At 45.3% G+C, this 60,499-nt stretch overlaps 6 protein-coding genes across 14 annotated transcripts; 4 read left to right on the top strand and 2 right to left on the bottom strand.

The window, feature by feature from the left end:
• Positions 1-4,598: 4,598 nt before the first annotated feature.
• On the top strand, positions 4,599-19,700 carry P2RX5 (purinergic receptor P2X 5). 4 transcript variants are annotated; one of them, XM_075719443.1, is made up of 13 exons: positions 4,599-5,300; positions 6,311-6,392; positions 8,749-8,899; positions 11,988-12,059; positions 13,094-13,169; positions 13,512-13,608; positions 13,995-14,075; positions 14,875-15,010; positions 15,829-15,965; positions 16,250-16,343; positions 16,856-16,921; positions 17,249-17,331; positions 17,640-19,700. In XM_075719443.1, the coding sequence occupies exons 1-13, from the start codon at positions 5,246-5,248 to the stop codon at positions 17,713-17,715; spliced, it is 1,206 nt and encodes a 401-aa protein (XP_075575558.1). In that variant the 5' UTR covers positions 4,599-5,245; the 3' UTR covers positions 17,716-19,700. The 4 variants fall into 4 exon arrangements, with proteins under 4 accessions (XP_075575558.1, XP_075575557.1, XP_075575559.1 ...); XM_075719442.1 differs by having other exon boundaries at positions 5,262-6,392; XM_075719444.1 differs by lacking the exon at positions 11,988-12,059 and having other exon boundaries at positions 5,262-6,392.
• A 1,671-nt stretch (positions 19,701-21,371) lies between these two features.
• Positions 21,372-21,902, bottom strand: EMC6 (ER membrane protein complex subunit 6). Its single transcript, XM_009477714.2, has one exon. The coding sequence runs from the start codon at positions 21,900-21,902 to the stop codon at positions 21,570-21,572; it is 333 nt and encodes a 110-aa protein (XP_009475989.2). The 3' UTR covers positions 21,372-21,569.
• Positions 21,903-22,596: 694 nt separating this feature from the next.
• TAX1BP3 (Tax1 binding protein 3) lies at positions 22,597-26,777 on the top strand. 2 transcript variants are annotated; one of them, XM_075719452.1, is made up of 4 exons: positions 22,597-22,639; positions 24,436-24,555; positions 24,869-24,946; positions 25,171-26,777. In XM_075719452.1, the coding sequence occupies exons 1-4, from the start codon at positions 22,601-22,603 to the stop codon at positions 25,306-25,308; spliced, it is 375 nt and encodes a 124-aa protein (XP_075575567.1). In that variant the 5' UTR covers positions 22,597-22,600; the 3' UTR covers positions 25,309-26,777. The 2 variants fall into 2 exon arrangements, with proteins under 2 accessions (XP_075575567.1, XP_075575568.1); XM_075719453.1 differs by lacking the exon at positions 24,869-24,946.
• Positions 26,778-26,968: 191 nt separating this feature from the next.
• Positions 26,969-35,619, bottom strand: CTNS (cystinosin, lysosomal cystine transporter). Of its 4 annotated transcripts, XM_075719448.1 has the most exons (12): positions 35,591-35,619; positions 35,050-35,123; positions 34,030-34,065; positions 33,860-33,938; positions 32,444-32,528; positions 32,246-32,349; positions 31,114-31,245; positions 30,247-30,346; positions 30,033-30,152; positions 28,816-28,986; positions 28,487-28,604; positions 26,970-28,109 (listed from the first exon to the last, which is right to left on the bottom strand). In XM_075719448.1, exons 2-12 carry the CDS (start codon positions 35,111-35,113, stop codon positions 27,979-27,981), a joined length of 1,140 nt encoding a protein of 379 aa, XP_075575563.1. In that variant the 5' UTR covers positions 35,114-35,123; positions 35,591-35,619; the 3' UTR covers positions 26,970-27,978. The 4 variants fall into 4 exon arrangements, with proteins under 4 accessions (XP_075575564.1, XP_075575563.1, XP_075575561.1 ...); XM_075719446.1 differs by lacking the exon at positions 34,030-34,065 and having other exon boundaries at positions 26,971-28,109; positions 35,591-35,618; XM_075719447.1 differs by lacking the exon at positions 34,030-34,065 and having other exon boundaries at positions 26,971-28,109; positions 35,053-35,123; positions 35,591-35,618.
• Positions 35,620-35,889: 270 nt separating this feature from the next.
• Positions 35,890-48,903, top strand: SHPK (sedoheptulokinase). Of its 2 annotated transcripts, XM_075719441.1 has the most exons (9): positions 35,890-36,358; positions 37,368-37,509; positions 40,315-40,498; positions 41,687-41,839; positions 42,930-43,105; positions 43,222-43,422; positions 44,299-44,672; positions 47,982-48,177; positions 48,861-48,903. In XM_075719441.1, exons 1-8 carry the CDS (start codon positions 36,179-36,181, stop codon positions 47,982-47,984), a joined length of 1,413 nt encoding a protein of 470 aa, XP_075575556.1. In that variant the 5' UTR covers positions 35,890-36,178; the 3' UTR covers positions 47,985-48,177; positions 48,861-48,903. The 2 variants fall into 2 exon arrangements, with proteins under 2 accessions (XP_075575556.1, XP_009477901.1); XM_009479626.2 differs by lacking the exons at positions 47,982-48,177; positions 48,861-48,903 and having other exon boundaries at positions 44,299-46,263.
• Positions 46,795-59,690, top strand: TRPV1 (transient receptor potential cation channel subfamily V member 1). The gene is made up of 16 exons (XM_009479627.2): positions 46,795-47,052; positions 50,235-50,550; positions 51,113-51,279; positions 51,588-51,740; positions 52,136-52,276; positions 52,761-53,059; positions 53,689-53,865; positions 54,085-54,249; positions 54,513-54,608; positions 55,227-55,297; positions 55,990-56,155; positions 56,893-56,959; positions 57,381-57,697; positions 58,278-58,405; positions 58,658-58,773; positions 59,345-59,690. Exons 1-16 carry the CDS (start codon positions 46,968-46,970, stop codon positions 59,509-59,511), a joined length of 2,631 nt encoding a protein of 876 aa, XP_009477902.2. The 5' UTR covers positions 46,795-46,967; the 3' UTR covers positions 59,512-59,690.
• Positions 59,691-60,499: the final 809 nt, after the last annotated feature.

Genomic DNA, 60,499 nt, shown 5'->3' with positions numbered 1-60,499 from the left:
CAACATCGTGGGATCCAAGGGTGGTGATCTCTCTCCCTTCCCTCTCCCTTTTCTTCTTTTTCCTTTCCTCTTACAAGTATTTCCATTAGAACCCACGTTGCTTATCGTTGCACTTTCCTGGTTCAAGTTGCCTACTCTTACGCTTTCCAAGTTCAGGTTGTTTTTTGCCATTAATAGTGTTTAATCGATCGTTTGGTGGTGTTTCACCTTAAGTTAGCGCAAGGGGATCACAGAACTGCCACGATCTTCCCTGGGCAGCCCAGTTTGGATCGTGACAGGGAGGACAGGGTGCATTTTGCGATGCTATTTTAATCAGGGGTGATACCAGCTGCTTATGTCTTTCTTATATGCCAGGGAGATTCGCAAGCCTTGGGTTATAATTCCCTCAGCGTGTTCAGAAGCTGACCCATTCATGTATTGAAGTGGGGGAGTGTGGTGGCCTGGTGGTTAGCAGGAATAAGTGAAATGGAAGTCTGCTGCTCAGGAAAGCTTATCAGGAAAAGAGCATAAGTAGTTCTTCATTATTAAGTGCTGGTTGCTGACGTAAGAGCATCAGATAGGAGCCATAAAGTGCTTTGCTGGGCTTGAGAGCCTGTTGGGGCAGCTTTATTTGGAGACTAATTGGATTGCAGCTCAAAAGAGAAATTTCCTGTCTCTGATTATAACAGGATGAATGAGCCGGAATGGAGCAATGGTGCTGCAAGGAGGTTGCTCCGACTCTCTGCCAGCTTGGCTAAACCAGCTGCAGTACGTCTGTGCAGCACAGCTGGGACACATCAGCCTCTTGCTGGTGGTAAGACGTGCCTGGCCTAGAGCACCGCCGGCCTGCAGAGCTGGGGCCAGGTCAGGTGCCAGGCTGAGGGTGTTGCTCATGAAACCTTTTCCTCTGGGGGTCCAGCCTGAGTAACCGGTGTGTTTTCCTATGGCTGGAAAGAGTTACCAGTTGGTAATTCCAGTGAGGAGAGGGTGGAGGCCTCAGTCTAGACTTTCTAGCTGTTTACGCGATGAAGGTGAAGGAAGGGGATGAAGGTGTCTCCTCGGCACTTGCAGCAAGGCAAGCTCTGAGAGAGCTATCAAGCCAGGACCAGTTTCATCTTTCCAGGTCGGGAATGATAGACATTGGCAAAGAAGTAAAAAGAGTGATCTGTCAGGCATATTCAAGAGCAGGGTTTCGCCTTTAAGTCAGCGGTTAATGTGAATGCACATTTTATTAAACCCATTCAGCTTTCAGGCCTTTGATTTAACATTCTCCTCTTATTCCCCAATGATGCTTTTATTGGCTGCCTGTAGAAGGTGAAAACATTGCAATACAGCACTGCGTAATGCTGCTGCTCCAGCTACCATCGCACTCACTCTCCTAGTGATGTTTTAGGTGCATTTTTATTTAATTTCTGTTACCTGACTAAGTGCCAGCTCTCTCACAGAACAGGGCATGAAGGATTAGTTTCATTAGATGTGCAGTATTTTTCTTCCCTCTCTTTGGTCCTCTTCCTCAAGCACTTTAACTTCTTGAGTCAGGAGAGAGGAGTGCATAAACACTCCAGCTAATGATAACAAGACCTCCTACACACTATATAGGAGATTCAGGACTTGGGGAAGCAACCTGGAATGCATTCAAAGGCTAAAAATTGCTCTCCTGGAAATGATGAGCTGAATCAAAGAGAGATTATATTTCAGAACTTCAGCATGCTGAAAGATTTCCTTTCTCATTGTGGTTGAGTGTGCAGTGGTGCTAGTAAGGAGGACGAATATTAAGGCTGATTTTTGTCAATTTTTCATAGGCAAGTAGCAACCTACTTATTTACACAGCAAAGTCACAGCGAAGATTAAAAGAGAAGGCGAATGGAGCATTTTTCACTGCAGGCTGCACACACATTTCTTTGTTCTTGCATCCAAACCCATCATGTTCAGAAAGCAGCTTATGCTTGCTGTTGCTGATAATCAACGTGTTTCCGTGTGCATGAGATGTGGTTTAAAAGCAACTTCCTCTTTCAACCTGTTCAACTCTTCCCCTTGTTTTTCTTTTTTACATGTGGGCCTACAAGTGTGATACTATGAGGAAAAAAACACTAATGGAGAGAGCTGACCTCTGCCTTTTCCACCGTTCATTTCCTTGCCAAAATAGTTTATCTCCTATTTACATCCGCTGCTGTTTGCGTCCTTTCTATTTCAGTAGCTGGTCCAGTGCCTGTTTCTGAAGGATGAGGTGTCTGCATCACCCGGGCATTTGCTGCAGGAGCATTTCCAGTGCTTCAGAAATGTCTCAGCATCTTATGAGTCAGGCATCATGTGTTTGGGAGCCAATGTTTTCTGTTGCATTTGATAGCTCAGTAAAGGGCGGAGTGGGGATCATGGAGAGAATTAGTGCCTGGGGGTGATTGTTTGGAACTGGAAGGGAACAGGACAAGTGCCTAAAATGGGCACCTCCAGCAGTCACTCGTGAATCATGCCTGCACCGGCCAGGGCTGTCTGCCATTGCCTGGAAAACATGCCGTCTCTTTCGGGTGCGATTTAAAGATGCTAACTGGGCCGAACTTGAAATGTTTCTATGCTACAATGCCATAGAGAGACAGATGTGACCTCGCTGTGTTCAAATGCTGCTGTGTCAGAGCAGGGCTCTGAAGTTCAATTTCCACAGTCCCTTTACGTGGCATTTACGGGCTCGTAAGTGGGCTGAGTTCAGCTCTGGGGCAGCTTAACACCAATGAGCTACTGGCAGGTGGAGAGAAATGTAGACGAGGAGCAGTCTGGGCAGACAGGGACATGTACTCTATGACTACGTGTGAATAATGAGAAAGCAATTACCGAGAGCAGTATGAGGAGTTACGTATAGGTGTAACATGTCAGGAATAAAAAAAGAGAGAGAGAAAGGGGGAGTTTCCATCCCAGAGAAGTCCCCCCCTGTGAGACTTTCCAGACGGAGCAAATAGCCCTCATGGGAAAGGAGCAGAACTGGGTTTTTGCCATGGGAAATTCAAAAAGTTGGACTCAAGAAGGGAGATACCTTGCAGAAGAGATCCAGCCTCAGTCCCTTGAGAAGGACTAAGAGAAACTACTGGGGTTTTGTCTCTTAGCTGATGGTGATTAGATTTTGTTAAATAATTTACTCCTCCCTGGGAATGAAACTGCTTATATCTGAACAACCCACAGATACTCTGAAAAGAATACCAGTAATCTTGACTTCCAGGCAAGAAAAAAAAAAAGTTGTGAAAACTAGAGGTGGTAAGAACAGTATCTGCAAGAGCGTGCCAACGACACTGTTGTCAGCACAAATCTAGCCTGTGCTGAGCAGTATTCAGAATATTTTGAGGAACATTTGATACAAATTGAAGCTTTTTGTTCAAAAACAACTGTTACAGCTGTGTTTCTAATTGATGGCTCTGAAAACCCAGAAAAGTACCAGTTTTACATCCTCTTTTTTAGTGATCGAACCTGGTTCACATCTTCAGGTCACACCTATAACAGAAACACTTCTCTCTCTTAAAGAACCTTTTTTTCTAACCTGTGTAAATCCTTTTTGCCATTAATTGACCTGGAAAATAATTGCAAAAACTCATAGCAGGCCTATGTCTGTGCCACTAAGTAAAACCAGGCCAGGAGGCAACACGCTATTTAACTGCTAGCAAGTTTCCTGCTCTGATTTTAGCCTGTGCAGTCACCCAGAGAGAGAAGGAAGATGGGGATGGAGCAGGGCGGGTCTCTAGACACCACCAAGGGCTGACTTGTCTCCACTGGTACTCTGTTTGTCCGTGAATTTGGGTGTTCTTAGTGCAGCAGGAGCACTGATGCAGGCGGTCCTGAGACATGAGATAAACTCGCTGTTCAGTCCTATCCCTGGAGCAGGTCCAGCAGGGCCAGGGCAAGCAGATGGTGTTCTTGTGGGACCAGACCCATGATAAGAAACGACGCTTGGCTGTCACCCAGCAGCTTGCGCTTGCAAAGCGTCCCATCTAGGAGCAGACTGGGCAGAAAATGGGGTGGTGGATCCTGTAGGATGCTCCTGTCTCCATACAGTTCGGGTTCCTGGAGCTGGGTCAGTCTCCCTGTGCCCAGCCCCAGCTTGGCTCTGGGGTCCAGGCAGTGGCGAGGGGAGATAGGCTGAGCCTATCTTACTCATGTCTGGCCTCATGGACCACTGTGGTCTCTTTGAGGGTTTTGTTTCTTTTGGTTATGATACGTTTTAAGAGTTTTTATTTGTGTTTCAGGCTTTCCCACAGAGCATCTTTAAGACTGGAACTAGTGACAATCTGGTCTGCAGGCAGCTGTAAGCAGAGGTGTGGACACAATGGCCAAATATCGTTTGAGGAAGAGGAAAACCATGAGTAGGATCAGAGTGAGAAAGAGGGCTCCAGGAGGAGCTTGGGGAGCGGCAACATGTTTTGTGAGATAAAGTGGGGTTGCCTCTGTGGGGTGCGCAGATAGGGAAAGGAGTGGACATGGAGAGTGGGAGAGGTGAGCAAGACCCGCTCTTTGCTTGTGCTGAGGCTGAAGGGCGGCTGCAAAGTTTGGGAGCAGGACTGGGGCTAACCCCGAGCCAGAGGAGCAACCGGGGGGTGGATGGGAGCGGGGGGCTCGCTCCGTCAGCAGCCTGCCTGCCATCCCAGGAGCCCCTCATGGAAGAGCCGCGTGCTGGAGCAATCGCCTGCCGTGGGGCTGGAGCTGGGGAGCGCAGCAGCCGCCGGGTTAAAAGGAGGCCACGGGCACATTTCTGTTCTAGTTTTGCAGCTGCTGGAGAGAGGTTTCCTTCGCTTTGCAGAAGGAAACTCTAGGGATGGCTGTGGGATGAGGGACAAAATGAGGTATTTTGAGGATAGTGTTTTGTTCATTATTACACTGTTTGTGATTCTCTTGCGATTTGGAGCAACCTTGTCACATGTTCATTAAAAATCTGATCTGTCTGTTTAAATTTGATATGGAATTTAAGGAGGAGGAAGGATAAAATTTTCATAAAGCCTGAGGTCTGGAAAATTCTTCTCCCTGGGAAGAGAGTTGCGTAGGGCAGCGGTGTGTGGGCTGGAGCAGATCACCTCTCTCACTGCCTGCTGCCTCCATAGTGTGACCCACTCTCCTGACCTGTGTTCGAGCGTGTATCACAGTCGCGTACTGTGTACTCTCAAGAGCCTTCCCAGTCTTGACAAAGCCCCGTGAGCTAATTGGGTGCTCGTGCATGAACACAGTAAACCCTGCAGTTTATGCTTGATGCACCACCTCGTGTCTCTGATAGACTCTCTAATAGATTCAGCCTATGAGGAGTCCCATCCCAGAAGACCCCCTGGGAGACATCTCCTGTCAGTGCACAGGTACGGGATCCCCCCGGAAAGGCCACACTCCAGTTCAGATCCTAGCTTGCTGCTGGATCTCCTCTTGGTGAGGTACATTACCTCTTTTAGCCAGGCTGCTGGAAGGTCCTGGCTTACTTAATTTTCCACCTCGAAGCTCGTTCTGTTCCCTCCTTAGCCAGGAGACAGCATCCACCCTTCTTGATTTAAGTAATGATAATTTCGTGTCCTTGCACATGCAAGTGACTGTTAAGACTGGGAGTCATCTTGTGCACTACTGGCTATTAAACAGCTCTTGTCTCAGTGAGAGTTAAACTATTCCTCTCCCTTTGGTATTTCATCAGATGGTACGCTCTGGATGTGCCTAGCCCAGCACTCACTGTGCGTTTTAGTGAGATGTGAAGGTGTTTGATCCCTTAACAACACGCAGAATTGATTTATTAGTTTCTTAAGTTCTTGGGGTTTTTTGATGGGGGAAGATGTAGTAACCGGGCAGGTATATGGGATAACTGGTAAGGACCCAAGCTCTCGTTGCTCATGCAAATGCTCACGAAATTAAAAATTGAACCAGGTGCTTTGCCGTCATGTAAAGGCTGAAGAAAGGCTTTGGTACGTAACAGTGAGAGACGATAGCTCTGTCACCTTGGATGCTGTAACCTCTTTGCGCTATAACACGTTTCATTATAAACATTCCGTGACTGTGGGGGAGAGAATGAAGCTTGGGGGCAAAACTGAGGCGGGGGCTTCCCCAGAGGATGAAGTAGCTGGGAAGCAGCTAAGGAAGGACCTCGCGTTAGTGCAGCTGCTGGTTTCTGACCCAAGAGCTGCTGCTGGCAAGCAGCTGACGGAAGGGAGGAGATCAGCCTCTCCTCTGAAGGGGTTGGTGTGTCAGGTTTCTATGCAGAGCACGTGTGGATAACGCGAGCTGCAAACGCTGCTGCCTGCTCCAGCCACCAGCACGGAGCGAGCCGGGAGCATGGGGCAGGTGGCTTGGAAGGGTTTATTTCTATCACTTTTTGATTATAAAACAGAGAAATACGTCATTGCGAAGAACAAGAAGGTGGGGATTCTCTATCGAGTGGTGCAGCTCTCCATCCTGGCTTACCTGGTGGGGTAAGAATCACCCTGCATTTCACATACTGCTGCAATTGTGTTTGCTTGCCGTGTGGTGATAAAGATTAATGTAGGATACTCTGCATACAGTGACAGCTTGCTATGCCTTATGATTTTAATGCAGATAGTTACGCTTGTTTATACAGCTGGATTTTGTAATGTCTTATAGATTATATCTGATTTTTCTCCTGCTACGGATTGGTAGATTCAGCTCTACCTTCCACATTAACATTGGGTTAAAAATAGATCAAATGGCACTGTGGCTTTGTACTGCGTTATTTATGCCTTTATTTCTGTATTCGGCGGGAATGGTGCCAAACCTTAACACCTGACTCAGAAACAATAGCATTTATGGCCGCGGTTGCTGAGCCTTGGGACAAACCCGGCTTGTCTGCATGGCTGCATGACATGCCCAAGTCTAAATGGGAGGGAACCAAGCACAAAGTGGTGGATTTCTTTGCTGGAGTGGGCTGCAGCGGCCAGGATTGCGGAGGTTGAGGCAGTGTGAATGTCAGCTGCCTTGCATTTATTTCAGAGCAGGGTGAGTGGGCATGCAGACAGCTAGAGCACCTCTCAGAAAAGGCCCAGTTCTGCAAGAGGCTGGTCATACTGACACGTAACGAACACAGCAATGCCCCTTGCAGTTTGCAGGCTCAGACCTGGAATTATCCAGCCTATGTGATGCCTGTGCCGTTGCTTCCTGAGTTTCTGAGGCTTTGCAGAGTGTGATTCGTAAGTCTTTACCCTCAGTGTCTGTGCTTTGAGTCCCTTCACCTTTCTCATGCCTTGTGTTTTCACTGATTAAATATGGCAGAGTCATTTTTGCATGCTGGTTTATTTATAGAAAGGTACACAGCTCCTGTGCCTGCTTTAGTTAGCAGGGCTAACTAAGTCTCAGCAGTCTGGCATGTATTAGCTGCTAAAGGAGGAATCCTGTAGATAACGTTGCCGAGGACGCATCCTCCGTCCAAGAGGGATATAGCATGACCAGTGACCACAAGTGTTCAGAGACTGGGCCATACTGGCTATTTTCTTCCTTAGGCACCTATTGCCTTCTGCAAACCTTTGGCACCGTCGCTGGCAGTGCCTGCAGTGACTCTTTTGCGGCTGGGGGCTTACAGCTTAGCGCAGAGGAGCTTAGCGTTGGTCTGGTGTCTGACTGCTTGATCATGTACCCATACCTGTCCAGAGGCTGCCTCGGGGGTTCTGGTCATCAAACCCCTCTGGATCGTTTCTGGCATGTAGCTGCTATTTCCTCCCCGATTCACTGTGGAAAATGTAAGGGTCTGCTTTCGAGCCCTCCTGGGAGAGAAAACTGGTGTTCTAGGAGAAAGAGGAAAGTAGGAAACTTCACAGGGGTGGGGAATGTTATTATTCAGGTTTATCACAAGTAGTAGCTGAAGGGCAGCGTATGTCAGTGCCGCTCAGCCCCAGAGATGGCTGCTTTTGCTTTCTGTGTGCAGCAGTGCGCTCCAGGTCAGTGCACTGCAAAGGGGAGCTGTGCCAGCAAATGCAGCCCGTGTCCCTCCCCCAAAACCTGCCCCAGCACCCTTAGCTTCTTCATGGGTCTGGGCGATATGTTATCTTGGCAGCTGACTTTGGCAGTATTGTGGGGAAGCTGGAAGCATTTCATTTAAGCCAGAGAGGTTTTCACCCAGTGATACGGAGCTCCTGCTGCTTCCAGTGGGGAGAAGCAAGCAAAACCCTTCCCTGGGCTGCTTGGCAAGACAGCAGCTCTTCCAGGCGTGCTAGCGAGAAGCCCAGCACAGAGGCCAGGGTGCAGTCAGGTTGTTACCATCGCGCTGGCTTACAAAAGATCCTGCATCCAGCTGAGAATATTCCCTACAGGTTTCTGTTAGTAATATTCAGCTCACCTGCCGGACTTGCATCTCTCCAGCCATGGTCTGTTGCTGGACTGGTGGCCTAATGGCAGGCTGCTAAAATGGGAGTCATGTATTTGTGAAACCAGCCACACTCTTCACTGCAACTTGCAAAAGCTTGTATTACTTTTCATCTTGAGGAAGTTAGAGCCCTGCCCTCCCCTCTTTCCATTGAGGTTGCTGAGCATAGCAGAGAACAGGGAGGTGGGAGGCTTGGGTTTTTTTACCCCATGACCAGTTATTACACCTTTCCCTGCATGTGGGGTCTTAGTCCTGACTCTTCCTCCAGTGTTGTAGATAAGCACAGCTTGTGTCAAAGAGTTTATTCCAAATTTGTAGTAGTAGTTGCAGAGGCTTTGGTGTCTTTGGCATGTTTTGGTTTGCCCTTGAACAGTGTTTGGCCTTGGTGTCAATCTCTGGCTAACTTGTTCCCTGGCCCCACTTGCTAATGCCGCTGCCTGCTGTGTTCTTCACAGGTGGGTGTTTGTTGTCAAGAAAGGCTATCAGGACACAGACACATCCCTCCAGAGCTCTGTCATCACCAAGCTGAAAGGGGTAGCCTTCACCAACACCTCGGAGCTGGGGGAGAGGCTGTGGGATGTTGCAGACTACGTCATCCCTCCACAGGTTGGCATCACCCGACTGCTATCGTCTCTGCCGTTCAGCTAGAAAGACATCTACCAGCGTGATTGCTGGTGGAAAGGCTGAAGTGATGTATCCAGGTCTTTTCTATGAATAAGCAGGAGGTGGGCTGCAAGAAGGCAATGCCGTGCCTTCTCTTAGGTCTTTCCAGCAAATATCAAAGCAGCCTTGTCTCTCTCGCAAAGGTCCATGATACCTGGCAAGCAGAACTTTGCAAGCAGAAGTCCCGTGGACTTCAGTGGGACTGCTCAGCTGAGCAAAGTGTCTGCTTGCCTCTTTTCCTGGGCTAGAGCAGGCATGCATGGGGCAGCCCAGAGAGGGGCGGGAGATGGAAAGAAAATGTGGTGCAATTTGAGTGATGAGGGTTGCTTGAAATGTGTCTGGCTAAACCTGCCTTGCTGCTTCCTTGACTTGAACGAAGTGAGGTGCGTAGCTGATGCTCAAGGGGAAAAGGTGGCAGCAGATGTGGCCTGGCACCACGTTGGAAATTGCCCGGCTGTGCTTGCCAGTGGCTGTTTGTGCTTTCCCTGCTAATGTCTACCGTGTGTGCATGGAAAGGTGTGAGGGGAAAATCAGGGTCCTGTGCTGACAGGGGGCAGAAAGCTGTAAATTGAACAATTTACTTGTCTGTACATAAGAATAAACCTTTACCTTCCTCCTGCTGCAGCCCGTGTTTACTCAGACCCGTGGATCTGTGCTCTGCCTCTCCACCAGTTTCAGTGCAAAGCCTCACTGCAAGCTGTCGGTCTCAGACCAACGAGTGCTGTGGAGCAGGAAGGCCAGGCAGCGTGCTGGCGGTGCCTCTTGTTCAAGCTGTGTGGAAGCCCTGGGACACTTAGCAGGTGGCTGGTGTGCACACCTAGAAATGAAATGGTGATGCTGATAAGTATTTTAACTTGTCAGACGTTTCTCCTGTGACTCAATGCCCTTGTTACTGCTTGTTGGCTTATTGTAGCATGGTGTGCTGAGTAAAGATAGATAGCTGTGTTTTCCTCTGGGCTGGCGTGCTCCGCAAGGCAGATATCTGGGTTGTGGCATCATGAAGCCAAACATAACTGAGCAATCAGTCGGCAATATTGAATCCAGCACTACTGCAGTGTGCCCCAGCGTACATCAGCCTCCAGCAGCCACAGCGATGTTAGACCCCGGGCTCACAGTGAAACTCGGCAACTTCTGTGGACTGTGATTGCAAACGTAGGCATCTCACGAGCTTTCTTGCTCCATGTGCTGATTACTGTTCATCCACTGAATATCTCAGGTCAGCCGTGAGATGCGTCTCACGTGGGTTTTTAGGAGGATCTGAATGCCTGCTACCAGTGCATTAAGTGACTTGCTGTGCTAACTACTGCGTAATCTCTCATTTGGCTTTGGAGGGAGAGCCCTGCGTGGTCCTGGTGGGTCTGGGTGGGCTGGTTTGTGCTGGAGAGACCCGGGTAGCGGAACAGGAGGCAGTGAGGGCTGGGGGAAACCCTATGTCCTCCACAGAGCTATGGGCAGCTCTCCTGAGCCCACCGGTGCGGCTGCTGACGACAGACGTACCTGTGTCCCAAAGCGCTGGTGGGTCGTGGGGTACACACCTCACACAGAGCACAGCAAGGGCAGGAGAGCGAGCCAGGCGAGTGCAAGAGCACTGAGCTCTGCTCTCGTGGACGGAAACCCGAGATCTCTGATTTTGATGTGCAGCAGGCAGGGCTGTGTGTTGGCAGGGGTTTTCTGAGAGACTCCGGAATAAACAGCAGGCACTCAGTGTACTGAAATTCACTCTGAGGGCTGAGAGTGCCCTCGGCCAGGGTGAACCAGTGGCACTCTGGGGTTAAGCTTAATGTAGAGCAAGGATTCACCTGGTGAACCCTTCACTCATTGCTTTCTGGGGCTTGTCCTCTGACAAGTTTGCAGAAACATCTTGTTCCCTGTTTTGGTTCAGAGCAGCCTTGTGGGGTCGGGGGTCCAGAGTTTGCTCCTGATCAGGTATTTTATCACCAGGTGCTCGCTCACACAAGCAGCCAGTGTTAGAGGTAGCAGGGCTCGACACACTGCCGGCTCCTGTTGTGGGTGAGGATTTTTTTGTCTGAGATGCTCAGGTCTGCCCTGCCCCACGCCAGGACCGTGGGCTGGCTCTAATGGTTACGTGTGCTCCCTCGGCGCGACGAGGGTCGGGCTCCCCGCTGCCAGGGGCTGTCGGGACAACCCGTGTTTCTGTAGCTGCAGCCTGGTGCTGACCCTCCTTCCTTTCCCAAGTGCGCACGGTACGGAGCAGAAACGGTGGAAGCGCGCGGTTTATTTTAGCATTCATTTCACTTCTGAGTGGCAAACCGTCCTCCATCCGTAGTGCTGTGGTAAGCTGCTTTCTTTCCCGTTTTGCTGACTGTACAACTGTCTTCAGGCTTGTTTTTTCCCTTTCGTTTCTTTTGATGGTTGGTTGTTAAGGGGAAACCATTCAGGGGAGAAGTTAACTATTTGAACTTTTTTCTGAACGTGGGGAAGGGACCGAACACAAGCTGTAAATATGCAAAGAAGGGAAGGCTCCAGAATGGGAGTTAGCCATGCATATTGTGGCTTTGCCTAAATACAGAGGAAACACTACACTGCCAGAAATAAGGATTTTAGGGATGAAATTGCAGTCAAGTCTCTCCTTGCACGTCTCAGTCAGTCATCCCAATGGCTTGATAAAGGGATCTGTATTCTCTCTATTACAGCCATGCTAGAAGTGCTCTGTTTTGTTTTATCGCATGTTCACGGTGTTGCACTAAATCTGCTCCTACGCCGTGCCCTGCTGCCTTGCTCTGTGAGCTCGGGCTTGTAACGGCGCAGCTGGGGCGGCCCGCCTGACCCTGGCTGAGAACAAACACCCACAGCTCTGCAGTGGAATGGGTCCTTTGATCCCTGGTCTGGGACCCACCAACCTCATCCAAACAAATATCCAGACAAAGGGCACTGTTGTATCTCAGCCTGAAAAGCATCAGGAGAGAGGAGGGTGTTACTGTTCTGCAGAGAACCACATCCTTCTTGTAACGGGTACTTTAAGAGTAAAGCACATTTTCTAGCTCTTCCTGCCTTACTTTGTTTATTCTAGGGTGAAAATGTCTTCTTTGTCATGACGAATCTGATTGTGACACCAAACCAGAAGCAAGCCATGTGTCCTGAGGTAGGAAGAACTGAGCCCCTTGGCCCCCAGACCCTTACAAACCTGGGGGTAAGAACTGACAGAGGACACCTGGGGAGCAATGAACACAGGAAGGATGAAAGGCGAATGGTTTTTCTCTGTAGTGTAGTATCTGAGTTGGGAAAATTGGACTGGTTACTGCAAACCTGGGAGGTTCAGCGGTCTTAATTTCCAGAGGCACTGATCGTATTGAGTCTTGCTGACTTTAGCTGAAGGTGTTGGACGTCTGCCCAGATGGAGATGAGACAAGAGGAGTGATTGCTCAGGGTCAGAAAAGGCCATGGGAAAACAACTTGGAGGTGACTCAGTCTAGTTATGGGTAGAGCAGACTTTCTAAGAGCCCCATCCTGGGAAGGGCTGAACATTCAGGCTTTCATTACCTTCAGGACATGGGAGGGTGCTTAGTACCTTCCAGAACGTGCCTTACGGGCCAGAGGCATGAGGTCTTTCTGTGTCATTTTGAAAAGTCCTCTGTGGAGAAGTGGTTCAGGATGGGCTGGAGCCTGGGGGAGGAGGACAGGGCTGTCCATGTAGCAGAGATTAATTTTCCATATCACAAGCAGAGGGGTAGCCCAGGCCGAGAGCACAGCTTGCTCGTTCAGGATACGGCTGTCCTCTAGTGGCTGCATTAACCCGATGTGCAGCCGAGAGAAGGGTAATTTTGAGCTCAGAGAGCTTGAAGCTTAAATCAAAGGTAGGGTTATCTCTTAAGGTGAAATACTGTGGCCTCCTGGTTGGTTTTGGTGAGTGGTAGGTGATGTCTGGGCTTTTTCATAGCATGTCCCTCTCCACACTGAGCAGACCCCAAAAGCAGGACGTCGTAGCTGAACCATGGGGTTGCTCATGGTGTGATGCTGTCGAGGTATTTGGACGTGACCTGCAGTTACCACTTCAGCTGCATGTTTTCAGTGTTCACCATCCTATAGAGGATTCACCCCACATCAACAGCACTTTGTTACCCCTCTGAGTCTCGTGTCCTGTCACAGCTCTCACTTCTGTCCTCTTCCACTTTGCAGAGCGTCCACATTCCCGATGGCCTGTGTGATAAGGACGGGGACTGCCCGGCAGGCGAAACAGTGGTGGCTGGCAATGGTAAGGGAAGGGTCTCTCCTCCTGTACTGTACTGTAGAGGCGGGTTCCTTCAGAGGCATCAGCCTGGTTACAACCCCAGAGATCTCTGATGACAGAGCGCCGCAAGGACTTTCTTTTCTTTACTGTCCTTTAAGATTGCTGCCTTGCTTACAGCTCTGTGGTGGCTGGGCCAAAGCACCCCAGGCTGCTCAGAGAAGCAACAAGAGAGTGGTTGTTGCAGCTGAGAGGTCATTTCACAGCAGGGGGGAGGGCTTAGTGTGGCATCTGATTTTCATGTGCCCTGTAGGCAAGGAGAGGAGGTGGCCGCTCTGTGTGACCTTTTCTGTGATGTCTGTGCTGCAGGTGTTAAGACTGGCCGTTGTTTGAAAGGCACGGACAGCATCAGAAGGACTTGTGAGATACTGGCCTGGTGCCCAGTGGAGAAAAGATCCAAGCCCACGTACGTGGCCATCCTGTGCTGTTTCCAAGCTTGAGTTGCTTGGCTTGCGCGTCACTCGGGGCATTTTCTGGGTTCCCTCTGCTTGGACGCTTGCTTGAATGTTGGCTGTTCCAGTGCAGGAGGGAGCTCTGCGCAGCCCCCTGGCAGGACTGGCCCTCTGCTCCCCCCTGCTTGGCTCACTGGCTGTCCCAGGGCTGTTTCCAGCTCTCAGGGCTTCCCCTCAAACTGTATGCTCCTCACTGACTCCTTGCTGGCAGCGTGGGGAAAGTGCCATGGCTGGCCTAGCACCATGGGATGAAACCTAGCTGTTTCTAAAATGGTGATTCCAGTTTAAACATGTAGGCAGGGTATGAATGTAAAACAGATAACAAACCCTTGTCTTCCAGGAAACCGCTTCTCGCCAGTGCAGAAAACTTCACTGTTTACATCAAGAACTCAGTCCGCTTCCCCAAGTTTAACTTCTCCAAGTAAGTGCAGGTGCTCAGAGATCCCTCTGTCCATCACAGAACCAATAACCTCTGTTTGCTCCTCTGTCCTTCACCTGTCTGTGGGCTGGGGTGGGGAGGTGGATATTCCCTCTTCTAAGGCACAGGGAGAGGCCTTTGGCTTCAGGCTGCGTGGGAACAAGGAGATAATGAAGGCTTGGATCTTCTCAGAGAGCAACTGCGATAAAGCTGTCCCTCACCAAATAAGGTCTGCGACAGCTCCTCCAGCGTGGGGTGCACGAGAGCTTCTAAGGCAGGTGGATCTGGCCACCAGCCAGGGCACAGTCATGTTCCTGTGCTGCTTCTGCTCCCAGATATTCCTCCTCTTCCATAAAAATGAAGGTGACTGGACAAGGCTGGGAAAATGCAAATTTAAAAATATTGGTTTGTGTTTGCTGCTACAATATGAACAAAATAAAGAAGTGTAGAAGGGAGCATGTCCTTGCTATTCTCTCAGGCTCAGCTAGACATTTCTAGCATCTTTTTTTTTTAAACTTGAGAAAACCAGCTGGCCCTGGAGCACTCTGGCAACCTGCTCCATGTGAGTCCTTTCTTGAGCCCAGATTCAGCTGGCCTGGAGGTCATTTTTGTGTGGGCAGACTGCTTTCCCTCAGGCAGCAGTGGAGAGGCTCGCAGAGTGACAAGGCTGGTGGCAAGGTGCCGCTTCTGTTGTGCACGAGGGGTGCTGGAGAAGTCTCTTGTCTCTGCAGTCTTAGTGGCCTAGGCTATGCAGGCAAGCAAAGAGAGAGACAAGGTGGATTTCTCTCTTCCCTACATGCAGGACGAATGTGCTGGCAAGCAACAAGTCCTACCTGAAGAGCTGCCGCTACAGCACGGAGCATCCCTACTGCCCCATCTTCCTCCTGGGCAATATCATCCAGTGGACTGGGAACAGCTTCCAGGAAATGGCCTTGGAGGTAGGAGTCCCCTGCGGTGGCGGTGGGGAGGGCCGCTGGCAACTGCCCAGGGAACTGCCTCCTGTCCGGGGTGCAGTGGAGAGATGCTGGTTCTTAAAATCACACTGGTCCCATTTATCCTGTCCCCAGGGAATGAGAAGCAGGGCGATGTAGGTTCTCTGGAAGAGATAGTCACGTCAGTTATCTGTTATTCAGGGCTGCCCAAACTGCTGCTCTGCCAGCAGGGTTTCTTTGTTTAATTTCAACATTACTACATCATCAGTTTAAACCCAGAACTCTGGAAGGCCAGTGGGGCTCCTCTGCTCAGAGAACACCCCAGAAGGTTCCCTCTGCAGGAAACGGACACGTTTCTGCGTGGAGACCCGGGGCTGCAGCGCCAAACGGGCTGCGAGCCAGTGTGCAAAGCACAGGCAGGGAAGATGGAGCCGGTCTGAGGCATCCCGGGAAGCAGAGGGTGAGAAGAGTGCAGGCTTTGTGCTGGCTTCTGCACTTGTGAGCTTCATCCCTGCATAAAAGAGCATCTTCTCCACTGAAGTATGTTACAGCCACTTAAATTAATGAAATCAATGTCCTGGGATGAGAAATCTCTTCCTAGGATACCAGAACAGGGAAAGCCAGGGTTGTGTGTAGAGTAATATGACTAATACCATAAACATGAACTTAGCCCATCCAGAAGAGTGTGTGCTTGTGTCTGTGACCTGAAATGCAGCTTTTCTTGTCCCTGGGGAAAACTTGCCCAAGGATCTGACAAATTTGAAGACAAATTAATTGAATTAAGCTTAAAAAAACCTCACACTCTCTCTCTCTCTCTCGTTAAGGGTGGTGTGATAGGAATTCAGATTGAATGGAACTGTGATCTTGATAAAGCCCCTTCTGAATGTAATCCTCAATATTCTTTTAGCCGGCTGGATAACAAGTTTGCAGGAAAGTCCATCTCTTCTGGGTACAACTTCAGGTAAGTAAAGAGGAGAATATGACGCGGTACCGCAGTCAGGCTAAGCTGGTTTGACGTGCAGGTGTTGGAGGCTGGCAGTGAGGTACCAGCTCGGGCTGTGCCAGGCACTGCCCCAGCCAAGCACGCCGCTTCAGTGGAGGGCGGGAGGGAGTCATGCTCATGGCAAGCGAAAGCTGGTTTTGATAGGGGAATAGATCTGTTGGAAGAGATAGGTGAATTCAGGTGGGTTCTTGGGGGTTCGGGGGGAAGATTATGGGATTAAAATCAGTATTGTTGCATTCCAGGTTTGCCAAATATTACCGGGATGCTAATGGGGTTGAGTACCGGACGCTCATTAAAGCGTATGGAATCCGCTTTGATGTGATGGTGAATGGCAAGGTGAGTTCCCGGGCCAGCCTATTTCTGAGCCTGGAGAGGAAGAAGGCGGGAGGCATTTCTCAGTGGGAAGGCAGCTCTGGGATGAGAACAGCCTCTCTGGCTTGTCACAGGAAAGGGCTCTTGCCATTCAGCCGTGTCAGGCTAACCCTACGTAAGAAAGGAGATGACCTGGAGCGCGAATGAGTCTGCATCTCTTCTACCTAAAACCAGGCTCATGTAAAGTCCAACAGAAGTAAATATGCCCCAGAGACTTGCTTTTCATGCATATGTACTGCGCAAAAAAGAAGCCTAATCCAGGGATGACACAAGCTCAGAAATGCAGCCGTGAAGAGTTGGATCTGCGACACGTGCAGACCTTTAGCCTCCAAGATTGCTCACTGCAGATCTTCTGTGGTTGTGCCTGCTTGTTGCTGACCAAACACACCCACGGGCCCTGGTAGCTTCCCCTGTGTGATATCGCACCCTTAAGTTTGTTCCTTTCACCGAGTACTTCATCACCTTTTTTCTTTTAGGCAGGGAAATTTAACATCATTCCCACCATTATCAATATTGGGTCGGGACTCGCTCTCATGGGAGCGGTAAGTGAATGTATTTTCTTAAAGTAACATATTGGGACCCAGATCCCTCATTTAGCTGTTAGGAGGATAAAATGGGATGGTGGGTTTATATCTTCTCCAGTAGAGTTTTTGCTACTCTGGCTGCTCGGTCAGGTGTGTGCCTGTGTCCTGTCTTAAAGGCATTTGTTAATGTACCTTGTAGTCTAAGTACCCCTAAGATTACTTGGAGTATGAAAGAAAATACAGCTCCTACAAGTTCTTCTTCTTTAATTAATGCTCATTGCTAATTAGATCAGAACATTTCCTCTTCTACTCTAAAGATAAAACACAAGTTATTTCTGTTTGCAGGGAGCTTTCTTTTGTGACCTGGTGCTGCTGTATCTGATTAAAAAGAGTAACTTTTATCGAGGCAAAAAGTACGAGGAAGTAAAGTAAGTGGGCTTGGCTTTTGTGTTTAAACATGACTTTATTGTTATGACTAATAGAAATAGAAGATGATACGGGAACACAGTAAACGTTAATGGCAAACAAAGGCCAATGCCAGGAAATTAAATTCCTCCAAATGAATTTAGCCATTCCTCCAAATGAATTTAGCCAAGTTCCTCCCTCCCTCCGTAATTCATTGTTGCAGTTAGCTGGGGAGCAAACGAAGCTGTTGTGTCATGGCTCTTGCCTGCATTGCTTCCTGAAACAGAAAGAGCCTGCTTGCCTCGTCCGTCACCTTTGCTTGTTTCCTCAGGTCCACTTCCAGGAAATCGTTACCTAGCCCTACGCTGGATGGGAATCAGAGCCCTGACCAGCTCGGTGGGCTCTAGGCACAGCAATGGGTCTGCCAGCTGGACTCACGTTCCAGAAAAACCATGCAGGTGTGAAATCACGCCAGGACTGGGAGGTGGACGTACCCCAGATCAGGTCTACTGTCTATTATTGGGATGCCCAGAGGAAAAAACGTCCTTTTGAAGACTGCCCTTCTTTCCCGAGATGTTCTCTGGTATCCTGAGCTTGCAACAGTGTGTCGCCACTATGGATTTATAAAAGGAAAAAGAAGGCACCAAACGACTGTTTTTATATCTATTGATAGATATATCTGTACCCACCTCGATAGCCAGCGTTATCCTGTGGCTGTGCTTTGCTTCCATGTGCGAAAAGAGCCGTGATGTGAAACACCACTGGCATGTCGAGGAGGGCTGAGGCCGAGATTCAACCTGTCTCCTGCTCCACTGGCTTGCGGCCACTGCTTCTAACCCTCGCTTGCGTTACACGCAAGATTACCTGTAAAGCAGCAGGACTGCTCTTGTCAGGAAGCGCAATGAAACGCAGCATTTTGGCAGCTCTCAGAGCCCGGGGGAAAGGGGCTTGTTATCCTGCAACGCCCGTGCTGACTGGGCCTGCGTCACAGCGGGGACAATTACTCTATTGCGGGGCGTGTGTAACTATTAGGGCTAGAAATGGTGCTCCTCCAGAAAAAGCCTTCGCAACAGCTGCAACAAGGTGCACTGCTCATCTCGGGAACAGCGGGAGACGGTCCTGCCGCAGCCCTGAACGGAGAATCAGTTCAGCCGTGGCTGGGCCCCAGCTACCTCACCCGCTACCCGTCTCCATTTGTGGTTGGCCCAGAGAACCGACATTTCAGAGCACAGCGTGGGTAACAGCAGGCAGAAGAGTATTTTGAGTCAAGACAGGGACAGCTGGTTTTGTGGTTGATAGTGGGGGGGGGAAGGGGGTTAACGCACTGAAAAGCAACGTGGCACTGGGAGTATCTGCACGGAGACACTCTTAGGTTCTCCCTCCTTTGTTCAGTGGCTGCTTTCATTTGCTCGGATTGTCCTGTCTGCATCACTTACCAATTGCCCGTGGCGGGGAGAGAGCTAGATGGGGGACTTCATGCATCTGCCCTTTTTCAGAGTACCCTGAACTGTACTGCAGAGACCGAAAAGGGGAGCTCTGTCAGGTGAAACAGACTTTGCCGGGTTCTTCCAAATATACTGACAGGAGGAAGATTTAGAAGACAGATGGCTGCTATTTCAACACTCTGGTAACTTCCAAGAACTGCTAGTGCTGCTTTGTTTTTAAGAAATGTCTTAGTGCGGCCCGTTTTGTGAATTTATGCTCATGTGGGGATGTAACTAATCTCAGAAGAGAAAAGTGCTTATAGAATATCATTATTTAAAGCTTGCATTTGCTTGAGCTGACAGGAACCAACTCACCAGCTCCTGAAGACAGTAGGTGAATAAATGTTCCTGCCTCGTTTAAAGCTTCCACGCCGTGGCTTGGTACAAAGTGTTCTGTAAATGCTGCCGCATCACCATTGATCAGGAGCTGTCACGCTAAAGATCAAGTGTTTCTGTGCACTCTTTGAATATCAAGATTGAAAGGGCTCCTGCTGCAGCGTCCTCATGTACTGTGAGGCCAGCTGTAGCGAAGGTGGCGTTACAGAGAGCTGCTGCGATCGAGTGTTCTGTGCAAATGGGAGCAGCAAGCAGCAATCACCTTTGCTTTAACTTCTTTAAAGTGGTTACTCCAAGGTACAGGCTGAGCCTAAATTAAAACTCACTTTTGTTAGCAGTGGCAAACTCCAAATCCAATCACTGATAGCAAACCCCACCCAGTCTAGTTGACTCCCTCTGCTTCTGTTCAGATGCAAGTAATTGTTGAGTCAAACATTTAGCTAGGAAATAAATTTGCTCTCTACAGCTACCTGAAAGGAGGGTGTAGTGAGGTGGGTGTTGGGCTCTTCTCCCAAGTAGCTAGTGATAGGACGAGAGGAAATGGGCTCAAGCTGTGCCAAGGGAGGTTTAGATTGGATATTAGGAAAAATTTCTTCACGGAAAGGGTAGTCAAGCATTGGAAGTGGAGTGGTGGAGTCACCATCCCTGAAGGTGTTCAAAAAATGGGTAGATGTGGCACTCTGGGACATGGTTTAGTAGGCATGGTGGTGTTGGGTTGATGGTTGGACTGATGATCTTAGAGGTCCTTTCCAACCTTAGTGATTCCTAGTTTTTACTTTCATTATAAATAATCCAGCCACCAAGCCAGGAAACATGAAATTGCTACTCTACCCTTAATTGGTTTAGTGGTGGACTTGGTAGTGTTAGGTTAATGGTTGGACTGGATGATCTTAAAGGTCTTTTCCAATCTAAATGATTATATGATTCTATGAATTAAACAGCGGACTTGAAATAATTTAGGATAAGCTGTGTACCTCTGGTGCTGTAATCCTATCCAAAGCCTCCTCTCTTCATGCCAGAAGCCCCTCCTCTAGGCAAACACAAGTCACCGTGTGTATAACTGCACTACTCAGGCCTCTTGGAACTACTACACCAATAAAAGAGCACAGGCTTTTGACTGTCAGAGCTTCATTCTGTTTGAATACTTTCTAGATGGTGAAACACATGGTGAACCCCACATGTGACATCAGGCCAAGGCACAACACATGGAGACCAAGTAGCTCATTGTAGCACATCAAGCTGACCATGCTCTACTGAAACCAATGTTTCAATGTGACAAACTAACATCCTCTTGTTAGACGACCAAAGCAGTTTCCTGAATTTAAGTCTTCAGGGGCTTTAGGCCAAAAAGTCCCTCTGTTTAACACAATTCCCACAACCGTTGCTGTTGACAAAACATAACCAGCTTCCTTCTCAGGAGCTTTTTATTTTGAGTTTGATTTTTTTTTTTCTCTCCTTGTATTTAATGTACTGCAATAAAATTTGTCACTTTAGGGCAATGTTCTCCAAGACTTTTCTGTACAGTGTGTCTTTTAGGTTGCACACACCACCTTTGTGATACAAACTTATGCTAAGCAAGTCAATTCAACTCTAAGTTTGCATAAGCAGGTCTATAGCAAAGATATTACCTGTATGGTGGGTGATTGAATTTTCCTTTCTGTTCCTGCCAGAGACATATGGCACTGCAACAATGCGCTGTTCAGTTACAGAAAATGCCAGCAGGCTTACTAGTGTGTTCAGTACAGACTGAGCTGGCAGGTAATAAGACGCGGCACCTACTTGTTTGTCTGTGTTTCATTGGACACAACGGTATTAAAAAGGAGTGAAGCGTTTGGCTTGTGAGAACATAACTTATCGACTTTTGTATATGCCAGTGAAGAGTATCCGTGACAATGCCATTTATTGCTAGCGTGTACATATAGCAATTGCAGAAGTAATGTTTGCACTAGCAACTCAATTACATTTCTGTACCAAACCTTCGCATACACTTAATTTCATGCTACTGTGCAGTATTTCCTCTTGTCAGTGGATTATATTTTAAGAGTGTGTGTTACACGCTGCTTTCCTCAGTATTTGCAGGTAGGAACAGGCAGCAAATCTAGAAGGGATTGCAATTGGTGCATCTTATCCAAAACGCAAAGGATACAGGGGACTATGTTAATCAAAACCCACGGCTGTGCCTGCAACTAGGGACAGAAGTTACTCCTTAAGCACCAAACAGCTATTCATGGGAGGCATCCAAGTGGTGTTTCACATTCAGTTTAATTAGAACAGTACTACCGATTCATTTATACGTGGACATAATTTACTGACAGTATTAACAATACAAGCGATGAACAACAGTTGAAAAGGTAAGCTGGCCTAGTTGTGTAGATGAATTTTTGGCAACAGTCCTCCCGCTTCATTAAAAACCACTGCAGCTACTGTGGCTCCTAGTTGGTTTAGTAGACATGAACCATGCCGTACAGGAAAGTCCAGAACAGGACATATGTGAAGAGCCCTCCTATAAGCCCCCCCGTGAAAAGCGGCCTTCGGGATTTAAAGTACTTATTCCATCGCCGTCCGGCTTTTAACACCAAGAGCACGGAGAGGAGGACGGAAGCCAGGAAGTAGAAGATGAAGCCGTGCAGGCCGGTCAGGCCGAGGATCCCCGCCGTGGCGCCCGACAGGGCCGAGACCGACGTCCTGCAGTAGTCCAGGATGGCGGCGTTCCCCCGCACCGCCGCTTCGCTGATGAACTGCGGCCCCTCGCGCTTGGCCACCACCGCGGCCATGGCTCCCAGCCGGGCTCGGGCACCTCCTTCTGTCCCAACGAGACTGGGGTAAAGGAGACACACGCTGTACGGGCCGGGGCGCAGACTGGCCCGGCGCAGCCCCGGCCCCTGCTGAAGCGGTGCCTCCCGCGGAGAGCTGGGCCCGCGGCACTGACCCGGCGAGCCCGCTCGGCTCCGGGGCGGCCGCTACCGCGAGGCCGCCCTCAAATGCGCCGTCCCGGAGCGCGGCGGGAGCTCAGCGGCCTTCGGCGCCCGCCCGGAGGCCCCTCCCGGCACCGCCCGCCTGGCACCGCGGAGCGCCCGCGGGGCCCTGCCGCCCTCCCCCGGCCCGTACCTCTCATCCACGGCGGCGCGCTGCTCCGCGGGACCCTCGGCCGGGGCCCGACCGTCACGCCTCACGCCCTGCCAAGGCACACCACACACCGCCCGTCACCGCGGGCCGCCGGCGGGAGCCGAGGCCGCCGCGCCTCCCCGCCGGGCCCAACCTACCGCCAGCGCGGGGCCTCTCGCCTCCCCGCCGGAAGCTCCTGTCAGGCATCTTGGCGCGGGGGCCGCCGGGAAAGCGACCTCACTTCCGGCGCCCGCTCCTCCGCCGCGGGCGAGGCGGCACCCGATTGGCTGGCGGCGGCGGGGACGACGGCGCGGGGCGGGGCCGGGCGAGGCGCTTTTGTTCGGGCGGCGGCGGCGGCGGCGGGGCCATGTCGTACGTGCCGGGGCAGCCGGTCACCGCCGTGGTGGTGAGACGGGGACAGGACGGGGGCACCGCGCCGGGGGCTGCTGAGCGGGACAGGGACGGAGGCGGCGGTGCCGGTGCCGCCCGGCAGCGCCCTGCGGGCTGTCAGCGGGCGCAGGGGCTGGGCGGGGGCGGAGGTGCCGCGGGCGCGTCCCGGCGCAGCCCCGGCCCGCGGAAGGAGCGGGCGAAGGGCGCGGCCGGGCGGGCGGCAGCGCCGCCGGCCCCGGTTGCCGCCGGCGGCTGCCGCCCCTCGCCCGCCTTCGCGGCGGCTCTCTGCCGGGGAGGCTGTCAGTGCCTGCGGCGGGCTCGGCCCGCCCCGGCCCGCCCCGCCGCCCGTCCGGGGGGACGAGGGGGCTGGGTACTCGAGCCGCGCACAGGCGCCTCCCCGCTCCCGGGTGGGAGAGCCGGGAGGAAGCTGCGCCGGTCTGAGGGAGCGGCCCCCCGCCGAGGGCGGCGGCCGCCCTCCGCCTTTCGAGGCGTTGCTGGAGAAAAGAGGGAAGGAGCAGCTGTCAGTCGGGCCTCAGCCCCCGGCCCTCGGGCGCGGGGGCTCCGGCGCAGCCCCCTCGTCCCCGGCCCTCGGGCGCGGGGGCTCCGGCGCAGCCCCCTCGTCCCCGGCCCTCGGGCGCGGGGGCTCCGGCGCAGCCCCCTCGTCCCCGGCCCTCGGGCGCGGGGGCTCCGGCGCAGCCCCCTCGTCCCCGGCCCCAGTGCTTTGTTCCGTGCCCTCTGCTGCGAGCGCCTGGGCGGGATAAGCACCTGCTTTGCCTCGGTGGGGTTTAAGAAGTAAAGCTTTTAAAGTAGATTAATCACCTTAATCAACAAACAGTGCAAGCGAGGGTTGCTGTTGTGTCTTCTGCTAGCTAGAACATTAAATTTCATTGTGCTTTGGGCTAGCCCAGCTGCAGTATGCTGCACCGCTCCCAGCTGCGTAAGAGCAGACAGCCCTGAGGATATGGAAGCTGCCCTGGCACGACCAGCAGTCTGTATCCTAGCAAGAGCCTGAGCCCAGTGCCTTTGGGAAGCTCAGTATCCCACAGGGCTGTTGGAGAAAAACCTTCCGAGTGGTTATTGTTTCAGTTAAGACCGTGGCTTTTTATCTTGGCTCAACAATTGCACAAACTTTTATACAGTACTTAGGCATTTATACAGTACTTAGGTAATGAGTAAAGCTTGTCAGATGCCTGCCTACATTAGACAGCAAGGAAGCTGTCTCTGGATTACAGACATATGTTGATAAGTTATCTTGGAAAAAAAACCCCAACATCCTAATAATAGGTTTTTATTTCCACTGATAAGGCTAGGCAGGAACATAAGGCATGTGGATAAAGAACAGTCACTCCTTGCTAGACTCATCTTGCTAGTTAGCAAGACATGACTCATGTTTGAAGAGACATGCTCTGTGTTTGGTGTTTTCCCCTTGTGTCTTCGGGCAGCGGTAAAGCACCGAATCGTTAAGGAGCTTGGCTGTATCATGGCATGAGTGCCCTTGGGATGAGCTTGCAGATGTCCTGCTCTCTTGCCCTGGGGCCGAGAACAGTTCAGAGCCAATTGTTGTCAACACCAAGGTTGCATGTGACTGACAGACAGGAAATGCCACATGATGGTTCTGTGCTGCCAAGGGGTTTTAGAGCTGTCCGCTTACAGTATGTAAGCGTACCAAGCTGATGCAGCCTGCTCTAGCAGGTTTACGGTATCTCTGTGAAAGACAGTCTAAGTGGGTCTTAAGTATCTGTGTCTGAAACACACTTGAGATTTCTTCCAGTGATCACAATACTCAACTATTTTATCTTTTTCTCTTTTTAGCAAAGAATTGAAATACATAAGCTTCGTCAAGGTGACAATTTGATACTGGGATTCAGCATTGGAGGTGGCATTGATCAGGATCCTACTCAGAATCCTTTCTCTGAAGACAAGACCGACAAGGTCAGATGCTCTTTGTTTCCTGTAGCAACTATCTCTGCAAAAGCCTGAGCGTATCCAGCTCACCCAGCAAGCTCTGCTCGCTTGCATCTGTGTTCTGTCCTCTCGCATAGCTGACTACTAAGGTTACTCTGTTGCCACATTATCATTTGCAGACTAAGCCTGTTTGAAGTTAGCTCTCCAACATCGCACAAACCTGGTTTTAACTAGAACCCCATAATATACCACAAAGTATTTTTGCATTGTCAGTAGAATGGCCCTTGAGTATTTAATGCTCCCATATTTAGTAAATGAATGCTTAATTTGTTTTTTCCAGGGTATCTATGTAACAAGGGTGACAGAAGGAGGCCCAGCAGAAGTTGCAGGACTTCAGATTGGAGATAAGATCATGCAGGTAAACACTAAAATAAGAGCAGTGCTAATGCAGTACTAAGTGCACACTACAGAGAAGTCTCTGCTGGGGGAAATACTGTCTTCTGGGTACTTTCCAGGACAGTTTGCGGGGCTTATAAACAAACTGAGCTGTGGCATAAGCATATCTACTACCTAGTTCTGACAGAACAGTTATAGGACACCTGTGAGTGCATGCACCTGCCTCATTTTATTTTTTTTTCCTAGGTGAATGGCTGGGATATGACAATGGTGACCCATGACCAAGCTAGGAAGAGGCTGACAAAAAGGAACGAAGAAGTGGTACGGCTGCTGGTGACCAGGCAATCTCTGCAGAAGGCTGTGCAACAATCCATGATGTCCTAATCAATCATCAAGTTGGGGAAGGGTTGGGGAGGGAGATAATATAGACTGATATCAAGCAAGGAAGCAAACACTAGACCTCAACAGGTTGTCTGGAAGGAGTGCATGTTCCTAACTGTGGTAAACACTTTTTTTGTTTGTTTTTTCCTTCCTCTGGTGTAACTGGCAGTAGTAGAACTCTAGTCCCCTCAGCAGAGTGCTTCTCTAAAGTCTTCCCTGCAGGTACATGGTAAGACTTTAATGTAGTCATGGGTTTCAGGAGGACAGGACAAACCCTAGTTATCTAAGGAAGCAACTGGAAAAGCCTTAACTTTGACAGGATTCTTTTGTAGCACAAAAGCTTCCTATTTTAAGAGGAAATGTGGTTTCTGCTGTGGAAAAGAAGAGGGTTTGCTGTGCTTAAGCTTTTTGAAGCGAGCTGTCCTGTCACCCCATGCTATCAAATTAAATGCCAGAATTAAGAGTTGCACGCTGCTGTGGGGAGGGGCACTGTACTAATCCCACATTGTGTGCTAGCTAGACAGAATATGCTGAAGGGTTTGGGGCATTACGGTTTACTACAAAGATTCCCTGTACAAAGCAGCCTCTTCAGACAAGAAACAACCAACAATTAAGTAACACAGAAGTGAGATTGATGCCTGTGAAGTACACTAATAGTAGACACTACAGTTCAACTTCACTGTCAGAGTAAAACCTTAATTCTCCTTGTTCCCAAGTAATTTCTAAAATCAAATTAATCAAGTTTAAATGAAAGGAATATGGAGCAGGAAAGAAAACACTGTTGCTGAACTTACCAAAAGAGCTGCTTGTAGCTGTAGAGCCTTCAGTTCTTCATTGCACTTCTATCAGACTTGAAATGGGAGGGGTGGATTTTGGTCTGTCTTTTAGAAGACTTTGCTTAAATCACTGATTTATTGGATGGAAGAGATGAATAAGCCAGTAATTTGCAAAAGTGCCTCTTGACCAAATTTAAACTTCTGGGAAGATACTAAGTTGTTTAAATCAACGTGCCACAGGATTTAAGATTCTTGCTGCAACACTAATTATCTAGCATCCTAGTGGTTTGTTAACCAGCTAGCTTTACAATTACCCAAAAACTGGAGTTCTGAATCCCCTTCAGTTGATTTATACATATCTATACTTTCCTTAAGCAGTCTTCAGGTAAGCTGTTGTAAATAGAACATGAGGAGGTGGCAGACTAACTTATTCAGTACATTACTGCTGTGCCATGTACGTATGTTGTGATTAATGCATCTCAGACTGTTCTGTACGCACCAGCAGATGCCTATTGACCATTTTTATATCTATGGAATTACTACAATACTGCTTTTGAATTTTGTAACTTAAAAATTCCGTGGTAAATTTTAAGGCTTTCAAGTTGAAGTTATTTTTGTTACTATAAAGATACACTGCTATTTGTACTGCTATTTCACTTGATTTTACACACAATAAAACAAAGTTGGATTTCCTGAGCTGTTTCTCCTTACATTTAGGAATGCCACATCACTTGAATGCCTCCAATGGACAGGTTTTTTTCTGGCTTGAAGTGGACTGTGGACTACATCAACATAATGCAGTCTGAGTTAGTACAGTCTGATTTCACTGGTGGGTATTTGCAGCATTAGTGAGCTGTCAAACCTCACCTGGTCTCTAGCAGGGAGCAGAAGGGGTTCTAGTTTTCCTTAGGTTGACACCTTGTAAGACATACTAGCCTTTAAGCATTTGAGTATTGTTCAAGTACCAATGCATGGATCCCCTTCTAGTTCTTTTAAAGGGTATAATGCTTACCTTTAAGTAACTCAAGACCTTGCTCTCTACCTAAAACATACTACATGTAGTTAGAAAGTTGCCCAGGAACAAAAACATATGTTTAAACTTTAATCATGGGCCTGTTAACATGATCCACTTAGAAATAATCTCTTTGATAAATCTTCAATCTTTAGCATCCACTGTTTAGGATTCAAGGCATGTCTATAGAACTGAGCAAAATTAAGTCAGTGCACTGGAAGTATTCAGATTAATCTGAGCACTTGTCTTAGCACCTTTGAAAGCACTTTCAGCGAAATACAAATACAGTTTCTGCTTCCACTCAGTATTTTTTTTTTTTTAATAAAGAGTTCAGGTTCTAATATTTGTGTATTTGCTACCAACCCCATTATTCTTTTACATACCACTACAGCTGTTAAGAGCCAACCTGAGCGGTCTACTGTGATCTGTCTGCAAGGAGTCAGCAGCAGCACTTAGACCCACAGTCTTCAGTCATTACATTAAGATATTAAGTGGTTGCTTAAACATGATCTCAGATTTTTGGAAGCCAGAATTCTCCTCTTAGTGCTTCACTTCCAATCAGGAGGACATCACTCCAGTCTTTCCTGTTGTTAATGGAAAGAGAGCTGTATGTTGCTTGGACAGCTCACGCTAAGCTGTCTTTGCAGCTTCACCAGGCAAGAGTCTTCCATTTGCAAGTGGTGGCTGGCTAGCTTGCTGTCCTTTAAGGCATCTGGCAATCAGCACTTGGCGAGGCAACAGCTTGTATTTCATACCAGAGAGGATCAAAGTATAAACAGATACCAGAATCAGTATTTCTGGTAACTGGCAGTAGGCATCTTGAAAGCCCTCAGCCAGGGCAGGGGCAAGTTCAATTTAAAGTTTTATCTTCACAAGTGATGGACGTTATTCACAAGGTTCATACCCTTGTCTCCTATAAAGGCAGTAGTGCTGGACCATAAAAACAATATCAAAGATGATGGAGAAGACACCCAGGCCAAACTTGGTTGGATCTCCAAAGATCAACTTCCACTGATCTGTCAAACACAAAGTTAGAGACTTAAGACTAACTCCTCAAGTGTTGTCTTGTCTCAAGACTACACGGTCATGCCATACATACTAGAGAAGTTCATGTTTATTACCTGGACTGCTTAGACACACCATAAGACTGACTGTAGTGTACCTCTTACGCAAAGCTAATTAATAACTGTTCTGTGGTTTCTTCGGAATAGTTATTTCATTTTCTATCTTGTAGGAATATGAACAGATTCTTTACTCTTAGTATAAGAAGAACTGCCCATACTATAGCACAAACATCATTCTCCCAAGATAACCTACAGCTTTTTATCTGCGTTGTAGCAGGATTCTCCCACCCCATTAAGAAAGGCCCCCACCACCTCAGTTCCAGCCTTACCATTGTTGTATGACTGCAAAAACATCTGGAGAAGGCTGAAGCTTCCACCAGTGAAGTCTAGTAATACATTTCCAATACTCCATCCCTCAGTACTCTTTCGACGGAAGTTCATGTATGCCTGAGAGCGTAACAAGAAGTTGGTCAGCATGTCATGTACAAGCATTTCCAAGACTAACATTTAAGAAGCCTTCTATATAACTATAGTGTTTTTGTCACTAGAAGACTTAATAAATACTCATTGCTGGTTTAGTCGTCAGCCTTTCAAGAGCATACACTACAGGCTTAGGGTGACTGGAATACAGTATAAAAGCAGAAAAGTTCAGATTTACCTGTGGAAAATATTTTATCAGTGTGACTGCTAACTTAATGTAAGAGAAGCAGAATAAGAACTGTAGCCATGTCATTTCCTCAGCTGCAGCAAGAAACAGTGTTGTAAATGTGAAGATCCATGCAAGTGCCAGTAGTCCAACAACAACTTTGGATACTTTCTGACCCGCTCTCTGAAACAAAAATGCAGATACACTTACACTGGCCTAGTTCATACATCCCCAGGCACGCTGTAAGATATAGAATGTGCTCAGGACTATGCACGGTCACAGTCCAAACCTGTTGTTGTACAGGTTACGCTCATACCACAAGGGAATTTTAAGATTAAATGAGTGCTACAGCAACCAGCTGTATGTTTGCAAGAGCTGATGAGCAATATTTAACATCAATCATTGTCCACGAGCAAGTGGAAAACAATATTATGGCAGTGATTTTGAGTATTTATGATGCCTATTATCAGTGCCACATCTGTAACAATCTCCTGAGTTTAGTCTGATGATATCAAGAGTTCTTATATATGCAAAAGGCTGCTAATCCCATTATGGTATATGATTCATGGTTGCCTTCTAATTCTTCACTGGAAAAGACTATTGCACCTAGCAGTGGTGACAAATGGGCTGTTACAATTTTAGGTTTAGCATCACCAAAGGAAACACCCCAAGAAATAAACAGTTACCATCTAGAGAAAATTGGCTGCTCAGATCAGAGGCTTTTACAATGGGAATTAAATAGGGAATCACCTGACTATAACAATCAGTCTCACCTGAAAAGGGGTGGGAATCATAAAAGGGCCCTGCAATCTGAAAGTTTGAATTGCAGGGAATCCCTGAGGACCTGTCCTAGCTTGAAGAATGCTCCAAGTAGTGAGGAAACAGCAAAGCACATACCAGCGTTTGTACTGCATAGAGCTGTAATCTATGTGCTGGCTAGAGATCTGTTTGGGAACTTTATGAACTTGGCTGTTTGCCTTCGTTATTTTGAGTCCCTAAGGAGTTTACTTACAAGCTCAGAACATCCATGAGGCTGAAGTAGCTAAGGAGGTGCTACTAGCTCAGGAAGGATAAAGGCAGCTGGATGGTGAAGCCCGACTTCTAGACAGGCCAATGAAGATGCAATGAAGAGGACTTTGGAGCCCCAAAGTTGGGGACGGTGAGCGGTGAGGTGCCCGGCAGAGGGAGCTCTGCCAGAGCCGACAGGTCAGCCCAGCACACAGACTTACCTCGTAGATGCAGCACTGAATTATGGTGAGCAGAGTGAGAGCTACTGCGTGGAGACTGAAGAAAACATCATTGATAGCCACAGGGTTCACCCCACTGGGGTAACTGACTAAGAACTCCTCCTAAATGTGAGAGAAACCAAAGCCAGCCAAATGTCTTAACTCCCTTCTGTAGACACCCACCCCCTGGCAAGTATTAAGAGATAATCATGCTTACCTTAATCAAGGGAATCCAGAAAAGTCCAACATTAAACATACTGTATGCTATAAAGCCAGTAAGGTTTAATGCTATAAAGTCAAAGCTTAGCCCAACAACACTAGAGAAGGAGGAAAAAAAAAAAAAATACGAGAAATATGCATCAGAACATTACAGGCAGCTCCAGGGACAGCTTGACGCTAGAATGTACTGATTTATAGACAATTTTTGATGTACGCCAAAGCTGCAGGCATTGAGACAACATGATACTGTGAGTTCATCAGAAAGCAAGGTGAAATACCCCTCATATGCCATGTGCTGGTACTCACTACAGCTCTCACTGACAAGGTTGTGCTGCTTTAACTTCACCCCTCCATGAGCTCAGCTAGTCTGATAAAACCATTCCAGCCTGAACCCATAGAAGCAGTAGTGCATCTTTGCCAAAACAAATGCTTTAGTTTTCCTATATAATAATGTTTCTACTTACAGTCACTTAGTTTAAGGGGAACTGGCCTAGTGATTACACAAGGAGCTGTCTGATAAACAACTCACAAGGTAAGTAAACTTTGAAAGTGGTCACCACAACTGGCTTGGCTGGATGAGTTATAACGTGACACCAAAGGGAACAGGGAAGTCTCCTCTACCACAAATTAGTATTGGATGCCAAACCTTAGGATTAGGTGTCTGTAGGACACACTTAGTTTCCTCTGACCTGCATGCATAAAAGCTCACTGGGGCTACATGTATTCAGGTGCTATCTTTGCCTTGCTTTTTTCCCCAGTCTTTCCATGCTTAATTCACAATAACCAAGATGGATGCAACTGAAGCTAGGACATGATTTGCAGAAGGTGCTTAAGTGACTTGCAAACACATCTTAAGTCTCTTTACCTTTTTCGTCGCCAGTTCTCGAAGAGTTGAGGGTAAAAGGAGATAGACCAGGCGAGGAAATAGATCCAGCCGATCACCTCATCAGCGTATCTCACTATGATGCTATGAATCACTTGAAATTGAATCCTAGGTCTGATGGTTAATGAAAACACAATTAGTTAATTTATTTGTTCACACTTTTTTCAGCAAATTTTTCCTTGTTCTGCTTTGAGAGATAAAACAGTCCAGGTGTTGAGACAAGACAATAAAGATTCACAGTTGGTTTCAGTAGAGTCGCCCCCCTTTTCTTTAATGTCCTTATTATGTTTAGGGCATCTCCCACTCCTACCCTCAACCTACTCTTTCCTTCCTGCCTCACTCCTTCCTTTCCATTCTTTTACCATAGAAATCTTCAAAAAGGTCATCTTGTGCCTATGGCCTCTACCCTTAGCACAAGATCTGTTATGCAAGAGCAGACTTTCACTTTTCACGCTCTGCCAGCAAAGCCTTATGATCATGCCTGTCCTGTTGAGGATTTCATACGCTTACCCCTGCATTTGCTTTGATTCTTAAAAGCAGAAGCAAAACAAGGAAGTAAAACAGGAGTATGCTGTTGCTCACTAGCATCTGGGCAACAATCAAATACAATCCAGCTTTCTCCATCTTGCTAGACAGTTTTCCTATTAGGGAGGACTGGCATCTATGAAAAGAGGGCTCTCCCAACTAGAAAGCAAAAACACCTGTATCCCATGGTAGTGATATGGGCACACAGCTGCATCAGGCTATTAGCACTCTAGAACAAGTTCTGCACAGTAAGAACAGTATCCCACTGGACATTTACAACCAAATGCTTCCTGGACCAGAAAAGCTGGCATGTAGTTCTGATACTTCTGGGAGGGGTTATTAAAACTCAACAAAGGAGCTATGAGAACTTGCAGTCATCTGGTAATGAAATCTAAGATACCAAGACCATCACGCTGCCTCCATACCCTGTATTTATCTGAATACTTTGAGGATTGCTAGAGGGTCACCACATCTCCTCAACTACATACCACCCATGTCCCATTAACTACCTAACTATAAGGAGGGAATAGTTACCCCAAAGTTTAGGAAGCTGTAGGGCAGTAAATGGAACTAAAAAACAGTTTCTCACCCAGTTATGTTGGAATTAATGATATAAAGATAAACTGTTACTTGTCCAACATCATCTGCTTTCACTTGGAAGTCTGCTTTAGTGTGACCTGCAGGCAATTGTACCTGCAAGGCAAAGTGGAGGAAAGAAAGAGGAGAGTGTTGCACCATACTAGCGGTAGGCTTTTGCATAAGGTCAGAAATCTGTTCTGTCACTTACTTCATCAGGCAGCTCAACAATGGTGCTGTGTTTTGATGAGTGTGTAATATTAAGAGTTATCACCAGTGTCTCATTCAGTGGAGCCCTGTAAAGGCAGAAAAACCAAGTTAGACTGGTGCCTGAGTTCACAAAGATTGCTTCAGGGCTGTGGGAGAGTATCTGCTAAATCCTCACAGCTGTTGCAAACATAATGAACAGTCCAAACACAACAGTGCCTACCCAGTACTCAGAGGAACACTAACACCAAAGTATGTTAGCATTGTGCTGTTTCTTTTATCTGAACTAGTAATGGGCACTAGACAGTTATATGGCCACCTTTTACCTCCCTCTTGCCACACAAGTGGCAGAGCAGAGTGGTTGCCACCAGAATCCTATCATTGTGCTTGTTAACCCTTTGCTGGTAAAGAGGGGCAGAAATGACAGACACATACTTGGGGTGATGAAGGGCAGAAATTATAGCAGTGCAGTAAGACCAAAAAACCAAAAACCCCTCAGATAAAACCCCTCCAAGTGACATAGTCCTACATAGCTTTCCCAGAGAACTCCACTGAGCATTTGTCCAGGAGGTTTAATTGCACAGCAGTACTTAAGATATCTTGTCCATGAACAAGATTACAGTACCACATCTTTCTTTGCAAAAATAAAAATTCTAGACTGTTGCAGCCATGTTGTGCTATTTTACTCTTTATCACAATTCTTACATTTTCATCTGACTGTTCCCTTTACTCAAACTTTAAGATCCCAAAGGGGAGGGGTGTGTGTGTTTAACAATCCTTTCCTGGGAAGAGGCCCACATAGCAAAACCATGGGCAAACAATGCACTGTATTAAACAGTGAGACTAAGGTGCATCATCCCCCCACTGGAGTAGCTGCATTTCTTTGCTGGAAATGGCAAGTTCTGTTTCCTTGGTAAAATCTTTTTGGTGATCCTTCTAGGAAATGCAAGTTTCTCTTAAGCAGCAATTTTTAGAAATGGAGGATTGGTAAGTTCACTTACGGAAGACAGTTCAGTAAGCTAATATAGTGCAGACAGCCTAAAACATCTTTTCCTGCTCAACTTCCCATACAAATGGCATTGGATATTGTCGGAGGCCAACCATACAAGGTTGTTTGTGAGAATGCTGCACTATCTTGGTCCATACTGGTAGTATGTGATGTAATAGTCTAAAAGTGGCCAGTCACACCAATGAGATTCACTCTGTATGAACAATTAACTGAGTCTGCAGGAAGGTCTTTAGTATATAGCCAAGTCCTACCTGCTTGCTCGTCCCCTGTTCCAAAGAGAAAGTAAATCATAGAATCATAGAATCACAGAATCGTTTAGGTTGGAAAAGACCTTTAAGATCATCCAGTCCAACCATTAACCTACACTACCAAGTCTACTCTAAACCAATCAAGATGCAATCACGATTTTACCTCAAAGAGACAGTGACGTTTGCTGAACTTCCACTTTCTAATGAAACCACTTCAGGGACAGATAATACGACGACTCCATCTGGGGGGAAAAAAACAACCAACCAAAAAAATATCCACACAAGTCTCAATTACTACGAATGATGAATAGCTCCTTCAGAAGAACTACCTACTCTCTTTTGTGATATAGACATCTTGTCCATTGGTACCTGCAGTGTCAGATTAATAAAATTAGCACACATGATAAACAGCAAAGGGGATTACAGCTTTTTTCAAGGCGACTAAACAACTTAAAAGGAGAAGTAAATAACTGTCACTTGAACATGTTACAAGGAAGCAATTTAAATATGTGAAGTGCAACAGAAGTTCATGCCAAGAGAAGGCTATAGGATACTTCAAACCCACACTAATTGTTTCTTGATGTGATCCTAGTAACTTAGGAGTCATAAATGCCCAAAATTTAGTTTAAAATTGCTTCCTGGGTTACAAATTCAAACCAGGAACCCACATGTTCAAGAAAATGTACATTTACTATCTGAACACTTCAGGAATCACAACCACCTTACTATAGTGCTCTGAAATATTGCTATTAAGGGGTACGCTTCACAACAATCCAGCTATGTTGTACCACACCATGCTTTAAGAGAGGCTGACATTCCAAGCGTCAATACAACTGATATCAAAACCATAAGCTGGTCACGTGTCAACAATTTTGACATTTGGAACCCAAGACTATTTTATTCACTGTATGTTTAAAGGACACAAGAGACCAGAGGAAGAACGAAGAGCCATATAAAAGTAAGACCAGAAATACAGAGGTAAACAGGTTGCCCTGGACACTTTTCTTCTTGTTGCCACATATTACACAGTGTTCTTAAGGAGTTATTTAAATGCAGGACAGCTCCCCAGTTCCACCATGGACAGCATTTAATCTGCTTCTGCAGAAGCTGAGTTTGGAGCACAAGGCGAGTGCTCCATCACATCAGGGCCGCAGTGTAGCACTGTCTGCGTATGAGCACACCAAGTCAAAGGTAACGTGTGAAAGAAGAGCTGACGGGAACCATGGCACAGCTCTCCTCAGAGAGGCATGACGGGGATACTGCAGAGCAGCCCTCTTCCACCTCTTACCAGCTCCGACCTGGCCCCTGCCCAGGAGGCCCTGTGGGCCCAAGCTGGGGTGGCCAAACACTCACCACCAGGCCCCAGCAGCACAGGAGACAGGTACAGCAGAGCAGGGAGCAGGTATTGCATCCTCATGGTGGAAGAACTGCAGGAAAAGTGGGGAGAAGGCTTTGCTCAGGACCCACACGTTTTAAGGGGGCACCAGCCCATCCCCTCAGCTGGCAGCTCCCTGCAAACAGTTCCCTCTCCAGCACCATGGCCCCCCCCAGCCCTGCCCGGCTGCGGGACCCTCAGCACCCCCGAGACAGCACCGGTCTTTCAGTCCCTCCGTCTGCCCAGACTCCCTCAGGGACATCTTTCCCTCACAACTTATCCCTCTCCCGCCGCACAGAGCTACACCACCCCCCCCCCCCGGGCAGGACTACAAATCTCAGCAGCCCCCGCGCCGCCACCAGCCTCCCCACCCCTGGCAGCGCGGCGCGGTGCACGCTGGGACTTGTAGTCCCCGCCGTCCTCCCCGCTGAAGGCGCGGTGAAGCGGGGCGGCGGGGCCACCCCGCGCTTATAGGACACGGTAATACGGAGGAAGCAGCGCTGAGGAGAAGGCGCGTACCTCCTTCCAGCGCCGCGGCTCCGTCCCGCATGACCTCGGCTCTTCCCTTTTCAGCTCCTCACGTGAGGCGGCCGCCTCGCAGCTCCCCGCCCAGCGCCCGTCGCGCGTGGTGCGCAGGTGCGGCCGCCCTCGGCTGCCATCTTGGGTGTGGCAGAGCGGGGTGGGCGCCGGGCTGCTGCCGGCCGGTCTGTGAGGAGGGAGAGCTGCGGGCGGAGGGGGGACTCGCCGCTTTGGTTGGTTGTTGAAGCTTCGTTTAAAGCTGGGCGGGTCACCGGGGAGGGCTGGGGAAGGGACGGCTCGTCGCGCTCAAGATGAAGGGGTAGTGTCCAGGCACTGCTGAGGGGAGATATCTTCAGCCAGAGGGCAAAGTCCAGGCCGCTTTCCCAGCCCAGTCTGCCCACTCCCTGCATGCTGCTGGGGTGGGAGCCCGCGCTGATTGTGCCCTCGGCACCCTTGGCTCGTGGGGCAGGTGCCCCCTCAGAGGCAGCAAGGAGCAGTGTGGGGCTCAGCATTGTGGGTGCCAGTGCGGCTGCCACATAGAGAGACCTGTGGTGGGGAAGGTGAAAGCAATCCCCTCTACCCGTGGCCATGGCAGGCAGCGAGGCGTCAGGCAGGCCTGCTCCTGCCTGCGTGCTGGGCATAGACCTGGGCACCACGTCGGTCAAGGCGGCCCTTTTGGTAGGGGCAGAGCGAGGGCAGGCCGTGGTGGCAGAGAGCTGCTCCAGGGAGACGCAGGCACACACCAGTAGCCTGGAAGCTGGACCGCAGGTAAGGGGTGGCAGATAGCACTGCTGGCAATTTCAGGATACCGGCCTTGCCTTATAGTGGTTGGGTTGTTTTGCTACATTATGCAGGCTTCAGAGGCTTTCCTGGAGTGGTTTTGTGCCTAGATTGACAGATGGTTGCTGCATGTGTCTGGGTGTTTGAAAGTAGAATTAAAATGCTCTCTGTTTACTCTTCAAGAAAGTCAAGTACAGCTGCTTGATTTAAGAAAGACCCAGGTTTTGAAAAGTTGCATAAGGCAATCTAAAACTCTTCTCCCTTGAGAGAAGACCATCACCTTGTCTTTGACACTGCCAGTCAGGAAACAGCAACCACTTGCCAACTGGAAGGGTATTTTGCACTTTAACGTGAGATGGAATCACAACTGGAAATACCCCGTGGAAATAACCAGGAACACGTACTCCTGTTACGAATATTTACATTCATTGTGATGGTCAGCCTAAGAAAGGATGAATCAGAATCATAAAAAATATGTATCAACATTCCTCTGGCCTAGTATTGTAGTGAGTCCAGAGGTTAATTTCTGAGCAAAGACACCAAACAGGCCAACCCTTCTTTCTGCAGTCATGTTTATGCAGCCAAAAGTATGTATGCGCAGATTAGTTCACATCTACATGTAGACTATATTTGAATACTTTTGCTTATAATCTTCATACTGGTCTTGTCACAAAGTAATCTGAATCTTCAAAAGTGTGAAAGCTGGAGTACAGCTTCTCTTGTGGCACGGTTTGGTCAGTTTGCTGAGTAGATCAGTTTGCTGTGTAGTTCTAGTAATAAGAGTATCCAGTATATTGGGTTTTAGTTTTTGTGGTTTTGTGGAGTTTTTTGCATTCTTTTTTTTTTCCCCCCAATTTAGTAGTGAATGTTATTCTAATACATGCTATTAAACTAAATGAATTCTGTTATTCACTTCTGACTAGAGTAGCCTTGTTTAATAAATACACTGAGTGAATCCTAATGGTTTCATGCTCAGAATAATGCTTCCTGATTACAGGGAATGGAGCAGAATGTCTGGAGAATAATAAGAGCACTGAATGAATGCCTTGCTGCCCTACCTCAGCAGCAGCTTCAAAGAGTCAGTCAGATTGGCATTTCAGGACAAATGCACGGGATTGTATTTTGGAAAAAAGATAAAGGTAATGTTAATTCTTTGGTGTTCCTGTTCAGAGTATTATGATGCAGAAAATCAATTTTTAACACTGAAGTGATCTGTAGGAAACAGTTGCGTGTTCGCTTTGGTCTTCTGTAAAACAGAATTAAGATCTTCTGTGGGAATTTTGCTTTAATTACTGGAATTTCAGCTACTGACTATAGTTGACCGTGTTGTTTAAACACATTAGTTGAAAGATTTAATCTTATGAGATCCCTGCAGAGTCAGCACAATTATTAATATGAAGGAGGAGTAACATATTTGTGGCTTGCTAATTACTTGTCCATCTTATGCTTTCTGCTGCCAGTTGAAAGAACTTCTGAATCATGTGAATGACTTTTGGGGGGGGAGGAGAATGCTATTCACCTCATAAAACACTTAACATTTGCCCAGTATCTCAATACGTTCTAATGATTCTACAGTAGCAGTATTAGCAGTTCTGTGTGTGCCTTGAAAAATAAGCTACGCTTGATCTTTGTGTTAGAATGTGCATAGCAGTAGCTATCCAACAGTGAATGTTGCTATGCTATTTTGAAATGCTGTTTGAAAGTACAGTAGGAAAAAAACCTGAAGTTCAGTAAATGATGTTTTCAGTACTTGCCCCCTCCCCCAATCTCAAGGCATTTTTTTCCTAGCAAGTCATAGACTGTCATGTTGCATTCATCTTGCTGCTTATGCTTCTGTTAGTAGGAGCTAAAAAAGAATTATGGTCATGATTCTGAATACTCAGCTGCTTGTAGAATGAACGGCCAAGACCACAGAAATAAAATCAACCACAGTGAGGTAGTCGCATGAGGCTTGATTGTGCAAATACTCAAATAATCTTTGTGACAGCAAGGATGAGTGAAAAATTCAGGCCTTGGATTGCCAGCCCTGTAAGGTAGAGATGGATTATCTTCTTGGCTAACGTCTTACAAACCTACTGAAGTCTCAGGCTTTCAGAATGTAGTTCCATGTCTTCTTTCTCTTTACCTTATGATGTACACATCTGAACAATTATACAAGTCTTATAATAACAGGAGTTATGCAGATTAAGCAAAGATTTATTGTAAACCACAGAATATATTTCTCAGAAGTGCTGGTCACTGCCTGTCAAAAGTTGTCAGGGTCTTAATTGCTTTAAGAGACACTATGCTATTCATTACTGGCTGTAATTTTATGTTAAATACTGAAATGGTTAGAAAGAAAGAAATCCAAAGGCTGATGGACTGAAGGAGCTGTTGCTTGTTTTCCAGCTGTCCCAAGGGCTGCATAACAAAGCCTCATGGGTTCATGGTAGACATAGATTCTTATGTCATATTGGTTAATATTTTATTTCCTAAAGCCACATGCCACTTTTGTTTCATTTCTATCAAGTGAAAGAGGGTGTTTGGTCTCACTTGTTTTGAGTAGACTTACGTGAATCCATGCACTTTGGGACACAAATTACGTTTTTAATAGCATCCTTTAGGGTTAGATTTATGGTTAATAATATTTCTTAGAATCCATTTAAAACTAGAAAAGCAAACCAATTGGAAATTCAGTTCAAATGGACTTGATAGAAGAGGAAGTTAAGGGAACAAGAAGAAGTATGTGTTGGTCCGCATGTTTCTCGGAGTACTTCCCAGCTTTCATGGTTGCTTTTTACTGTGTAACTTAAAATTCCGGTATCCAGCCCAAGAAAACGTCTTTTAGCCGTATTTGTGCTAGTCAGTTAAGCAGCCGGGTCTCTTCTCTGACCTGTAGGACAAGTGGCACAGCACAGCTTGAAACTCTGCTCTCATCCCCAGCCAAAAACGAAAAAGGTGCCTCAGTTAAAGAGCCAGCTGGAGACAGTGTGGATCCCCACATTGTGGGCAGGCATGTCCTGGGAGAGCAGTAGTTGTCAGAGGCTGAAGCTGTGCCGTGGCATGCGCTAGCAAACATCACGTGCCAGTGCTTGAGCTCAGCCCCTGCTTAGCTTGCTGCTCTGACAGGACCGTGTGCTGCCTTTGCAGGACTGCTTGTGGTGAGCATGTCGGGGCGGGAAGTAGTGCACCGGACCGGAGCAATAGCAGACATTGCTGAGAAGGCTCTGGGCAGCTCTGAGAAGCTGCCGTAATTTAGCTGAGGCCTTCACGTGAAGGAATGTGAAGGTTTCATCAAAGGTGTAGTGTTCTGTGTTCAAAAGGAACGTGCTGGACTGGTAAAACTGAAAACTGAGTTAAACCCTATTCTACATTTGGTGAAGCTTTGTTGCATAGCACAGGGGAGGGATATTCTTTAGTACTTTGCAGTCCACTGCTTAATAAATATCAATCCAAGTTTCCTGTTGCTTTCATCAAAAGGTGATGAAACTACATGCTCTCCATTGTTGGCAGTTCATTAGAAATACAGCATTCTCTAGGTCATGATGTGGCAATCCCAGTTAAGGTTTATATGTGAGAGCTGTCATATCAGCTTGTTACCTCCCATAACAGAACTGTGATATTTTTTTTTTTTTTTTTTTTTTTTTTTGGTGGGTCACCTGTTATTTAAGTTGTATCATTAATATGTCAAGGTCCACGTTGCTTGTTCCTCTAGGCAGTAGGAGTGTTACAGAGAAGGAAGGCCTTGGATACCATTCTCCGTTTTAGCAAAGGATGACTGGCATTATGACGTTATCTAGGGCTGAAAACTATGACTAATTAATTCGATTACAGTCACTACTGTCCCTGTTCCTGCTCTTTCTCCAACATATTTGACAAATTATCCAGAGTGTCCTGAAATGAAGAATGCCAGGCAGACTGCACTGCACGGAATAAGTGGACTTCTTGGATACTGTGCGTTTCAGGTTGCAAGTGGACAGAGTGTGGGACAGGCCCTACCTTTGAGCCGGAGGAGGTCAGTCATCTGATTACTTGGCAAGATGGCCGCTGCAGTCCCACCTTCCTCTCTTCCCTTCCTCTGCCACAGTCACATATCAGCTTGGCTACAGGATTTGGGTGTGCCACAGTCTACTGGTATTTAAAGAAGAGGTACAGCAAGCTGTTTCAGTGGCAGTTTCTCATCTTGAATTTATGTGACAATTAGTATTCCTGTAGCATGTTAATGCCACTACAGGCTGAGGGGCTGCGATTCTCTGTAATCATAATATTAATTAAGTAGTCAAAGAATATTTTAAATGGTAGTATTCAATATAAACTGTATGCAACAGAGCACACAAGAGTCTCTGACCTCATAAAAATACTACAGATCTCTTTAATAAAAAGAAAAGCTTCTGACCATGTAGTAACAGAAGCCTTAAAGTATCATAGAATAATTCTAGTCTGTTCTGCCACTCAGAGGAGCTCTGCTAATGCAGTTTGAACACTGTAATTTTGCCTTGTGCAGATTGTGAAAAGTACAAACATGCCTAAAACAGTAACAGAGTTGCTTTGTGTGGTTGCTGCCAGATGCTAAAACAAACAGTCCCTAAATTAATTTCAGTTCCTTCCTTCCTTAGACACTGACATCCTTATGAGGTGTTACGAATGATCTGCTTTGTTGTGGCATGTTTGCAGAGGACATAATTTTTCACTTATGACTTGGCATTAGCAAGATTTGCTCTTCTGTTTTGTCTGCAGTGTGGTGTGTTTCTCAAAGAGCCAGTGTCTTCCTCAGCAATGAGTCCAGGTTCAATAAATGGGAAAAAATGTATTAGATCTTGGTTTCTTCCAGTGTGTGTTCAGCAAATACATGGAGCACAGCATGATCTTGCTTTGCACCTGTATAACTCATGAGTCCAGCTGCTTTGTTTTGTTCCTGTTTTGTTTCACCATTTGGTACATTTCCATTCATATAATTTGTGGATCCTAGAGCAACTGCAGAAATTTACCTATTTTTCTCAAATGCTCCAGGATCAACAAGGTGACGTTTTTTTGTGCAAATGATTACTACATTCCTGGTAACTTTTGCAGTGGTGTGCTTTTGAACCTAGACAACCCATTCCTTGAAGCTGCTGTCTGTCCATCTTCCATCAGAAGATAAGTATTGCTGCTGTGGTAACAGCTTGGAAAAAAAACGAACCAAACGAACAAAATGCAGGTTGATCACTGAGATGGCTGTTTCATTTTTAGATAGGACTGCACATGTCTGAAGTTTCCTGTAGCACTGGAAGTAATCTTGCTCCCACTGCCTTAAAGCACCCCTCATTGTTTTTGTTTTTACAATGTTTTGTTTCAAAGTCCAGATTTTCTGAAGTCTTATGATGCAGCTGGCACTGTCCATGACTATGTGGTTGCCATGTTGTGTGACCTGAAGAAGCCACTCATGTCCGTCCAGAATGCTGCCAGCTGGGGATATTTTAATTCCAGAAACAAAGGCTGGAATACTGACATGTAAGTGCTACGGTCATTCAGTGGGTTTTGTGCAATGCTTGTGTCCAGCAATGTGAACACCTCTTTGGGCCCTCTGTATGAATCTGCTACAGATAAAAAGTGATTCAATTCAATCGTGATGTAGAGTGTACTGAGGAGCTATTGAGAGTTTGCTCTGGTTTGTGAGGGATATGTTTAAATTATATAAATTCTGGCACAGTATTTTTAGAAATACCTAAGACAGCAGAGCTGAGAGACTCGTCAGTGAGGCCTTGTATACCAAACTGTTCTCTTCCGTTCTGTGGAGGGATGGGATGGACAAGTGCATGCTGCAGCCAAGGTGTTACCTCTGTGATGGTAAAAGACAGTTACTGCTCTCTAGTTCTTTCAGCTGAGCTCCTTCGTAACTACTAAGACTTACTGGTGATAATACCTAAGAGTTATTAGGCTACAGGAAGTCTTACAGGGATTTAGTTTGTTTATTTATTTACTTATTTGTTTTAATGATTTGCTCTTTCAGGGCTGAGTGCTAAGGCCTTATATATTTCAGGGCATAGGTTAGGCCAGGACTCCAAGTTGAAAAAATGTGCTCATGAAAGAGTGACAGAAACTTGCATTTGGTCTACTGAACTTCTACTAATCTGGTGGTGTTGCTGTAGCAATGTATCTTGCAGTTTGATTAAGGAGTTTGTTGGACTTAACTTTGTGATTTGGTTTTGAAGCACTAACTGCATGACAACTGAAGGTTCTTTGACACTTAGAAGTTGCATTGCTTTGCTGGTTTTGTGATTGTCCCTTTACCCTGGAACTGCTTGTCCATATGACATCAGTAGGTTAAACTTGTTGAGCATGTACTGCTGTATAATCTCAGGTAATCAGATTGCATGTAAAGGAAAGCTATTTATTCTTCTAGACTATTCTAGTTTACCCAGCCCATTGAACTGGAATGCTGCCCCTGTCCAAGACAAAGCTTTCTAAATAGGTGAAAGCATCCATAAATCCAGCAGCCACCACTGTGTGGCCAGGCTCATCTTTGACTTCAAAGAGGTCTTTTTAGTCATGCTGCATGTTCCCATACTGCTTTCCTGCAATAATATTGTTCTGATTGCAGATTGAAAAAATCCGGCTTTCCTGTTCACTTGCTTCCAGAGGTGGGAGACCCTGGCAGTATTGCAGGCAGGACAGTCTGCGCATGGCATGGAATACCCAAAGGAACAAAAGTAGGAATTGCTCTGGGAGATTTCCAGTGCTCTGTTTATTCCTGTCTGACTGAGAGGACTGATGCAGGTATCATCATTTTGGTATCTTACTTGGCTTTCTCATTGTCCTCCTTCAGAGTAGCCTAGTAAAACACTGATTACTGATTATTATTTTTTCTTTTTTCTTTTTCTTTTGTGTTCTAGTTCTTAATATCAGTACCTCTGCTCAGCTGACTATCTCAATGCCCCCGGGTTTCCAGCCTCCAGAGACACCAAATCCTTCCTCAGCTGTTACTTATTTTCCCTACTTCAATGGTGACTACTTGGCAGTGGCAGCATCACTTAACGGAGGCAATGTGCTAGCAACATTTGTGGACATGGTGGCACGGTGGACAGAAGAGCTAGGTAAGCTATTTCAAGGATAGTTAAAGCTTAAAATTGAGGTTGATAAGCAAGGTAAAAGGAAGCTCAGGCAAAGGAACAAGCCTAGAGCTGTTTTGTCATGCCATATAAGGAACAAGGATGTAGCTCTTGGGTCATGCTTGCTAGATCTCTGGAATTTCCTGCTGAAGCTTATGAACATGCTGGGACAGTCATGCTTGGACTCCACGTTCACATTGTCTCTAGGTTTTGGGTTTTCTTTTGTTTCAAGAACACAAGAGAATCATTTTTTGCAAGTTGTTTTTCAGAATGAAAGGTCAGCAAATGTGAGGACAGCCTCTAATTTTGTATGACTGCAGTCCAAAAGAGTCCCTTGATTAGATCAGTTGCCTTTTGCTGCATATTTTGCAGCACTCTAATGGATTTTAAGACTCAAACTCAGGTAATATATTCTAAGTGCTTTAAACATGGTCTCTACAGGTTTTTTTTACAATCTCTTGGGTTTTGCAATACAGAAATAAGCTCTGAAATTGCTCTTCCGGTGAGTAATTGAAGTGAACTTTGCATTCACATGCAGTCCAGCCACTGAAGCTGAAGTCTGCCGTTAGTGCCTTTAAAGATGTTGTTTTGTGTAACTTAGCACAGTATAGGCAAAGAGGAATAGCTGTATTATCAGGAAAGGCAGTTTCTGTAATCGGAAAAAGATTTCTAGCATCACAGATACTAGATACAATTGGATGGGAGAACTGTGGTTCATAATCCTGGAAAAACAATTGCCTTTGGGACTGGGAAAAGATATACACTTTTGCTGAACCGGTGGATCAGCATCCGTTTTAAGTCTCCACACGTAAGATACACTAGACACCTTCAGATTAGTAACATGGTATTTCCCATCTGCAGGACTTCAGGTTCAGGAGTCTGCCATCTATACAAAGATAATCAAAGCAGCCTTGGCTCAAAACGACAGCAAACTCTCAGTCCACCCAACCATATTTGGAGAGAGACACATTCCAGAGCAGCTGGCATCAGTGACCAATATTGCTGTCTCTGACCTCTCGCTGGGTCACGTAACCAGAGCTCTGTGCCGTGGCATCGTTGAAAACCTCTGTTCCATGTTACCTGTGCAGCGCCTGATGGAGACGGGAGTGAGGCGGATTCTGGGGAGTGGGAGTGCCCTTGCCAGGAACGAGGTGCTGAGGCAGGAAGTGGAAAGGATTTTTCCATTCCCTGTGGTTTACGGGAAGGATGTCGATGCTGCTGTGGGGGCTGCCATGGTGATGTTCCACAGAAAATAAAGTCATTGTCTGGAATGGCCTGAGATGCAGCTTCTTTTTTTTCCCTGGCTATACAGTGTTTCCTTTCACTTCCTTCACTTTTTGTGGAGTTGTATTCAACACGCCATCTCACTCATTACAGTGGGAAAAAAAAAAGCTTACATTTAATTTCTGCTTCTGGGTGTACGCATTTCATTGCAGTGTCATTCCCATTTGTGAAATGAGAAATAATTACTACATTAAATTTGACTGAGTGACTAGGAAAGATCCATTAACTTTCTGCATAAAATGATACCTCATGCGAGGCTCATTTTCCTGGTAGGAAATATGGTTAGAAGGACCAGGAGAGATGAGCAGCTGTCTGTAACTTAGTCTGATGCTTTCATTAGAGACTTCTTGTCCTTAAGGTGTCTCACAATATACATACATATAGGCAGCAGACCAGCATGTCAACCTTGTTTGGGGAGTTCGGTGGCTCTTGCACAGAATGAATGCCAGTTTTCACATGTTGCATGTTGTCTCTGTAAAAGATGGAATGCAGCCTTGGCTTGAATGTGGACAAAACAATCAAAATAAAACATGGAGGATTATTTCTGTGGCTACCCATGTTGGGTGCAGTGGACTAAGGTCAAAGGCGTGGCTGGGCCAGTACTGTGACTGGAGACGCCTGGAATGCAGGGCTTGTATCCGAGTAGAAAATATAGGGTGGGAGGTAACTATTTTCCTTATTTTAATTATTTCACTTTTTAGTTTTATTTAGTTTGGGTTTTGGGTGGTAGAGCGGATCAGGGCCTCCTGAGAAAGTCAGAATTTGTGATAAACTGGAGGAGCTGGCAAACTTAGAGTTACAAAAGCCCAATTCTCATCTCTTTCAGCTTTGATTTCCCTTTTAAGCCCAAACACAATTAGCATTTTGAGAGATGGTTCACAAAAATAATTTCTTCTTGTAATATAGTGCATAGCTATTTTAGTGTATCTGATCCAAAGGTGTTTCTGATTCTGCCCTTCATGTATTGTGTCAAACGGAGCTTTAATATGGCAGCTGCCAGGCTAGAGTCTAATCTGTTTTTAATGTTAAGTATTGTTCATGTGAATTCCCTTAAAATTTCCAAGCTTTTATCCCCTGTGTTATGCTCTTAAAATTTATTTCTCCCCCTACTCTTAAGGTGAAAACATTTATTATACTTTATCTGTCTAAAACAAGACTGATGTACACCTTTTTTTGCTCAAATGAGACTGGGAAGCAAGTTAAGATAGTTTCATGTTATCTAGATACAATTTAATTACTTAGAAGCATGTATTTCGACTAAAATATGGAAGTGTATTTCTATCTTGCACATTAGCAACATCAGGACTGACTCATTTTTGTAGTGAGAAAGACGGTCTGAGATCTTAATTACAGAGATGGATTAATTTCCATCTCCCTCCACCCTCCCTCCATGTATCTATTCCATGTTGTGTTAAGGGAACTATTGGCATATATAGGAATTACAGAGAAAGTGTAGGCTAGATTAAGGGGTTTGTAAAAAGTCTGAATTTGTTATGTGTTGTTTTCCCTTTTTTGTTATTATAAAATATTTTTGTATCAGCAGATTTGCTTTCATTTTTATTGAGTAACTGGAAAGAACTGATAATACTATTCCAGCATGCTGTTAACCATGGAATCAAGTGGTATTTGTTTCCAGAAGCTGGTAAAATTGTGCCCTGGTTTTAGGTTGCCTTCAGCGAAGGCAAGCGTGTCTCTGACCTGCAGGCCAGCTTTGGATACATCTTTAAGATCTCTAGCGCATCTGCTGATGTGTTTCCATTTGCAGTGATGGAAAGGGCTCTTAATTGGTAAAATCACTCTCAAGCACAGAAGTTGCACAAAGCCTATGCAGCATGTTGGATGCAGCCCCAAGAAAAAGGAATAAATTCCTTCTTACTTATTACTGGCTTATTTTGATAAGCATTCACATCTCCTTATGAGCTTACACCTTTAAACCAGGTCCCTGCTGAGATGGAATATGATACATCCAACAGCTGTTGTAAAAAGCAAAGGAGTGCTGCTGCTAAGAAGGAAATAACATCTTCACAAGAAATACAGGTGAAGGAGACATCAAAACTCAGAAAATAGCAGAAAGCTCCCGAAGTGTGTACAGCAGAGCACAGTAAGACTGAAAGGAGCTGATGCCTGGAAAGGGACAAGAGAGAGAAGGAGCATTTAGCAAAAGGGACCAGCGAGAAGCTAGAGACTGGGTAAGGGCGACCCTCGACTGATCCATATAGTTTTCTTACTGAGTCTCTGCTTTGGAAATGGGGAAGGAGTTGATCATAATGTTGAATGAGATGCTCTGCTCAGCAAAGCCTCAGGAGTACCAGCTAAGGACCTGGCTTATTGGTAATCTATTCTTATGTGTTAATAAACAGGCATTTTATTTCTTTTGAGTACAATGCCATAGGGTGTTTTAAGTAGTATAATTCATTTGCTATTAAATAGGCAAATATATTATTCTTTTATACATATATAGAGAGATGGCAAGGCTAGAAAGAGTTTCCTTTTGCAAAACTTAAAATAGATAATTTTATTGAATAAGTTCATAATCTAACTCGAAACCTCAGAAGCTAGAGGTTTGGAGGTTGCTTCTAGCCTACCAGCTACAGCCTATCAGATCAGCCTGCTGGAAAAGCTGTTACTCTAGACTAGGTTTTGGCAGAAAGATCTTATGTAAACTATGTATTTAACAATATATGACACAGTTCTTCATTTTTAAGGGTGTTAGATCCATCCTGGATTAGATAAGAAATATTTTTTTTTCCCTAATGACATTAATATTTAAAAGCTGACTGTTACTTTTATATATATATTATTTAAATAAAATGTAGTAGGAACATGGAATGATAGAATGGCCTTTGGACTTTCTGTCATTGGTTCTCCATCAACTCCGTTCAGAATCACCTTATCTTTAAAATACTTGGTGGGGCTTTACAGCAGCCAGCCCAGAAAGACATCCAGAAAGTTGACGCATCTCAGAGAAGAGCTGTGCCATATTTTACAAAGTTTTGTAAATTGAAATGAAACTGTGACCCACAGAAACAATTGTTGTCTGGTGGTTTGGGGTTTTTTGCAAGCTTGAGTGTATTTACGAAGAGGAAATCTGGAGAAGAGTGTCCATTACTAAATGCAATTAAAGGGGAGGGAAAAACAACAGCAACTTAGTGCAATTCTTGTAAAGAGCTTTGCTAAACTCCTGGGAATAGAGGCCGCTGATGCTTCTGGTTCCAGAATTGTTCTTAATGATCTTATTACTCTATTATCTGTTCTTCTAGTGAACTTCCTTTGATTCTAAAAATCATCAGACACATAGAACACTTTTGCAGACAAATGAAGTAGAGAACCAAAGTCTGAGGTCTTTCCAGTCCAGGCACCTTGGAGGAGGAATATCCGGCACCAAATTCCTATAGATCAGAGGGTGTTTACTGAGACTGGACTGTTTTGCAGAAGACAGGAGATTTTGCAATATTTGTAAGTTCTGCATGTATATTTGAATAGCATGGTTGGTTGTTATTTGTAATCTCTCTTTAGTATTTATTATAAGTTGTGATGTGGTTAGACATTCTATCAGAAATATTTCCTTATCTCATTTATTGTATCAAACTTCAATGTACGTAGGATTCAAAGAGTTCAAGTAGGTCATGCATTTTTTAGGATAGATAGTTTTTTTTTTTAAAGAATCCTTCCACAGAATTTTGAAGGCTATTTCCCTTGAAAATTCATACTCGTGAGGAAATGCGGCTTTGTCTTCGTTATCAAAGATATTACCGACAGGGTTTAGAAGTGAAATCACATATAATGACTAAAACAGGTTTGAGCAAATTGCCAGGGAGACAGGATTGAGTCTGTTCTGTGGATTTTAATTTTGCACCTATTCTGTGGAAAATAAGTGATTCCATTTTCCATAGCCATCTCTCTGATGGTTTTGTCTCAATCCACATTAATTTAAATAAGACAGAAAATTGAAATTATACATGGCTGTATTCCCAGTGTACTTTTTTCCATTTTTTATAAAACTGTTTTTATAACTTTTTCACTGAAATAATTGTTCTTCAGTATTTTTAGTATCATATTCCAAATTGAAATATTTTTCAATATATATTTTTTTATTTATAGGACAGTTAAGTTAATAAGATACTATGTTATTCTTTCAGAGTGATTCTAAGGACACGAAGAACTTGAAGGGTGAGCTCAGAGGACATAGTGAGTTAAACTGCAGTCATTAGTATTTCACCTATACTATGCTGTTTTGCTTCCAGTAACGGTAAATGTGCAAGTTTGCCAATTGGTATTTTCTTTACATGTATGTTGTACACAATGATAACAAATGCAAATGCCTGACGAAAGTTTCTTTTTTATCTTACTTGCACAGGAAAATGTAAGTGACCCTCAATGTAAATATTAACTAGTTCCATAGAACTGAAAATTTAGCTTTAATGTACAATGTAGGTTTGCAAACAACCCCTCTGAATATTTTTGTGAAGAGAAACAACCTTGAAGCGTGTTTATGATGTTGTTTTCACATTGAATGTACAGAGAAGATTACTGACCACTGTAATTTGGTTTATAATTGAAGGCTTTTTAAAGATCTTGTAACACTCCTGTGTTCAAAGCTGTAAGATTTCCAAGCAATGTAGGATTTCAGAGTATGTTTCTAAGGCTGTTCAGCTCTCTAAAAGCCAGCTGTGCAACAGTTCAAATATGGTGCATTCCTGTCTCCACTGCTGGAGTTCCAGAATATTTTGCATTCAGTGGCATGAAGAACAGCATTTGTCTGATTTGATAAGAAAGAAAGAAAAAAAAAAAAGCCTGTTCTACTTTCAGTGTAATATATTTGTTAACTTGTGTCAAATTCTTTGTGGTTGCAAATCAGACAAGATCAGACCTGTGGTCTTACAGACATCTCTTATCTGTGGTAACCTTTCCCTTTCTGTTTCTCTGTTTCCGTGTCTCATGTTTGAGGTGACACTAATCTCCCAAGAATCACATGCCCCAATTTTCATTTACCACTGCCATAACTCTGGTAAAGCCATTAAGTGATAATTTTCCTATATGCAGGAAGCCCTCTGTGCTCAGCATCATTGAGATACGGTTATGGCACAAGCAGGCTTTTTTCACAGGCCTGATATAATCCTGAGGATATATTGTGGCACAAAACAGTTAGAAAGTAGAGAAGAAAAGCAGGAATTGTTCAGGCTTTAACAATGATTGGAGGAGGATGAGGCACTACTTTTAAGCAGAAATGGTCAGCTCTGCAGTGAGGTGGCTGGCAAGCTCTGGGACGCTCTGGCTTGCTTTCTCCATTCTGAAATGGGTAAGGGCAGTGGGAACAGTAACAAACAGCATGGAGGTAATGACCTACTAAACTGTTCCAACTCCGGGCATAGCGAATATGTGTCCATCTGTCTCACTGCTGAGATGACAGCAACCAATCCATTCCCTGCTGTTTCTGGAGAGTAGTCCTAGGCAAAAGGGGACTTACGGCCCTGTGAAGTGCTGACTTGAGGTGTTTGTGTCATTCCTTACAGACTGCTTGCTCATCATGTCTTCCATTCTTGGGAAGATGAAGAAATTTGGCAGTTCTGACATGGAGGAATCTGAAGTGACAGATGAACACACGGATGGGGAGGACTCCATGCTGGAAACGCCTGACAGCTTCCAGGGTACACTCAGCAGCAAGGTGCAGCCACTCAAAAGCAACATCTTTGCAAGACGTGGGCGGTTTGTGATGGGGGATAGCGATAAGGACATGGCTCCCATGGACTCCTTTTACCAGATGGATCACCTGATGGCAGCTTCTGTCATCAAATTTCATGCCAATTTCGAGAGGGGGAAACTTCACAAGTAAGTTTGCCTTGTAAGATTTGGTTGTAATGAACAGCTTGACAGCTGCAGACTGTGTTTCTTAGAGCAGCATTTACTCTCTCCACATGAGCATGCCCATTTTTTTCAGTTTCACTGTTTTCTATGCCAAAATAAGGAGTGTTGCATCTGAAAGTGACAATAGCTGTTGTCTCTTGGCGTCTCTGAAAATTCAGACCGTGGATATTTTGCCCAAAAATTAGCAGTAGACCATAATTCACTTATCTTGAGACTGTTCAGTCCATGGACACCACTCAGAATGAGAACATGGGATTGCCTGGCTCCCAGGCCTGCAGTTAGATGGCCGTACTTCAATGCCTCTTAAGCCTTGCTCTCAACTTTTTGGCAACAGATACAACAGATACATAATTTTATAAGGACAGTTGCTTGCAGACTTCGTTGATCTTGTAGACTTTGCAGATCCATCTATACTAATCTGTAGTGCTTACTATTTCACACAAGCAAATGAAAAATAGTATTCTGGTAGTTTATAAAAAGTCTGCTAAATATCTGACTTTAAGTAACTGAAATTTACCCTTATTAGGCTCCTATCTACAGATTCCATCACAGGCTGCTCAGAAAAAGCTTTCAAATTTTATGACCGCAGAAGGATCTTTGATGCTGTAGCCCAGGGCAACACAAAGGACCTGGATGATCTGCTACTCTATCTTAATAGAACCTTGAAGCATCTCACAGATGATGAGTTCAAAGGTACTCTTTAGTGTCACTTACTTCAAGTTGCCCTCTTCTTCTTCCAGTAGTGGTCCTGAGATGAAAACAAAAAAACATAATTGTGTTAAGTGTCTGCAGGAGGTCCTCTAATAGCCGGTACTTCCCTATTGATTGGGCAACCCATTGATTGTAAGGTTGCGGGAGAATTCAGAAAAGTTGACATTTTCTGTGAAAGCCTGCATGAGTTTTCTTGTCTTTTCAAAAGAACCTCATTAATTCCTGCATGCCTGGGAGTAGATGGTAAGTTTGTAATCACTTCTATATAGCTGCAATTTTTTGTGTTATAGAGCCAGAAACTGGGAAAACCTGCTTACTGAAAGCCATGCTGAATCTACACGATGGGAAAAATGATACCATTCCCTTGCTGCTGGATATTGCAAGGAAAACAGGAACTCTGAAAGAGTTTGTTAATGCGGAGTATACTGACAACTACTACAAGGGTAAGAGAAATGGCTGCTACAGTGAATACTCTTGGTACTAAGACTGAAGAGAGGGTTAGGCAGGGCTCTCAAACAGTATTCTGCATGAGGCCTTATGCCTGATGATGCAGCACCCCAAAGTTCCAGTGTGTGATTAACAATCAGTGCATTTGTGCTAGGGCAGTGTTTTGTTAGGTGCAATGTTCTGCTATTTTTGATATACAGTGGTTTAATAGCAAGCTCAGGGGACTTGCGTTTACTGTCTGTGCCATCTTTTTTTGTTCAATTCTAGAGCTTTTTAGTCTGCAAAGCTCTCAGTTCCACCATCTTACATGGGACTGAATGAATCATGGTGCCTGAAAGCTCTCAGTCTGTATTACATGTTGAAAATTTCTGTCTGATGAGTTTCTCTATAGGCCAGACTGCACTTCACATCGCCATTGAGAGAAGGAACATGTACCTGGTGAAGCTCTTGGTCCAGAACGGAGCAGATGTTCATGCAAGAGCCTGTGGGGAGTTCTTCAGGAAAATCAAAGGGAAACCTGGCTTTTATTTTGGTAGGGGTGAGCACAGTATGGGCTTTATTGATTGAGTTATCCTAGCATTATCCAAAGTGCAAGCTGTTAAATAATCCTGTTTATGTGGGACTGGAGGCTCAGAAGTACCAGATGGGCTGCTCCGCCGTTTAGTCCAAATATTTACTCCCAAAGGCTGAGATTATAAACACAGTTGGTAGTTGATGTTGTTCAGTGTGAACTTGGTGTCTGCATCCCTTTGTTTTCTGGGCACTGTATCCTTTGAAAGGTTATAATGTTCTGCTAGCTCTTCTTTCAGTGCTTTTTTTAAGCAGCCATGTTTATGCGATGCAGTTAAACCAAAGCAAATGTGATTCTAACAGCTATCACAAGAATTGGTGCTATATCAGACAGAGAAATACACCTTCTTCGGATGGTGAAAGATGAAAACAACATGATCTTCTTTCTGTTTATGCACCTGTAGTAATGGGCTTTCTGACCAGTCATTCCCATTGCTTGCCCATAGGGGAGCTGCCTTTGTCCCTGGCTGCCTGCACCAACCAGCTCTGCATTGTGAAATTCCTCCTTGAGAACCCCTACCAGGGAGCCAACATCGCCGCTGAGGACTCCATGGGCAATATGGTTCTGCACACACTGGTGGAGATTGCAGATAATACTAAGGATAATACCAAGTTTGTTACCAAGATGTACAATAACATATTGATCCTTGGTGCCAAAATTAATCCAATCCTGAAGCTAGAAGAACTCACAAACAAGAAAGGGCTGACTCCATTAACTCTGGCAGCCAAAACAGGGAAGATAGGGGTAGGTGAGCAAATGCGTTTGACTGTCCCATTACTATATCAAGTTATACCATATAAAACATGCAAAACATTTATGCAGGGCAGATTTTATCACTGCTTATTGTTGGGGCCTTTTAGTTAAGAGGAACTGATGCTGCAGTTTAACATGCCAAACTGCACAGTCCTTAAAGGCTACCAAGTGTGTGTGTGTCTGTGCCCAGCTGGCACTATTCATATACCACTGGTATGCAAGGCAGCCCAAGTGGAGACAGAAAGTGGGTCTCTGCTATCATCTGAACCACTAGAGACCTTGTACTTTTGACTGGCTGATATAACTCATCTTCTGGCAGTCCCCATTCAAAATGACTGTATGTATGCTCAGAGATATGTAACGTACAACTCTGCTTTTCTCTTGCAGTTTTGAAACACATAATGGCAAGTTGTAAGTGGTGTTTGTATTTCTCATCTCCCAGCATCCAGTGAGAAAATTAATTGTGTTTACTTCAGACTTTGATCTCTGCTGTGCTCCAGTGGTTTGGCTTCAGCACAGTTAAACTAGGGGGAAATTAGCCATCCTGTCTTGTGGAGATACTGAGGAACTAGAAGTCCATTAGCACTGAAATGTTGGTTGTATTGTTCTTTTGCAATTAGATTTTCGCTTACATCCTCAGACGAGAGATCAAAGATCCTGAGTGCAGACACTTGTCTAGGAAGTTCACTGAATGGGCTTATGGACCTGTCCACTCATCTCTTTATGACCTGTCCTGTATAGACACATGCGAGAAAAATTCAGTGCTTGAGATTATTGCCTACAGTAGTGAAACGCCAGTGAGTATGCACCTCCTTGGCATTTTATTCACATGTTGGGGAAGAGCTCCGTGTTCCACACAGTGCATATTTTGCCTCATTTCTATGAAATGGCAATCTCCTCTCCTGAGTTTAAGGGTACTAGAGGGAACATTTACTGAAGATGAATATAATTTGCTGTTTTCAAAGCAGTACTGGTCCCATCAGGATTCTCCTCTTTCTCTTTCTCCTTCTGCTCAGAACCGTCATGAAATGCTGTTGGTGGAACCCCTTAACAGGCTGCTGCAAGACAAGTGGGACCGGTTTGTCAAACACTTATTTTACTTCAACTTCTTTGTCTATACCATGCATATCATCATCCTCACCACAGCTGCTTACTACAGACCTGTGGAGAAGAACGAAAAGGTATGTTACTCCTGTCATATATCAGGGAAACCACCCAGTGCATGATATCCCAGATCTGCCTCCCATTTGAATGTGTGCTCCTAATATCAGAATTTTCCTCTTTCCTGAAGGCAGGAGGACAATTTTGACCCTGCTTACTTCCCAGTCTTGCCCTCTTGCTGCAACACATTCAGAAACTTAACCTGTTCTCCCAGAAATGTAGTTGCTTTCAGCTGCTGTCAAGGCCAGGTCTTCCCTATCTCCTATCTTCCTGTCTTACGCAGCCTCCCTTCACGTTTGGTCACAGCGCTGGGGAATATTTTCGAGTGACTGGAGAGATCCTGAGTGTCCTGGGAGGTCTCTATTTTTTTTTCAGAGGGGTAAGATAATTGAAACTTTTCCTTTTGCTGTTTGGATAGGTGTAGGAGAGAACCAAACATGACTTTCCTGTTCGTTAGCATTGGCTGCTAAGATAATCCATGTTTTAGTCAAGAACTGCAAATCTTTTTTCTTGGCCTGATTAGGAGTTCTCAGGTTACTAATGAGTCTGCAGGCTAAGATACAGTTTTATCTATTGTATAAAAAAAAAAGGCTATCCTTAGAAGTCAGTAAGCATCTTGGCAATTAGCCTTGTCAAAGCTTAAGAATGGAGTATCACAAATAGCCAGGCCTCTATTAAAGGTTACCTGTCTTAGCTTGAAGTTCCCCCACTTCCTCTTGGCAGCTGATGGAGAGTGTACAGTGAATCACAGGTCCTCAAACCAGTGACTGGATAGGTTGTTGTCATCAAAAGAGACACCAGATGTAAGAGAAATCAAGTGTTACTGGAAGAGTCCTCCCTAGATCTTGTGCCACTGTTGGTTTTGAGCTTTTCTTATGAGATGCTTTGTAGGTACCAGCTCCCTGGTATAGGTATCAGTGCTTAGTTGATGCATTCACATGGGTTACTTAATCCCTCCTTGGATGCAAATCTGGTCTTCATTCTCATTTTTTTTCAGATACAGTATTTTGTGCAGAGGCGCCCATCGTTCAAGACGCTGATAGTTGACAGCTACAGTGAGGTTCTTTTGTAAGCTTCAATATCTTTGATTGCATTTCAGCATGAAATGGATGAGTGTGTGAGATCTGTAGCTTTGGCTGAAGCCACTTGTAATAGGTAGATGCTTTGCTATAATTTCCTGGGTCCTTACAAAATACTTGTCAGTGGGTGTTACAGCACTTGAACACGTGGATCTGGATCAGTAACCTCCTTTGGAGGTAAAGCAAATTAAGTGTCTAGAAGTTCAGTAACTGTGTCATGCAGCAGAGTTAGGAATAGATTTCCAAGTTGGACTTGCAATCGAGTGTACGCATTGGATGTTCGGAAATCCTCCCATTCCTAAAGGGAGCTTCACCTCTCAGTAGTTTGGGCCCTTTCTTTTCCCAGCTGGAGTGCAGCTAAGCAGGGCAATTTCATGGGTCTGTGGAAAGAGAGGGGAGTGCTGAAGAAATTAGTGTTTCCAAGGACTTTTCTTCCCTCCAGTCACAAGGAAGAGCAGGGATGAGACTGCAGAAGTTTGTATGTGGGGAAACTGAGGAGTTTGCAAGAGGAACTGTAGGATTTGAGAAGGGAAAGAATGAAGGGAAGAGAGGAAGTGTCTGCCAAGGCTCCTTTGTGTTTTGGAGAACCCCTCATTCTGCTGTATACCTCATGGGGTTTCTCTGTTCCCACCACCTGTGGCCAGCTCAGCACTCTGCATTCAGACCATGCTTGTCTTTCAGCTTTGTTCACTCCTTGCTCCTCCTGAGCTCTGTGGTGCTGTACTTCTGTGGCCAGGAACTGTACGTGGCTTCCATGGTCTTCTCCTTGGCGCTGGGCTGGGCTAACATGCTGTACTACACCCGTGGCTTCCAGCAGATGGGCATTTACTCTGTCATGATTGCCAAGGTCAGTCCAGTGAATGGGTGACAAGGGCAGCAGAGTGCTCAGATCAGGACACTGCTGCCAACAACCCCAGTTCCAGGAGAGAAGTAGCCTTATCTACCTTCATGATGCCACTGGGAAATCTCATATCACTCTACTATACTTGGCCATTATTTTCTGAGTGAAGTGATACAATTTAAGTTAGGTAGAAAAACCTCCTGCTCCTCATCCATACATTTTATAGCAGTCTTGATATTATTATTACCTGCCATGCTTCAAAATAACTAGAGTTGGTTAGGCACGGATGAAAGTAGATTGAGAACAGTGCAGACTGGTCTGGTGTGAAATGGCACAGCTTTCTACCAGCTGGAAATTTCTTTAGGTATAGTTTAAATGTTACCAAGCAGAGCAATTAGCTATGAGGCAGTAGCTAGCTAATAAACCTCTGTATATGATATAGACAGCTAGCCCAAGAGGGGAAGAGAGATGCAACTGTCTTAATGCGGTTTATACTCACAAAGATGAAACTATTTGGCATGCATATGTCTTGCATATGTGTGTAAACTGTTGCATGAATAACAGAGAAAAATGTTTTCTGTATTAAAGTTTGTTACCTCAGCAGGATAAACACCAGTTTAATGCATGAACAGCCAGTTCACAGCAAATGCCTTCTTGAGCTGAAGCAGTATTTTCTACCAGGTTTTGTTGCAGTTTATATTCAAGTTTTAGCAATACAAAAATACTCTGTTTCCCTGTTACAGATGATCCTTAGAGATTTATGTCGCTTCATGTTTGTCTATCTAGTATTCCTCTTGGGATTTTCTACAGGTAATGTCATACTTGGAGTTACTTTTTGTTATCTTAAAGAATCTCAGAAAATTTTATTTTGCAAGTGGCTTAGACTTTTGTTTCCAACTAAAAACTAACAAATTAACCTAATTACAAAAAAAATCTTTTCACAATAACAATTATATATAGTAATTTCTTACAGCTTTTCATCCCTGGGTCTCAAACTGCTTTGCAAAGCTGAATGGAAAAAGAGTCATCCTGTTCTATATAGATAAAACTGAGACAACACCTTCTGAGAGGGTGTCAGTTATGTGGAATATTTTATAGAGCAATTTCACTGGGGACAATGCACCATGAAGATAACATGTCTTACCTTTATGCTCATTTTCATTGCTTGCGATGGAATTACAATCTCAAATTGTACTTTCATCCTGCGTATGTGATTCTTCTTTTGCAACAGCTGTGGTGACTTTAATTGAAGATGACAATGAGGGGCAAGATACAAATAGCTCTGAATATGCCCGATGCTGCCAAATGAAACGAGGCCGCACATCCTACAATAGTCTGTATTATACCTGCTTGGAGCTTTTCAAGTTCACTATTGGGATGGGGGACCTGGAGTTCACAGAGAACTACAGGTTCAAGTCTGTGTTTGTCATCCTTTTGGTTCTCTATGTCATCCTTACATACATCCTCCTGCTCAACATGCTTATTGCACTGATGGGGGAAACTGTGAGCAAAATTGCACAGGAGAGCAAGAGCATCTGGAAACTCCAGGTACATTGGTTCTGTGAGGCTGCTATCCAAGAAAGAGGGTGTGGGGATTCATAAGAAATTTCAGAGAGAATCTTTAGGAATTGACATGTTTCTAAATAAAGAGGTCACCGCTTCTTTCTGATTCCCCTGAACAGTTCCTAAAACAGTTCCTTTTCCATGCATATTTGATGTTTTGCCTGAGCAGATGTTCCCAGTGTTCCACAGATGTTCAGAATTTAAGAAAAAAAGTACTTTTGTAATTAGACAGAATTATTTGGGCTTTTGATGATGGAATATCCTGATCAGACTATGAAGACAGGGATCATGCAAGGGGAAAAACAATCTTTACCAGAATCTCAAAGGCACATCAGTTTTTATTTGAGGTAAGAAAGGGAACTTCACAGTTCTAATCACAGGGCAGTAATTCAGCATTTTTAATGACATATTAACAGAGGGTGATGTTTCAGAGGTGGTTACAATGCCTGCTCTAAGATGGTGACAGTGATAAAAGCTCAAGTTTTTTAAAATAAAGGTAGAATTCAGGATTCATCTGACTTTGAAACAGCAGCCTCTCAGTGGTCTGCTTTCTTTTACCTGGTAGAGAGCCATCACAATCTTGGATATTGAAAACAGCTACTTGAACTGTGTGAGGCGCTCGTTCCGGTCTGGGAAGCAAGTCTTGGTGGGGGTCACACCTGACGGCCAAGATGATTACAGATGGTGCTTTAGGTAACCTGTTTGTATGTCAAATGAACAATCTTTTATAGACAATAACATTAAGGTATCTGCTAATGGGAAGCAGAACTTTCCCCCGGGAGCACTCCTCTGAAAAGTAGTGCACTAATACTGTCTGCAGTAGTCAGTTTAATCTGTTTTCTGGGTCAGATCTGAGGCTTGAGAGGTGGCAGTATCTGATGTAAACTCATCCTGGAGTTGTTTGGTGATCCTTAGAACAGATATTTTTTGTGTTTCTCTCCCCAGGGTTGATGAAGTGAACTGGTCCACGTGGAATACTAATCTGGGCATAATCAATGAAGACCCGGGGTGCTCTGGGGATCTTAAACGAAATCCGAGTTACTCTATTAAGCCTGGCAGAGGTGAGGGCTTCAGGGAACTAAATCCTAGTATGGGCTACACACTGGTGATAGAAACAGCATTGATTAATTGTTAGAGGGCAGTAAGTTTATGCACTTAATGATAATGGCAGTAGTTAAGTTAACGGCATTTTCAGTCAGCACAAAATGTGAAGGATTAAGTGGGCTCATTATTCACATAGCAGTTTTACTCTCTGGAATAGAAGCCCCATAGATTCATCATTCTGACTGTAGATTTTACAAGGCAGATAATGTGTGTAAAGCCTGAGGAGATGGGATAGTGTATGATGGCAGCCAAGTAGCCACGAAGCTACTTTGGAGGCCCCAAACTCTATAGTTTGGGAGCTCAGCATCCAACACAGAAGTATTTAACTGTATGATCAGTCTCTGCTGTACTTGCCAGCAGAAATATGGAAAACTCATAGAACAGTATGGGGAATAAAACCACAAAGCCCTTCCTTCCTGCTTCTTTCTTCTTCTTTCATCAGTTTCCTATTTAAACCACTTGTATATTTTCTCCTGTTTCTGTGGAGGGGAAAAAATTAACCTAACTAAAAAGGAATTTCCTTTTTAGTTTCAGGGAAAAACTGGAAAACATTGGTTCCGCTTTTAAGGGATGGAAGCAGGAGAGAAGAGACTCAAAAACTACCAGAAGAAGTGAAATTAAAACCTGTTTTGGAACCTTATTATGAGCCAGAAGATTCTGAGATGTTGAAGGAGTCACTTCCAAAGTCAGTCTAATCTTATTTTATTTTTAAGAAGGAGGTTAATTCTAGTTGCCTGTGTTGGTCCTCTCAAGCAGGGCAATTAGAGCACTTCATTCATAAGAACAGGGATTTATGGAAAAAGGTCAGAGGACTTAGGAAATTACTGTGTGCAAGGATTTATTAAGTATGCTAAATAAACTACTTGTTGTTTAAGCTCATGTCTTCATGGTTATTTTTAATATAAATCTGTAAAAAACTCTCTATACTACTTGGTTTATATTTATTTGGCTACATATTTGCATCTAGGCTGTCTCATGAAGTGTTAGAAACAGTTCCTATAGTTGTTTTTGTTTTGTTTTATAAATAAATACATTGAGAATTTCTCACACTTCAGAGCTGTCTGTAAGGTAGCTAGCCCTCTTTTAGTGCAGATTTTTTCCAGTCTTCATCCATTTCTTTTACTCTGAAATAGCTCTCATGCGTTTCTGAGATCTGAGCTGACATTTGCATTGTTAGCTAACGGGAGCTTCACTAAGTTTTGCAGGTTGGTGCAAGTGGCCAGTGATGGTGGATATTCTGTTGATAATATGAAAATAACAAAAACACCTGTAGAAAAGTTGTTATCACTTGACACCCTGAACGTAGTGGATTTACCTTCTGTCTGCTTTTAGACTCTCTTTCTTTTAAAAATTATTTTTGTGAGCAGCTACAGGCCCTGTTTTTATGGCTTTGCAGCCTCAAAAGCTAACCAAACTATTATGAAACTGGAGAAGGACTCATAAAAGAGCAGTAAAAATCACCAAGAGCCCAGAGATATGTTCCTATGAGGAGGATTTCTTGGAAAGGAGATAAATAAATGTGAAAGAATACAAAGAAATGTGGAAGAATACAAAATAATGAATGACCTAGAGAAGTTGTTATTCTTTTCTCATAGCACAAGAACAAACATATTCTGTGAAATTTTAAAGGTTGAATAGTCAAAATCAATGAAATAAATGTTTCTCTTACACTGAGTAAACTCC

Source organism: Pelecanus crispus, chromosome 12, assembly GCF_030463565.1.
Source record: "Pelecanus crispus isolate bPelCri1 chromosome 12, bPelCri1.pri, whole genome shotgun sequence".
In the NCBI taxonomy this organism is placed as follows: Eukaryota; Metazoa; Chordata; class Aves; order Pelecaniformes; family Pelecanidae; genus Pelecanus; species Pelecanus crispus.
Note: the sequence above shows the minus strand (reverse complement) of the source record. Positions and strands in the feature narration are given on the sequence as shown.

Bases quoted from the DNA above. Each gene is read 5' to 3' on its own strand.
- P2RX5 (XM_075719443.1), top strand. From the start codon at position 5,246: ATGAGGAGTCCCATCCCAGAAGACCCCCTGGGAGACATCTCCTGTCAG. The intron at 5,301-6,310 runs GTACGGGATCCC...ATTATAAAACAG, and splicing joins CATCTCCTGTCAGTGCACAG to AGAAATACGTCATTGCGAAG. The intron at 8,900-11,987 runs GTTGGCATCACC...TGTTTATTCTAG, and splicing joins ACTACGTCATCCCTCCACAG to GGTGAAAATGTCTTCTTTGT.
- CTNS (XM_075719448.1), bottom strand. From the start codon at position 35,113: ATGAGGATGCAATACCTGCTCCCTGCTCTGCTGTACCTGTCTCCTGTG. The intron at 28,987-30,032 runs GTAAGTCTGTGT...TTTTTGTTTCAG, and splicing joins TTCAGTGCTGCATCTACGAG to AGAGCGGGTCAGAAAGTATC. The intron at 28,605-28,815 runs GTAAATCTGAAC...TTACGCTCTCAG, and splicing joins TGATAAAATATTTTCCACAG to GCATACATGAACTTCCGTCG.
- TRPV1 (XM_009479627.2), top strand. From the start codon at position 46,968: ATGGGGAAGGAGTTGATCATAATGTTGAATGAGATGCTCTGCTCAGCA. The intron at 53,060-53,688 runs GTAGGTGAGCAA...TTTTGCAATTAG, and splicing joins CCAAAACAGGGAAGATAGGG to ATTTTCGCTTACATCCTCAG. The intron at 57,698-58,277 runs GTACATTGGTTC...TTTACCTGGTAG, and splicing joins AGAGCATCTGGAAACTCCAG to AGAGCCATCACAATCTTGGA.
- EMC6 (XM_009477714.2), bottom strand. From the start codon at position 21,902: ATGGCCGCGGTGGTGGCCAAGCGCGAGGGGCCGCAGTTCATCAGCGAA.
- TAX1BP3 (XM_075719452.1), top strand. From the start codon at position 22,601: ATGTCGTACGTGCCGGGGCAGCCGGTCACCGCCGTGGTG. The intron at 22,640-24,435 runs GTGAGACGGGGA...TTCTCTTTTTAG, and splicing joins AGCCGGTCACCGCCGTGGTG to CAAAGAATTGAAATACATAA. The intron at 24,947-25,170 runs GTAAACACTAAA...TTTTTTTCCTAG, and splicing joins TTGGAGATAAGATCATGCAG to GTGAATGGCTGGGATATGAC.
- SHPK (XM_009479626.2), top strand. From the start codon at position 36,179: ATGGCAGGCAGCGAGGCGTCAGGCAGGCCTGCTCCTGCCTGCGTGCTG. The intron at 36,359-37,367 runs GTAAGGGGTGGC...TCCTGATTACAG, and splicing joins GCCTGGAAGCTGGACCGCAG to GGAATGGAGCAGAATGTCTG. The intron at 41,840-42,929 runs GTAAGTGCTACG...TTCTGATTGCAG, and splicing joins AAAGGCTGGAATACTGACAT to ATTGAAAAAATCCGGCTTTC.